Below are 72089 nucleotides of genomic sequence, written 5' to 3'. Positions count from 1 at the left end.
CCAAAGTCAGGGTCACGTCTTTGTCTGGCTTTGATGACTGCTTTACTTCTTCAGAATGTGTTTTCCTTGACTTGAGGCACGCTTTATAATTTTTTTGTTGTTGCTGTTGAATGCCAACAATGTTGGCTAATAGGAGCTAAAGAAAATAGATCCTTAGTGTGAGATTCTATGTTAATCTGACTAGGAATCAGGCTCTACTTAAAGTTTGCTGTAGCTATAGGTGCCAGAGGCTTAGAATTCTCTGGTGTCTTTGTTTTTTGTCACACCTTGAATTTGGGCTTTTCTAAGTACCCATCCTTAGAGAGTCTATGTGTCACAGCTCCTTCAGCTGTAATCCTTGATATTATACTAGAGCCATGTGGGCATGGTGGGAGAAAGGAATCTCTCTAAAATCTGATTAAATTTCATTGTTTTAGTGAGCCTCAAGTCACACAGGATTGTGACTTTCACAAGTTTTTCTCAAATGTTATTGCTTTTTTCTCTCTTGTCCCTGCTTCTTTCTTTGACATCATCATTCTCAATCTTTTTCTTTGATGCCCTTATCCCTGTTGACTATTTCCCCCCTTAGGTGACACAAAAAGCCTGCAGAGGGTTGCAGTGGGAGAAATGCCCTTTCCCCAACTGAAATTATGCCCTGGCAAACTCTTTCCTTGGAGAATATGCCTTTATAATGGAGAAGGCTATGGGCATTATTTACATTGATTATTCTTCCCTTCCCCTGACACAGTTAGAGAGTAATTTTCTCACATCTTTATTGTGAGAACTTGGTGGGATTCCTGGAGGTTAAACCTACAAAAGTTTAACTTTGACTTTCACCCAGGAGTTTCTCATTCTCCTGCTGTAATCTAGGCCTAGCCTAGGGCATTTGTCAGAATTGCCATTTAATTTTTTACACCAGTTTATTGTTCCAACAGCTTCTGCTCCAGATAAGCAAATCTTGGCTATGTCTGTTTGGATGAGCACATCTCTACAGCTTTTGGTGTGGTGGTTTGTCCTCTGATTGGTTCTAGCAGAGCCATTGATTTTAAGTTTGTTTATCCATCATTTTCTTGTTGTAAGGAAGGATAGGAGTGACAATTGCCAAGTTTCTTTGTATGTCTTTATCTGATACTAGAAGTCCCCTTTATAGAGTTTTAAATTTTCTCATTTATAGGATTAGAATGTGGTTGTAGATCATAGCAAAAAAAAATACTCATTTAGTGGTCTCCAATTACATTTCATTGATAATATTTTGATGTACAAAGATTTAAAAATCTTTTTGGAAATAGATTTTGTAAAATTAATTATTTTCCTAATTTAACAGTTGTCAATTGATCAAAGAATCCTGATTCTCTAATGGTTGTAGTAAGTGAAAGGGTCGTATGTTTCATATCATCAACTGAGTAATTCCAGTTGTTGGAAAACAAAACGACTCATGCAGGTTATTTTTTTTCCCAGATCCGCCACCCCATCCCTGGCCACAGAAGAATGACACAGCTGAGTGTTTTAGGACTTTATCCAGATCCATAAAAATGCTATAGACACTCAGGTATTCTCCTCAGAAAGAGAAATGTCCATTTCTGCTTCATAAAAATCTTAGAAAATCTTAGACTAACATAATTCTACTTAGGGGCTAGAGAAAAGAAGACAAATTTTACTATACAAAATTTTTTTTTTCAAATGCTAATGATGATGTTTGCTTCTCTCTTACAGACATATTTAGTGACAAATATGAACATTTTTGTAAAGCACTTTGAGTTCCTTGGGGAAAAAAGTCCATAATGTTATCCATTTTATTTTGTTTAGTTGTGAAGCAGGATTCAATCTAGCTTAGATTCAAGAAATTTTCCTGGAGGTCACTAGCTGAGCAAAGTTGAGAATTAGCTAAGTAAGAAAGAATAACAGCCTTCTATGTGGAAAGAATGGTTTAACTACCAGAGAAGGAAATAATGAATATATTAAGGAAGCAAGAAACAGCATGATGTTTCCTAAGAACAACAAGAGGTCTCTTCTTACCAGAGCCTGAAAGGGACAGGCGTGAGAGGAGTGCTGTCAAGGATCTTTCATGATAGCCTTGGGGGCAATGTTAAAGAATTTGGATTCAGTTCTGTAGGCAATGCAGAGCTTTTGCCACGGAAACGTAACAGATAATGAGGGTTTAAATGATGATAGTTTAAAGGATGACAGGAAGAGAGAGAGAAGGAGAGTCAAGAAAATGTTGAGGCTATATTGGCATGATCTTATTTTCAGATATGGAAATTGAGGGAAAAGTAGGAATCAAAATTGCTGTTCAGATTTCTAGGTTTGGTGATGGTGCTGATATTTCCTGAAAGAGAAAACCAATGAGGAGAGGGACACATTTGAGACAGAGTGAAAGCAGGAAAGAAGGCACAGGCCCAGTTTGCTATTCCATGAATGGCGAATTGTTACCTTAGCTTATTTATAGTCAATAGCATAGTGCTTATAGTAAAAACTATGAGAGTGATTGTGGAGAGGAAAGAGCTAAGGTAAGGACTCCAAGAAATATCAGAATTTAATTAATAGAAAAAGAGGGATCAAGGAAAAATGAGAGAACAGTAATGTCTAAATGAAAGAGGAAGCAAGATCAGTGGTGTCACATAATACAGTGGGCAAATTATTTTAAGGAGAAAGATATCGTCAACAATATTGCATGCAGGGAATCAGGGACAAAGTACAAAATATCTATTGTTCTTAGAAATGCAGAATTTACCAGGGAATTGCTTTTCCAGATCAATTTTAGGAGAGTCAGGGGAAATATATAGATGATAGTGGGTTAAGAAACAAATGGAAAATGATGAAGAAGGCACTGTTCCAATAGTCTCTGAAGAAATTTAGTTGCAAAACTGAGAGAGAGAGAGAGAGGAGAGAACTGTAACTGGAGAGGAAAATCTAAGTGAGGCTGTGTGTACACTGTCACAAGAAAGACTTGAGTATATTTGTATTCTAGGGGAAAAGACCAAGTATCATGTGTAAGGATGGAGATGCAGAAGAGATGTAAGAGCCCTGGGTAGAAGGGAGGGGCTAGAGGGACACTTCCCATCCTGAGACTTTGGATAATTGGTCAGCTCTGTGTGCAGGTAAGTGTGTAGGTTGGGGATGATATGGAGGGCTGACAGAGAATTGCAGAAACTGTGCTTCATAATTTCATCATCCTTCTTGTTCTAAATCTGAGGTGACATCAAATTAGACATTTAGTTCTGCCAGTCTCTAAAAGTGCTTGCATTGAAGTAAATGTTTACCTACAATCTTTACAAAGCCTCATGGTTTGTCGGTGGTCTGTCATTCTGAAAACAAATTTAAAACAATTACCAAAAAAAACACCAAACATGTGTCCCTTTGTGTAATATACTGAAAATAAATCCTGTATTGCTTGGAACTTTACGAACCATTTGGGAGTTACATTACCTTAGGTAAAACTACAGCCACATGCGACCACATCTTCTAATAATTTAATTGATGAGAAAACATAGTAAATTCGTAGTGTGAAAAGATAGAAAATAAAATAGTCTCACACATTTGCCTCCCTGTTTCTTACCGGGTCCACTCTCCTCTCTGCATCTTTACTAGACTCGGGTAAATGGCAGCAGCTGCTCTGGAAGCGCCACACCAGCTTGTGCACAGGCACCTCTTACCCATTGTGAGTGAAATTGACCAGAATCACACAATCTTCATCAATTTCCCACTCGGTGGAAATCAGTTCTTGTAGGCAAGGGGGTTGCACTGCGTTCGCTCCGCAGCTGGCAGTCCCATGGAGCTAACTCTGGGGGTAGAAAGGAGATAACCTGCTGCTAGCAAATGAATGCTCTCTGGTGGGTGTGCTCACCTGACTCTGCAATTGGAATCAGCCTCTTATATAAGAAGAGCAGGGGAGCCTCTGGCTGAACGGAAGGAAATGAAGAGTTTCTTGTTTTAATCCTCAAGTTCCATTCTAACTCATACCTAATGAACTAGCATACTGCACAGCGGTACCATCTTCCACAGGCAGCAATTATATAAGAATAGCATTCCAAATTTGGTAGTTCTGTGACTGGTTGGCATACAGGCTGCTAGTGTGGGAAGAAGCTTTTCACACAGATGTTAGCTAGAAAATAGACGGATGCAAGTGACTGTAGCTTACCGGGATCACAATAAAAGAAGACAAAGATTTAAATTTAAAATCTTTAAACTAATGCACAAGATGATTCATGCTGAAGTTGTTTTTTCCTGTGTGACTTATGAGACTTCTAAATGAGTAGATTTCAATTAAAGGCACAAAATGAGGGGATCTTAGTAACTAGCCTGCTGTGCTCTCCCAATAATCTGAATTGGAATTTCCTATGGAACTTATTACAAAGAAGATTCCTAATCAGCAATTATGATTCTAATCAGTAATTATGGGTGAGACAGAATTAGTCATATGTCACAACTCCTCAGGAGATTCTTGCGCACAACAAAGTTTAAGAGCTCCCAGTGTATGCCGACCCTGGTAGACAACAAAGAGGCAACATAATCAGGAAGAAAGAATTCACAGGCACTTGCAGTTTAAATTTTATCATATTTTTAAACTAGTGACAGTTAAATAAACCCTAAGGTGAGAAAAAAGTAGGAATTAAAAATTACATGGATAAAGAACAATATGGATAAAGAATACTCATCAGAGTAATTTTAGTTATAGTTTGAATAGCAGAAATTGATGTTTCTTTCTGTACAGACAGAACGATTGAGCCAAGCATTTGAAGACATTTAGTAATTGCTCTAGTACGTGTTTCTAAACTAAAAAGAAATTCTCTTCCACGAGATAATTTATCTATTTAGTTGTGGTTACCTGTAATTCAGAGATTAGGAAAATGGAAAGCCTTGTGGACGTGGATTCTGAAGCACAGTCAGAACTTTGGGAGTGGGGGCAGGGGCGGGATCGCTGTATTTAAAGAGCAATGCCATTGATTCAGGAAAGGGAAGAGGCACTCATCGTGCCATATAGTTTTGCATCTGTGCTGAAGCGGTGTAACAGCTTGAGTTCCACAATGGGTAGCGTTGTCTCATGGTTTCAGCAAGACACTTGAGCTTTCTTTTCCAGTATGCCTGTTTGCTATTCTAGCTCTTAGATGCTACCATGAGACAACGCTACCCGTCATAGAACTCAAGTTGTAATATCACTTCAGCACAGATGCAAATATGTGGCACGATGAGTGCCTCTTCCCTTTCCTGAATCAATGGCATTGCTCTTTAATTACAGCGATCCCGCCCCTGCCCCCACTCCCAACCCAAGTTCTGACTGTGCTTCAGAATCCACGTCCACAAGGCTTTCCATTTTCCTAATCTCTGAATTACACATAACCACAACTGAATAAATAAATTATCTCGTGGAAAACAATTTCCTTTTAGTTTAGGAACATATATTAGGTAGAAGGCAATAGTTAATCTTCAAAAGGAGAATTTTACACAGTGTGTGGAGATAAATTAATTAATAAGGCTTTATGGTCTTAGTTTGAAAAAGTCATATATAGACTAATATCTTACTTTACCTAACAGTGAAAATTACAAAATTACGTTGGTTTTTATTATGGTCTTGGAAATAGAAATTCCAGGTACTCATAAGCAACTTAATTATATTAAAATACATGTAATCAAGGAAGTAAAGATGTTATCCAAACTATCTCCATTGCTTCAATTAGTTCCTAGACAATTAATTCACTGAAAAAAATATTATTCAGCAAAACTGAGCATAAAATTTATAATCTAATCAGTTTAAGAAACACTTTCAAATTTAATTAACCTAGCTGGAATAAGGAATGGTTTGCATGATTAGAATCTACCTTTAAACAGTCAGATATCCGTTGCCTTATTAATCAAACTCACTATTAATATTAGTGAGTGCACCCCCACCTCTACTACACACACCACCTAAATAAGAGTTTACACACTGAAATAAACACATTTCATAATGTTTATTTTGAACTTTCTATATCAATGAAGAGGAAAACAAAGTGTAGCCGATCAGTTAGTAATCAACCTTTCTCGTCTTTTAAGGGACGTTTTACTGATATCTGGCTTTCCAAATAGTAGCATGTCACATACTGAGTAGTTTCACTGTGGAAAATAAAGGATATGCGCTGTTTTTGTGTCTTGTGTCACTACTAGCATAATTATGTATCCCTAAAGGCATTAGGAACAGAACACATGAAATCAAACAAAAAGGAGTGACAAAGAAATTATCTTAAGATTTTTTTAGCATTAAAATATGTAAACTCACCAAACCCAAAAGGCTATGCTTCATGAGAATATGCTATATCCGTCTCTGTGATGACCCCTTGTGACATCTTCTTTCCTTCAACCCCCACTATACCCAGGTCAGCTTGATCACTTTTCTGCCCCTCCCCCATTGTGCATTCATAATCTTTCAGCATTTACCAAATTACACTATGATTACTCGTTCTCTATTAGTAGTCCCTTAGTTTCTTGAGAAAATGGATCAAATTTTGTTGGCATCCTTAGAATCTAGAGTGTATTTTGTATATATCAGGAAGTTAATAAAATTTTGTTGAAGGAATAATAAAAATCATCTGAAAAAATTCCTGAATATTAACATAACACATGATATCTTTTGAAAAATACAGATTATCTCCCCACAAATCTTCCTTTCTTCTCTGGCTTTACAAACCAGAACAATGTGCAGGGATGAGGACCGCTTATGTTTCAATCATGAGATGAGTAACCTTTGTTCACACTATACTCTGTGTGGATTGTGCTGAATTTATTTAAAACTGGATCAGCTACACTTAACATCAGACTTTCAATAGCTTGCCATTCACTGTTGAACTGGAAGGAATTAAAAGATGAATCTTTTAAATTAAAAACAAATACTACCTAAGTAATTGTAGCTTATGTACTTCACAGGCATATTTTGAGGATTAGTATTTGTTTGTCCAGTACAAAGAATAGGAGGCAAGAATTACACTAAAATAAAATCACAAATTTAGAAAAAAATTCTTGGATATGTAATATATTTTAGTTTATGTTAATGCAGTTTACTGGAGTTAGCTACACCTCACAACAGAATACTTGCTATGAGTTCCAAAGGTAATCTTGAGTTCTTTGAATTGATCATACAGAAAATAGAAATGATAAGAATACATTTAAATTGACAGTAATTGACTTGAACTTTGCAGTCTATTCCATGTTAGTTTGCAAAATGCAATTGGTTTTCCATTCTAGCATGATATACCTTCTATTAACACTTAAAGCCAGCAATTACTACACCTAAAAATAAATGTTATATCAAATTTCCTAATCTGTATTTTTTTCACTCCAACTCATCTTTGTATCATTTAAAAATTTTATAATGCTTTTGTCTTTTTGAGATGTCTAGCCATTCTTCAGGCTGGTATTTTCCATCTCTCCAATCTCACCTGTCACATTAAAATTACAGAAAAGAACGGAAACTGTAGTGATAAAAGAAATCAGCCATGTATTTCCCAAGATAACCTAGAGCAGAAAAAGAGGAATGCGGTGTGTCTAAAGGGAGACTATTCTATTTTAGAAAATTCTCTTGTAATATAACACCATTTTCAGATACTCTAAGTTCTTCCTCTTTCATAGATTATAATCAAAGACTGAGAAACAGGAATAATTAAGTGTATATACATGTATTCTACTGAAAGAATAATTCATAAAGAAACAGTTTACCTTCAAAGAGAAAAATGCATCAAGGTCTAAGATGACCACTTCATCATGAGAGAGTGAAAATAAATGATATGGCAAATGTCGAGATGAGAGACAAAGTCTCTCATTTCTTATCATTATTTGGGAAATTACATTTATTTTGGCGGGACTTTTTAATACAGAAACTCACACAGACCTCTGCTGTATCTCTGTAATAGTATAAAGTGTCAAGTGAAGGGCTAGGTGGTGGTGGATTGAGACTGGAAAAAGATCCTATTAAAAAAAAATGGAGAAAATGTTTCTTAATTGTACCATATTTTGAAGCAATGACTGTCACATAAAAAATAAATTATAACTGAGTATATCCCTTTATATATGTAGAAATAGAGTCACAGGACGACTTAAATAAGAGTTATTATCTATTGTTAAATGATATAAACTATTTAAAAACCCTACGCAAAAGTTGGTAACAGTTAATACAATGTACAATATCTTAACTAACATTGCCTTAGGGATCCCTGGAGCTTGCAAAACACCAAAACTGTATTCCCTCTTTTTTGTTTTGATTTTCTCTTCAATTTTTAGAGAAATTTATATTCCATGAAGAATTCTAAAATTTGAAGCTACCAAAGACAAAGGAGAATCAAAGTTATGAGGTAATTGAGATTTTTATGGATGCGTGAGATTTGTACATTGTGATACGACTAACATGATTAACAGATTAAATAGAGTATTGTTAGATCAAAACATGAGAGTTGTATTTTATGATATTCGTTAGAATTGCATAAAACTTTAATTAGAAGTATATGTACATATATATGTAGATGTATTGGAAGTATATATATGCATAAAAATACATAATAAAGTATACACAATGAGAACAAAGTGTGTATACATTGTATGTATATCCCAAATCGGTATATTCAGATAATAGTTATATTTTCTATATATTAAAGGATCAAAACTGTTACATCATTAATTCCTTTGATCAACTGTATGTATTTGAAATTTTTCTTTAAGACTGTCATATAAACCATTTCAAGCCTGTTTAGATATATATCCAATAAAAAATTAACTAATCTGTGATGTTATTCTGAGACACATCTGTTAAAAGATAATGTTTTTTAGCAAAATAAATTTATATAGGAAATAATAATAGAAGGTAAGAGCTACATGTAGTTTTTGACTTCTTCCATCGCACCTAACAATGTCCACTATGTATCTGGAGAATAAATGAAAGAATACACATAATAGTTCTACTAGGTTTCTAAAAGTAAACACATAGGTATTCCAGGTTGTCTGGCATGTAAGGAGTTTGGAAGTCCTCACTCCATACTAACAACAAGTAAAAAACTGAAAAATCAACAACTCTTCTTAGATCTGAGAGAGAAATGAATTCACTGGGCAAAGCAATGTCCCCCAAATTGGAGAGACAGGCAAATACAGGAAATCAAAATTGCTGGAGCACAAACCCATGAGCATCACCCTCTGCAGGAACCAGTGCTGGTGCAGGGAAATCCAAACTCTGACTGACAGAAAGCTGGAGGCTCAGTGTGGATGAGTCTGAGAGCTAAAAATTCCAGGGGAAAGGAGTCATAGAATGGCCCCCACACTTTTGTGTTTTGCCTCCAAGAGCTCGACCAGGTTCTCGCAGTGAGTATCAGACAAAAATCCCATCATGACTCCAGCAGGGGGAGGAGAAAGTAACTATTTGAAATACACCAGAGCATTCTGTTCTTCTTAACAAGGCCCACCCTCAAGAGAAACTCTTTTACCAAAGACTAACCCAGTGTTTTGTTTTGTTTTTTTAAAGAGTCTAACTGACCTGGGGGAAGGAAAATATCCAATTCCAGCGACCTCAAGCATTTCATGCAGGAGAAGGCAAATACCCAATTCCAGTGATCTCCAGCTTTCCACTTGGGGGAAGAGAAATCTCCAACTCCAGCCCTCTCTAGCCATCCTGTCCCATCCAAATGGGGTGTGGAGGTAGGACTGAGAAGTGTTTGTGAAGTTCACGGTCCACCAGCACAGGCTCACTACAAGACTGAGAACAAACCATAGGACTATAGAACAACTCCTTCCCCCACCTCTTACCACCACATTACTAAAGCCCTCCTCACTACAGTTCCTTTTACCCAGTACATTGTGTCCAGCTATCAAGAGAAAAATTAAAAGACATATCAAAAGGCAAAAACACAGTCTGAAGGGATACAGCAAGCAACAGAACCAAGGATGGCAAGGATGCTAGAATTATCAGACCAGAAATTTAAAACAACTATGATTAATGTACTAAAGGCTCTAATGGATAAAGTAGACACCATGCAAGAACAGATGGGCAGTGTAAGCAGAGAGATGGAGATTCTAAGAAAACAATTAAAAAGAAATTTAAAAAAAAACTGTAACGGAAATGAAAAATGACTTTGATGGGCTCATTAGTAGACTGGACTCAGCTGAGGAAAAAGAATCTCTAAGCTTGAAAATATGTCAATACAAATAACTCAAAATACAATAATTAAAATAATTCAAAATGGAAAAGCAAAGAGAAGAAATATTGAAAACAATGGGACAGAATATCCAAGAACTCTGGGACAATGACAAAAGGGGTGACATATGGTGTACTGGCAATATCAGAAGGTGAAGAAAGAAAGAAAGGAACAGAAGAAATATTTGAAGCAACAGTGACCGAATATTTCTGCAAACTAACGTCAGAAACCAAACCACAGTTCCAGAAAGCTCAGAAAACACCAACCAGGATAAATGCCAAAAAAACAGGCATTTTATATGAAAACTAGGCATATTATATTTAAAATGCAGAAAATCAAAGATAAAAAAATCTTGAAGGAAGCCAGAGAGAGAGAGAGGGGAAAAATAAAACCCTACCTATAGAAGAGCAAAGTTAAGAATTACATCCGACCTTCCTCAGATCATGCAAGCATGAAGAGAGTGGAGTAAAATATTTAAGGTGTTGAGAGAAAAAGACCACCAACCTAGAATTCTGTACCCTGCCAAATTATTCATCAAAAGTGAAAGAGAAATTAAGACTTTCTCATACAAACAAAAATTGAGGGAATTTATTGCCAGTAGGCCTGCCTTGCAAGAAGTGCTGAAAATTCTTCAGAGAGAAGGAAAAGGATATAGGTCACAAACACAAATCTTTAGACAATTAAAAAATCTATATTTCAAAATACTTTAAAATTTTCTAAATATTATGTAGGTTAATAAAGAAACTATTATGGTAATTAGGAGCCATTGAGAACCCAAGTAACAATTAAAACATTTGTAAAAATGGTACCTTAAAAGTAATTAATATTTATTTTTATTTAAGAAAAGCAAAAAAGATCAACAAAGTTTGAAAATAATTGAGCTAAGTGATCAACTCTAGAATCTCAAAAAAGAAAAAGCAGAATAATTCATTTGAGTTGAAATAGAAGAAACAAAAGATGGAAAACAGGGAAAAGACCTCAATGGGAGCTTCATATGAGATGAAACCTAAAGGCCAAAAACAAATGAAAAGATGCTTCTTCTCACTGACTTCAGGTAAATGAAAAGGAAAATCTCAAGGAGACATCCTGACACACCAAAGAGATTGGCAAAAATTTTTAAAAAGCTTAACAATCCAATCATGATTTGGATGTGGGTGTGGATTAATTCCATTTTATCCGTGCTGAAGTGGAGGCATTAAGACCTTAACTCACAGTGGCAAGTGTCTGGGCATGGATGAAAGTAGGCTGGTTCCCGAACTCACGCTCTTAACCTGTATATTGACTGCCTCCCAAGAACAGCCAAGAAAATCCTGAAAAAGAAAACTGTGGAATTTCCTGGAGCTCCTGGATCTTTCATACCACATAAGTTGTCTTTAAATTAATATTAAACTGCAAAAACAAAGGATTTTGCTCTTCAACTTACCTATGATGAAGCTTCAAGGTCACATAATTCCTGATATTTGCCTGAATTACCCTGAATTAAAGGATTCTACTTACCAAGCAGCCAGCCCTGGTGGTCTAGTGGTCAGGATCTGGTGGGTGCTCTCACCACTGTGGCCTGGGCTCCTGTCCTGGTCGGGGAACCACACCACCCATCTGCCAGTTGTCATACTGTGGCAGCTGCATTTTGTTGTGGTGCTGAAAGCTATTCCACCAGTGTTTCAAATACCACCAGTGTCACTTATAGTGGACAGGTTTCAGTGGAGCTTCCAGACTAAGACAGATGAGGGAGAAGGATCTGGCCACCCACTTCCAAAAAAATTCGCCATGAAAGCCCTATGAATAGCAGCAGAGCATTGTCTGATACAGAGCCACAAAAAGACAGGGCAGGGTTCCACAAGGCTCTGCTGTACACAGGGTCGCGCTTGTCGACACTAACAACAACTTACCAAGTATTCCTAGGAATATTTATGCCATTCCATCCAAAATACTACCACAAACACGTGATTTAGTTTACCTGTCCTCAGAAGACCTACGCTCCCACTCAACCAACTTCCTTTCCTCTCTCCCTCCCTTCCTTCTTTCTTTCCTTCTTTTATTTTCTTCACAAGGTATACTGTGCTAAATGATGGAAGTACAAAAGTAAATAAAAAAATGGCCTTTTTGGGTGATGTTCACAGTCCAGAATAGAGATATCTTGAGGGAAATATTATAGCTACATTCATTTGGATTCATGTACCCCTTCGTGGTAGACTATCGGTGACTACCCGCAAATGCAGCCCAGCTTTCTTCAGAGAGGGGACTCTTGAGATCTGCTCTGCAAGATTTCCATGCCTTCAATTGATATTCATAAATTGAGAAAAATGTCGATAGTTAACAGACTAATCATATTCCTTCAATTAATTGTGTTCTCCTCCTTTGAGATCATGATAAAGACAATCAATCTGTAGTTAGAATCAAATACAGATTGTGGGAGGTTATCAGATTTGATAAAGATTTTTGAAAATTTGAAGTGATAATTGCAATGTTGTTTGTAGGCTCATAGGATTCCCAGCAATACATGTATTATGCCAATTATCTCTAATAGGGATGGAAAAGGAAGAAGCATGGAGTGGCTCGGAAATAATTTATATTGCATGAATAAACTGTTCCTTTGGCTCACGTTCAACAGATTTTATGATTATATAACCAGTTACAAAATGAGTTGAAAATAGGAATTGTCACTTACAGGAACTTTCTCTTATGCAAAACTTTTTAAATTTTCACAAGTTTAAATCTTATTTTTGCCTGAAAAACACTTTTATTACTTGGATTTTAACCATATATAAAAATAAGGAGTTATCTAAAATAAATGTAGTAATATTATTTATATTTTACTTGTAAGTTAAACATTTACTCCGCATTATGTGCTTATGGAATAGGTAAATTAATCTCTTATTCCTTGGTGAATATAAACATATTAACACTTTTGCTCAAGTGTGAAGGTTCGTCCTTTAATAGCACCTGCTGTTATGCTGAGTGACCTAGTAGTGGGAGAAACTTCCAACTTCTTTACTAACACTTCACATTTTTCTCCTCTTTTCCCTCCTTTTTGTCAGAACAGAATTATCTGAATTTTAAATGAAGCATCACTTCTCATTTTGCTCCTACGATAGTCTGGGATATAACTTCAAGACTGTTGGTGGCAAGAAAAAGATAGGTCCGGGTCAAGGAAACCCCAGAAGTAAACCTCTTTTCCACCTTGCCATAATTCTAGCCCAGGTGCCTCTCACCCTGCGCTATTATTTGACTTACATTTTCATATTCATTACTTCAGGGAAATCTGAAAACATTAGATCTCTACATTCCTTTTTGCCTAATCCTATAGGGTTATGAGTTGGAAAGATGGTTTTATTTGGAGGTAACTCTTTCTATGGGTTTAGTTTTAAACTCCTTGATATAATTTTAAGCTTTGAAAAGGTACAAAACTAATACAGGGAACTCCCATATATTCTTTGCCCAGACTCTCCAATTGTTTATATTTTTCCCCATTTGTTTAATGGTAGATAAAATATTCTGTGTTGGTGTTTGTTTTTCTTTCAACATTTTACATATTTCACTCCACTGTCTTGCCTGTCTGGTTTCTGACGTCTGCCCTCATTTTGATCTGTCTTTTTTTATATTTATAGTCCCTCCTATCTCTGGTTTCATTTAAGATTTTCTGTCTTTGGTTCTCTTCCATTTGAATAAGATAAGCCAAGATTTTTTTCAGCAGAGGTCGGGGGAAACGCTAGTATTCATCTTGCTGGGCATTCTCTGAGCCTCCTGGATTTGTGGTTTGGTGTCTGTGATTAGTTTTGGGAAGTTCTTGGCCATGATTACTCAAAACATTTTTTCCTAGTGTTTTTTTCTCTTTCTTTCCTTCCTGGTAATTCAATTACATATATATGTTATGCAATTTGAAACTGTCCCACAGTTTTCTTGGATGTGCTGGTTTGTGTTTTTTCCATAATGCTTTCTCTTTGCATTTCAGTTTGGGGAGTTTCCATTGACCTTTTCTCTGCCACATCGAGTTTATTGAAGCACATCATAACATCATAGGCATTTTTTATTTTGTTATTTGTTTATTTTGTTTTGTTATTTGTTATGGTTTTTGACTTCTAGTGTTTTGTTTTGATCCTTCTTAAATTGTTCTCGTCTCTGCTTATTTTACCCAACTGTTCTTACATATTTACTTTTCCATTAGAACTCTTAACAAATTAATCACCATTATTTTAAATTGTCTACCTAATAATTCCAAAGTCTGTGTCATATCTGATTCTGCTTCTGAGAGTTGCTTTGTCTCTTCAGACTGGGCTTTTTTTCCTTGTGTTTTGGTATATCTTGCAATTTTCTCTTGAAAGGCAAACATGTTTCTGTTGACAAGAACTGAGGTAAACAGGCCTGTGATGTGAAGGTTTACATCACTCATTAGGAGTGGGATCCATTAATATTTGCTGTGCCTATAGGTGCCAGAGGCTTCAGATTACTTTGTTGTCCGTGCTTATGTCTCTTCTCTTGATTTCAGACTTCCTTAAGGTCTCTTCATCAGAAAGAGATAATGTCTTGCTGATTTTGTACCTGTGATCCACTGTTATTCTACTAGAACCCTGCTGTGGTGGTGGAAAGGAGGGGAAAGAGGGCATGCTATAGTCTGATTAGATCTCCACTTCTAGACAGTAGGCCTTGTTGTGGAGAAGACTCTGGGCTTATTTCAGGATTTACTCTCCCCCTCCCCTTGCCACAGTTGGGAGGGGACTTTTTTTGGATGCTCTTTGTGAAATTCTAGTGAAGTTCCCGTAAGTAAATCAAATGAATGTGATGGGTCCCCTTAAGATCTAGCCTCCGGGAATTTCTCACTCTCATGTTCATACACAATGAGCCTCCAGCAATTTACCAAAAATACCATTTCTACCAGTTTATGGCTTCTGAGTGTCCTCCAGTTTATGGTTTCTGCTGCATTTAAGCAGATATTGGCTATATCGCTTTGGATTTGACTGTCTCTCCAGATTATGTGGTAATAGTACACCCAGCCATATCAGTTTTCTGATGGGTCCAAGAAATAAGCTTTTTCTTATTTTAAAGATGAAAATGACAACTTTCAAACTCTCTACATGTCAGAGATGAAGCTGGAAGTATCCTCAGCAAAATTTATCTATTATTTTTAGTACCTACAGATGATTTTCTAACTCCTTTGTTCCTTCCATATAAATTTTGTCATTGTTTTGGGAGAAAATGCTTCCCCTTCTCTGCATTTATTCATTAATTATTCATTTATTTATTTTTATGTCATTGTGGTCTAACTGAATTTTCTTTCACTTAAGAAGATCTAATTCAGTAAATGTTTATTTTGATGCTCGAGAGTTTCCAGATCTGGCCATTGTGGACCCTGTCACACTGATTCCTTAGACTTTCTGACAAGTCTCCATGATTCTTGTTACTTCATTTGTTTCCAACACAACACGATGCCCCTGGCTCAACTTTTATTCCCTTGACCTAGTGTAGGAATCAGCCATTCCTCCAAGGAATGGTTTTTAGTGGAGACTGGTATTTAGAAACTGAAATCTGGACTCATCTTGCTCAATTCTGGTCTTGTCCTTTTCCATATTTATAACAGATGTTGCCTTTTGGTATTAAAAGTGTAGGATCTTAGGGAACATTCTGGGGTGATGGAAATGCTCCTTATTTTGATAGGTATATAGGTTACACGAGAGTATGAATTTATAAAAATTCACAGCACAGTATCTTTAAGTTAGGTATGTTTTACCATATGTAAATTGTACCTAAAAAAATAAGACCTGTAAACAAATATTGAACTCTAATTAGTAGATTATTTTTTTGCAGGGATATGGGTTAAGAAATCTGAAAATTCTTTCTGTATAGTCTATTATTGAACAAATTGAATATATTGAGGATAAGTAGAGCCAGGTTTTTCATCATTGAGGAAGGGCATTATAATCGTGCTGGGGCCCCTGAGTAGCCATATGCAAAAGAATGAAGTTGGGCCTCTACCTCCTACCATATAAAAAATTAACTCAAAATCTATTATAGACCTAAATGTAACAGCAAAAACTATAAACTGTTAGAAGAAAACATAGGCATAAATCTTCATGACCTTAAATTAGGCAATGGGTTCCTGGCTGTGACAACAAAAAGTACAAATGACAATGACAGAAAGATAGAGCAGACTCATCGAAATGAAAACATTTCTGCTTCCAAAGACACCGTCAAGAAAATAAAAAGACAATTCACAGAACTGGAGAAAATATTAACAAACTGATCAGGCACTTGTTTCTGAAATATATCAAAACCTTTATAATTCAACAATAAAAAGATAAATAAATCAATTTTAAAAATTGACAAAGAATTTTAACAGACCTTTCTCTAAAGAGGATATATATATGGCAAATAAATACATGAAAAGACACTAAGCATCATAAGTCATTAGGGAAATGCAAATTTTAACCACAAAAGAGATACTATTTCATTTGCATTAGGTTGCTAAAATAAAAAGAACAGATAAAAATAAGTGTTTATGAGGAGATGGAAATATTTGAAACTTTATTCCCTGCTGATGGTAATGTTAAATGGTGCGGCCATGTTGAAAAACAGTCTGACATTTCCTCAATATGTTAAACATAGTGTTTTCTTATGTCCCAGCAGTTCCAAACTCTAGATATATTTTGAAGAGAAATAAAAACATAGATTTCAGGTCCAGTCCCATGCTTAGCGGTTAAGTGCGCGCTCTCTGCTACTGGTGGCCCAGGTTCGGATCCCAGGCCCACACCGACACACCACTTGTTGGGCCATGCTGAGACAGCATCCCACATACAGCACTAGCAGGATGTGCAACTATGACATACAACTATCTACTGGGGCTTTGGGGAGAAAAAGGGGAAAAAAAGGAGGAGGATTGGCAATAGATGTTAGCTCAGAGCTGGTCTTCCTCAGCAAAAAGAGGAGGTTTGGCATGGATGTTAGCTCAGGGCTGATCTTCCTCACAAAAAAAAAGAAAAGTAAAAATCATATATTTCCCCAAAAACTGGTACATGAATGTTCATAGGAGCATTATTCATTATAGCTAAAAAGTGGAAACACCCACATATCCATCACCTGATGAAGGAAAAACAAAATGTGGTATACCCATACCATTGTATATTATTTAGCAATGAAAAAGAATGAAGCACTTATACATACTACAACGTGTATGTACTTTGAAATATTTTGCAAAGTGAAAGTAGACATGTACAAAGGACCACATATTGTATTACTGCACTTACATGAAATGTCCAGAATAGGCAAACCTATTCTGAGACAGAAAGTAGATTATGAGTTGCCAGAGGCATGTGGGTGGGAGGATATGGCTGCTATTGTGTATGTTTTCCTTTTGGGGTGAAAAAAATGCTTTAAAATTACATCATGTGGATGGCTGACAGCTCTGTGAATATAGTAAGAAGCGCAGATTTTTACACTTTAAAGGATGGATTTTATTGTATGTGAATTATATCTCAATAAAACCATGGAAAAAGATTGCACTGAGTTTATAAATCGATTTGTAGAGAATTGACATCTTCACAATATCAAATCTTCCCATCCCTGAGCATTTATAGCCCTTTATTTATTTAGTCTTCATTAATTTCTCTCAACAAGTTTGTTGTTTCTCATGTTGAGGATGTGCAATCTGTTGTTGTTTCTCCCTAAATATTATCTTATTTTAAATGCTTTTGAAGTTGCCTTTTGTTACTGCTAATTTTCTCATTGTCTGAAGCTAGCATATAGTTTACAATGGATTGTTGTTTAATCACCTTCTATCATTCAACCATGCTAATTTGCACATAAGTTTTAGTAGTGGTTTTACAGATGTTGTAGAACTTTCCAAAAAAACAATTATGTCTGAAATTATGGACGATTTTGCTGCTTTTTTCCAGGCTTTAAGCCTTTTTCTTTCTTCTTGCCTCAATGCATAGTCAAAGACATCCGTTACCGTGTTGGCTAGAGACGGTGAGATAGACGTCCCTGCCTTGTTCCCAAGTTTAGGAGAGAAACATTTGATATTTCTCTAGCAAGTATGATATTAGTTGTAGGTATTTATCAGACAAAGAACATTTATTTCTTTTCTTTGTTGACAATTTGTGTTATGAAATAGTGTTGAATTTTGTCAAATGCTTGTCTATATCTCTTGATATCATCTTTTTTTCCCTCCTTTATTTTGGTGAATTACATTGCTTAATTTTTCAATATTGAACCACCTTGCATTCCTGGGGGAAAACTCCATTTTGTCATGATGTATAATTTATTTTATATGTTGCTGGATTTGACATGCTAATATTCTCTTAAGGATTTTTGTATTCATATTTTTGAGGCATATGGTTTGTAATTTTACTTCTTTTATTATCTTGGTCAGTTTTAACACTCAGTGTTATACTGGCCTCATAAAAGGAGTTGGAAAGTGTTCCCTCCTCTATTTTCTGAAGGAATTTTTATAAGATTTTATTTCTTCCATAAATGTTTCAAAATGTTTAGAGTTAGTTAATCCACCTGGGCTGGAGTTATCTCGGTAGGAAAACTTTTAACTAAAAATTCAATTTCCTTAGTAAATATAGGACATTTTAGATGTTTATTTTACTTTTAACTGATTTTATTTTTAATTATTAATATGGTTCAATTTACTCCTATTATTTTTTAAAGTTTTTTTTCTATTTTTTTCTTCATCTTCTCCCTCTTTCCTGCTTTCTCTTGGATTTTTTTTTTAGTGGTTTATCTAGGGATTATAACATGCATTTTAAACTTACCATTGACCAGTGTTTATGTTTTATCACTTCACATAAAATGAAAAAGACTGCAAATGGACCAAATACTTTCATTTACCTCCATTCCATTGTGTCATTTTTGTTATATATAGCCTCTATATACATTGCTACATTGCCAGCCCTGGTGATTTAGTGGTTAAGATTCAGCTCTCTCTCCACTGTGGCCTGGGCTCGTTTCCTGGTCAGGAAATCACACCACTCATCTGTCGGTTGTCATATTGTGGTAGCTGCATGTTGCTGTGATGCTAAAAGCTATGCCACTGGGATTTCAAATATCAGCAGGGTCACCCATGGTGGACAGGTTTCATCCGAGCTTCCAGATTAAGACAGACAAGGAAGAATGACCTGGCACCCACTTCCAAAAAACATGGCCATGAAAACCCTGTGAACAGCAGTGGAGCACTGTCTGATACAGTGCTGAAGGTGAGAGCATGGCACAGAAAGACCAGGCAGGCTTCTGCTCTGCTGTACTCAGGGTCGCTAGGAGTCAGAATCTACTTGACAGCACTAACAACAATATACATTGTGAAGACCACAATACATTGTTGTAATTATTGTTTGAAAGAGTAAATTGAGAAGAAAAATATAAAGTATTTTATATTTACTGACATATTTGCCATTTCCAATGTTTTGATTCCTTCCTGCAATTCAATCTCTTCAACCTAAACGTCTTTCTTTAATATTCATATAGTGTATATTTGTTTATGATGCTGTCACGACATTTTTACAACACTCAAAGAAAAAAAAACCTGTCAAACCAGAATTGTATATTCAGTGAAAATATTCTTCAAATATGAACCCAATATGAAGACACTTTCAGATAAATAAAAATTATGTGTTAACTTGAGATGATTACTTGAGTATTACTTACACCATCATAGCCAAAAGCAGGAAAATGACGCAGTAGCTATATTTGCTTTTCCCTTCATTTATAGCAATAAAAATTCCTGGCTCCAAAGAGCTTCCTCCAAGTAAGAGGAAAATCTATTAAGATAGTAGATGAAAATTGTAATGTGAATGCAAATATATATATATATGTCCATAAATGAATTGTTATTCCTTTATCACGTTTTTCTTTAATTTTAACAATTCAGTGTTTTAAAAAAATGCTTATTTCATTTAAAAATCCAGACTTCTTCCTTCTGTTGAGGAATCTGCAGGTCTTACAGCATTAGACCCTCATGTATAGTGGTAATACTTACTTGGATCTGGAAATCCCCAGTTCTCCACAGTTGTCTCGCTCTTTATCTCAACTATTAATGAAATTTAGTCTTATATTAACAAGTCTCTGAAACCATTTGAGTCTGACTCACCCAAAATGGAAAATGCTGAACACAAAATAATCCTGGTCTATATGGAAGAATAGAAAGAGAGTAACTAAAAGAATGGAGAATTGTTTAGAGAACTATATGTATTTCCACTAAGAGGCCCAGCTTCCAACTGATCCTCAATCTATCACCTACTTGAATCAACACAATGCTTCTTACCAACCTGCACCCACTCCACATTCTTGCTCTCCTGAAATTTAAGCCCTTTTTCAGGGACAATCAATTCAATGATACAAGAGAGGCAATATATACATGATAAACAATTATAATTCTGGACATATTCTTTTTTTTTTCCAAAGCTACTCCTGATCAGGAGTTCTCAACCTTATTTAATTATTTATTTATTTTGCTGGGAAAGATTCACCCTGAGCTAACATCTGTTGCCAATCTTCCTCTTTTTCTTTTCTCCTCAAAGCCCCAGTACATAGTTATATATTCTAGTTGTAAGTCCTTCTAGTTCTTCTATGTGAGCTGCTGCCAGAGCACGGCTACTGACAGACAAGTGGTTGTTCCGTGCCCAGGAACCGAACCACGGCCGCCAAAGTGGAGCGTGCCAAACTTTAACTGCTAGACCCTCAGGGCTAGCTCTGGACATATTCTTACGTTAGTCATGTTATATAGGGGCTGAGATTTTAGAGAATAATTAAAACAATATTTCACCTGGCATGTTATAGGCCAAGATAGCTTTGAGGCTGGTGATTTCATAATAAAATAATCTCACTCTTATAGATAAAATAATTTCAAATTAAAGAGAAAAAACAAATTGCATACAGGCTTTTATAGAACCTTATAAAGTGTTTGGACACATATATTAGTTACATAATTAGGTAGATACAGACAGAGTTTAGATAGATGATAGATAGATAGACAGATACATAGATAGATGGATGATATACAGAATTGATTTATCCAATTTATGTTATTTTCTCTGCAAGGAAGTTAATAATTAACATTCCTCACATTTCTTGTTATTAGACAAAATACTAACTCTTGTCTTTCTATCTTGGTTTATGATAGCTTGATTAAGTTATCATCTACTAATAACAATAAAGTTGAACCAGCGATATCTGAAATTAAGAGATTAAATATGATCAGTTCCATAAAATGTACAATTAATTTCCTCTTCCTTATTTCCCAATTAAGTATGATAAATTATCATTTACAAATAATTCTGCCCAAATTTCAATAATTGAAGTCCTGTTTCACCTTGACTTTGGAGGGGGAGATTTTAGAGTCTACATAGTGGGCTGCATAAGTCTGAAAGTTTATGGACTACTTCCTTTAGAATGAGACTTTGCAATCTATTTTTTGGTCAAATCCTTAAGTAATATGATTCACTTTCTTTAAAAAATAGAAATATTCCAACTGGTGATGATAGTGTCATAACCAAAACTCAGTTGCTCATAGATTCAGAAAATAGGCTGCCATATAATATGACTGTCTGAATATTTCAAATAATCAAAAAATTTGAGCATGGAACCTTCCCAGCACAATATGTTCAAATACTGCAATGTTTGACATGTGCAGAAAAAGGTAAAATTTTATACGCTAGTATAAACTTAGGTATTTTTGCTCATTAGCAATCCACCTAAGAATAAGAGAAAACATTAAAATTCAAGTATAATTATTTAAAATAAGCATACAACATTGCTGCTCTCATACTGAATTTATCAATTTGTTTTGACACTGGGCTGACACAGCCTTAGGCTGTTTTCTTACCTTTTCTTATAAAATAGACAATGCTGCAATAGAGGAGTCTAGCTGGTATTGCAGTTCTACATACAGAGATAAAGTACTTTACATACTAGGATGCATTTCCCTCCTCCCCAACATACACACTCCTCCAATCCACCCCAGGATAAATTTATTGTAAACTGAGAGGTTAAAATGTAATTGAGAGCTGGGAGTTCAGATGATATGCTCACAGCAGCCTTGATGAAAATTTCATTTGTTAAGAATGAATGACTTAGTAATCTGAGACAAAGATATTTTGAATCTGTATCCTCTATCACCTTTTTTTAGCAAATCCTTACTGCTAGAAAAACAATGCAACTTGCTGTAAAATATAGGAAGTTACTCAGTCTTAGAAATCTGCTCTATTTTCTTCCTTTAGTTTTTCAGAATCCTTATCTAATTTTACATTATCATCATTTATTTCTCTCAAAATAACCACACATTTATATCTATAGTCCTGATCACTAACTTGTTACTTGTTATATATGCAAAAAACACATATCTTTATATATTATATATGCAAAAAGCTTTGTTGATTGTCACATCAAACTCACTCTATGCAAAATTTGACTCCTCCATATCATCCTCCAACATACATTTGCTTTCCAGTTAACCTAGTTCTGTCAATGAGGTTTTCCCAGATGACTTTCTAGGTTCCCTGTCTAGAAAACTTGGTCATATTTAATATATCCTTCTTTTTATGTTTTTTATGTCACTGAATTCCGCAAGTTTTTTCTTTAAAATAACCTCAGGTTTGAGCCTTCTCCAGGTCTGCCACAGTTCCCAGGAACATAGCGCCCGTAGCCTTCTACCCAGATAATTGCAGCAGCCTAACATTCACCTCGTTTCTTCTATTTTAACCATATGATAAATTATTTAATCTACAACTGTACCAGGCTCTTAGAACAATGATTTTAAAAAACCCTTTGCAAAACTTTAAATAATTATTGAATAAATATCTACTCTCTTGCACAATTTAGGAAGACATCTAATAATTTTATTAAAACTTTAAATAGTTGTGAATGATCTATTTACTTCACTGTAATAGCCCTGCCTTAAAGCACTATTTAAATGTATCCAAGAAATCCAAATACCATAACAATTTCATAAAACTGTTATCTACCAAAATATAAGAATAACTTCTTCATTAATTGCAGGAAATTTTGCATTTACTATGTCCCTAAAAGAGAACTCATGGAGCACATTGTCCTGAGTTTTTGTACAGTTCTAATAGTTCTCTCTGGCAGTTTAAGTGAATATAAGATACTGGCTTAATTTTCCTTGCTTGAATATCTTAAATATGTTATCCCATTGTCTAAGGGTTTGTTTTTGGTTTTTTTTTGTGTGAGGAAGATCGGCCATGAGCTAACATCTGCCAATCCTCCTCTTTTTGGTGAGGGAGACTGGCCCTGGGCTAACATCCATGCCCATCTTCCTCCACTTTATACGGGACGCCGCTACAGCATGGCTTGACAAGCGGTGCCCACCGGGATCCAAACCTGTGAACCCCAGGCCACCGCAGCTGCGCGTGCGCACTTAACTGCTTGCTCCACTGGGCCAGCCCTTGTCTTATGGTTTTAGTATTGTCAAAAAGTCTGATGACGAACTGATTTTCTTTCCCTTATACATTATGTAACTTGTCTGTCTAAATGTCCAAAATACCTTTTTTTCTTTTTCTTTCCACTCAAAGCCAATACTTTTGTTAGTATATGTTGATCTGTGGATCATTTGGTACTGATTTTCTCAGATATCAACTGTAACATTGCGATACTATGTTTCCAGTTTTTTTCACTTATTTTTAAAATTATATTTCTGTTGAATTGCTTGATTTTCTTTTTGGGGATTTTTATTTTAGTGATGTTGGATTGTCTTGCCTTATCTTTTAAATCTAATGCTTTTGTTCAAATCCATTTGATTTATTTCTTCATTTATCAAAAAATTTTTAAATGTCACTTTTTCCATATTTCATATTTCTTATGGTATTATTCGTGATTGTTTCTGTTCCTTCCAATTCAGTCTTTAATTCTGAGAGGACTTTTTTAAAAATTTCTAATTAATTCCTCTCATATATCTTTCATATATTTTCTCAACTTTATTTCTTATTTTTTTATATTTCTGATTTAAGCTGCTCTTTCAGAGCTTCTATTTTTTTAATTAATTTTAACTCAATTTGAAATATTAGGCTATATTTTTAAATTTGTTTTGTCAGCAGTTCTTTCTTGTTATGCCTTCACTTTTTTAGAGATGTTATTCTGCTCTCTATTCTTTTATCTATCTATACTAATTTCTATGGAATTCAACCACAGTTCTTTATTGGTTGCTCGTTTATAAGTGAGATTACTGTTTTTGTATTTTTTTAGCAGGAGGTAATTGTGGGCTTTCATATTGTTGCTAATTCCACCACTCTAGAGCTTTTTTCTTCTGTCTTCATAAAATGACCAAGCATATGTTCACATGCATTCTGAGATATCTCTCCCCTTTTTTTCTTCCCCTTTTGTCTCTGTCCTGCTCATTTCGATCATATTTCCAACACTTTCTCCTTAGTGTAGGGTCTTATGCCAGATATAAGCTTTGGTTTCTTAGATTTCATAGGGCCCAGACTGCTTCAGCCCTTTCTTGTAATGTCTCCTTCAATCTCACGCAAACTTAGGCCTGAAAACTCCCTCCAGCTTTGGGTTCTTTCTCGGGTTGAGCTGGGACACCCGGCAGCGAGCACCTTTGCTGACTTGGGATTCCTCGGGCCCAGGGCTGACAGAGCCCAGCTGCTTTCCCTCTACTTTCCCTCCTGCAGTTTCTGATTCCATGTGGGTCTTGTAGGTCTAATTCCACACAATTACATTTTAGAGTTCATGAAACCATTTTCACTTCATTTTATGTAGATATTTTCCATGAAACTTTTGGTTTTGCTATCTCAATTTATCTGTTTTTGTTGTTGTTGTCGTCGTTTTGCTGAGGAAGATTTGCCCTGAACTAAGATCTGTGCCAATCTTCCTCTATTTTGTATGTGGGTCGCTGTCACAGCATGTCCACTGATAAGTGGCATAGGTCTGTGCCCAAGAGCCGAACCTGGGCCACCGAAGCAGAGCATGCTGAACTTAACCACTAGGCCACGGTGCTGGCCCCTTGTTGTTGTTTTTTAATTAGGAGATTGGCAGAGATTCACAAACTATTCAACCATTGTATCAATCTGTCCAGAATCCCAACCTGGCTGATTTTTTATAGTAAATTCTCACAGATGGTTGACTATTTGTATAAAGCCATATTTTTACTGCTTTTGAAAGCAATAAACTTTTCAAATTTTCTTTACAATATAGGTTATAGTAACTAACTCTGGTTATTTTTTATCACTTTAAAATAATACAGATAAAATTTCAATATTCCATGCATATAAATTTGCCAAAAAATGTGTAAAGGAGAAATTCTTTATGTTTTTGATATTTTAATGTTTGACTTTCTGTAAATCTAACTTAGTTTCTAAGGCCCAGACTGTATGCATATACACAAAACTGCTCAGTTTAACTCTGAAACTAGCATAATCAAATTATTATTATAAATGCATCATTCGAGATGCATGAAGTAGGGGCTAAGAGAAGTATTACTGTTTAGAAATACCTTTATGAGTCAAACACACACCTTCCTTCAAATGATGTAATCTTCAGAAATCTTTTCGTACTTTCTCATGTTAGGCTTTCAATGACAACCCATATGCTCTCATTTATTAGATGTTTTCAAATGTATACTCAGATTACTGACACGACTAAAATCTAATAATATGAGATTTTCATATCTGGCAGTTTGCACTGAATATAATGCCATTCCTCCTGGCATATGACCCTGTTCTGTAACTAACTTCATTTTTATCTCTTACTATCAATTTACATAAAGCTGAATAGTCCTCTTTTAATTTGAACTGGTCGCCTTAATATACATTCACACCACTACATATACTTTCATACTTACACATACAAGTTAGAGCTATTAAATTCATTGCAAAGAAACATCTGATTTCTTAAAGTAGTATCATTCATTCCAAACAAATATTAGTTGTTCATGTATCTTTTCCCTGCCTCTACCCTTGCCAATCTACATTCTACTCTCAAAACAGTAGCAGAAGAGGTCTTTTAAAACTGTCCGTCAAAGGGGCCCTCCCAGTGGCATAGTGATTAAGTTCACACGCTCCACTTCGGCGGCCTGGGGTTCACAGGTTCAGATCCTGGGTGCGGACATATTCCCTGAGGCAGCGTCCCATACAGAAGAGCTACAACTCCCCAACTATGGTACACAACTATGTACTGCGGCTTTGGAGAGAAAAAAGAAAAAAAAAAAGAGGAAGATTGGCAACAGAAGGTTGGAGCAGGGCCAATCTTCCTCAAAAAAAAAAAAAAACCTCTGTCAGTGAAAACATGTCATTCTTTTACTCAAAGCCTTTCAGTAGCTCCCTATTCCGCTCAAAGTAAAAGCAAAAGCTGTCTCTGTGGCCCAAATTGTACTACATCTGGCCTCTCCATCTTTCTCATCTCATCTCCTACTCACTCACTCTGTCACCAGGGCCACTTCACGGATGTGCACCCTCTGCCATCGCACAGGGCCCTTTGCTCAAATGGATCCCATACTTTGTTTAATTCTCCCTGTTGCCATCTTTAAATTCTTATAATATTTTTAACATTTTTATTTTATGTAAATTACATAACTGGTCCTGCTGGCCCGGCAATACTTCTTGAATATGCCAGTCATCCCCACCTTAAAGCCTTTGTGTTCGTTGTTCCCATTTCCTCGAGTATTGTTCTCCAGAAAATCACATGACTACATTTATCACCTCTACAATCTTGGCTCAAATGTCAGACCTAATCTGAATACTGTTAAAAACTACAGCCAGTACCACCCTCAGCCACACTGAATTTTAGATTCTTTGTTGCCATGCTTTATATTTTCTTTTTTCTATAATTCCTACCTCCTTACAATTTCCTTATTTACTCTGGTTTTGTTTTCTTTGTCTTTTGTATACCTCCATTGTATCCCTCCATTGGCTTGTCTGCAGACTACACAACGGCAGAGTCTTTCCTTCACTGATGTAGCCCATCCACCTAGAAGAATGGTATGAGTAGGAGCTCAGCACGTCTTTGCTACATAAATAAATCAAGTTCTCTTAACCAGGATTTAGCCTTTGTAGTTTTACTCACACATATCATGTATCCATAAATGCAAATTCTACCAGAGCAAAAATTTGCTAATGTTTGGCTCCCAATTTCCTGAATAGTATTTCCTTGATCAAAAGAATGATACCCATCTAGAAATTAAAGCATGTCTTTGGATTTGAGAAAAACATTGATCTGATTTCTATTAAGAACTTTGCAGTATTGCTCATTAAGCTTTGCAATCTCTCATAAATTAGAATCAGAAGACAAGAGCTCAAGACCAGACTCCTTATATTAATGCTTACGTAACAATGTGAAAAAAAGCACCCTTTCACGAGACCTTAATTTCCTTACTTGTGATGTGAGTGTCAGGACAACGTGAAGGGTACAGTGGACGTCTATGGAGCCAGTTTTCCTAGGTTGTATTCTGGTTCTTCCTTCCAGCTATGGAATGTGGAGAAGCTACTTACTTTCTACACCTTGATTTCCTCATTAAATGTAAAGGGGGATAATAACAGAACTTCCTCACAGAGTTGAAGTTGTGAAGACTGAAAGAATTAATCAACAAAGCATACTTTTCAATGGGCACATACTAAACACAGGAACATACTAGACCCCATATAAATTTGCTAATATTACATGCAAAAATGGAAATATCATTGTTTGTGTGCTGTGTACTTCTTTGGTCCTTGTGAAACTAAAAAATGGTACAGTGAAAAATGTCAGGTTGAAATTTAAAAAGAACTATCTGAAAATTGTATTGATTCAGCTTACTGACAATCATGCAATTAAATTTTTCTTAAGAAATAAATAATTTGGGGATAAAAAAGGAAGTCTTTACCATATTTTCTCTCCTTTCACTATGCCCATCATGTTTATCTCTAAGATGGCAGGTGCATCTTGTGGATTGTCATCTGGAGGTTAGAAGGTTATGAAATTATCAAGCTTTTGTGGTTCATGTGAAGTATATGGTAATGGAGACGATCTCTCTGAGAAACACAGATGAGAGAAAGGAGACTACTATTTGAGGATTGAGATTTGTAAATAAACGCAAACTTTACAGATAACCATTGGCTCCACGTTCATTGAAGAATGACATTTCCTTGAGTACACAGGGCTAGAAGGGGCAGAGGAGTATATATCAAAATTGTTAATGAAAAGAATAATTTTAGTTATTGTTATACAATGATGTTTATTAATAGATGATAATTTAATTTCAAGAAATACTGCACTTTGATCTCCCAGTTCTTTCTGTGTATTTCTAGTGTGCATCATCAATTATTTAATTGAAATTCAGTCACATGCTTTCCTTGGATTTAGAAACTAACAATTTTTTTCACTAGATCGGAGTCTTCTGTGAACATTGACTGATAATTGAGAACAGAATGAAGAGAAAACCACCTCATTTACTCTGTCCAACAAAGACCTCTTCTGTAACTCTGGAAGTCTGTGCTAACTAATATGCTAAGTAATAAAGCAAAGAGTCAAAATGAAATTTTACAAGAGCTCACATTTCCAAAAATCAGTTTGATAACAGTTAGAAACATTCTTCCTTTTCCTAGGGACCAAGAAATATCCCAGTTTGCTAAATAATCATCTGGCAAGCATGCGAGTAGGGGGGAAATCTGATTCCAACCCCAAGGCCAGCTTAACACACAGCTGCTGAATAGCTGATATCTGATTGGTCCTGAGTAGATAGCTACTTGGAAACTACGCTGTGAAAATATTCATGTGCTCTTGAATAGACCCAGATTCTACAACTAAAGAGCAAATCAAGCAGAAACTCAAATTGTAAATAAAACCAGAGCAAATTATACAGTTCTTTGGTGGTGTCAGGACTTGGCACCCCCTAGAGACCAAGGAACCATGAAATATGTCACCATTCAACATTATGGCTAACATACAGCCTAGTTTTAACATTATTTTGTCTTTGCCATTAACTAGGTAAATATCATTGGAAAACTTATTTCATTTTTCCAGATTTCAGTTACTTAATCTGTAAAGTAATGGTGATTTTTCTAAATCACCATTGTAAAAGTCTCATTCTAAATCTATCATAGGAATTTTTATTTTTGAAAAATTAATCATTCATTGAGAAAGAAAGAACAAAAAATATTGAAGTGATTTTGCAGAAAAGTTATTAAGACATACAATTGGATTTTTAAAAAACGTAACATATTTTGACAAGAAGAAAATTTTACAATTGTGTGTAACAATCATTAATAAATCAATCAGATGAGCTTTCCCCCTCCATAAAAAAAAAAAAATCAAATAAAGTAAAAAAAACACAAAAACCCAAAACCAATATGCTAAAGGTTTTCGGAGAAGCAGGAAGAAACTGTTAAAAGCTACATATAGAGATAGTCATAAATAAAGAGAGCAAGAAGTGATTTTCTTTATTGTTGTAGTCAAGGCTTTGGGCCACAAGCACCAAAGGAATAATTCTGACTCAAAAATCATCCTGTCCAAGTCACCAGGACTGTATGTTCTACATGGGAGTTTGAGGCCAAAGCCTTGCCCTGACTGTCTGCTCTCTACCCTCTGTATGTCCACCCTGCTAGAGCAGAAAACCTATTAAGGACTCAGGATCCTAGTAGGTCTCAGAAGATATCTATAAAATGTGGCATAGTATGATTTAATCAATTTACAATCATGGAAGTTTAGAGAGGAAAAGGTCATTGTAGGATGCTGTGCTTTAGTTTAAATGATTGACCTACTTATGGGAAGTTGTTTCATACCGGAACAATCTCATCTATTATAAATACTGAATCTTGGAAATGCCACTTACTAATTCTGTGATATAAATGAATCATATGGAAAATCAGGCTGAATATTTAAACACATCATTTCAGGATGATTATCTGTTACAACTTACTGGTGAACTTTATTATTACAAAGAGAAGCTAGCTGAAGAAATAATCATTGAATTATTAATCCAACATAGTAATTACTCAATATGTGGGATGGAAAGATATTAATGAGAGAGAATTCATTTACTGTTAAATAGTGAAGTTTCATGGTACTTTTGACCTCTTTTGTGATTTTTCTGAAAGATTTTATATTTTACTTAAACTCAAGTACTTAGATGCTAGTATGTGGATTATGACAGTTTAGAGGCTTATGAAATCCCTGAATAGTTTATATGGCTACCCAAAAGGGATTTGGGGCCAAGATGTACTTTACGTTGACATTCTGTGTAGTCATTTATATTATGATGAAATCGATCTACAAAGAATGTAGCAGACCAGAAGAAAAAAACTGATTTTTTTTTTTTTAGAATAACATCCTTTTATCTCTTCTTATGCCCTTCCCCTCTCAGGTTACCCAGCTTGTCATGGCAATAAATAGCTTCTACCTCCTGCTATGCCGTGCTCAGTGGGTGCTTAGTAAGGTCAGAAAACTAAACAAATGGAAAAAAAAGAATGAGAAGGGAATATTTTTATAAAAAGGCAGAAATGTTAGGAAGAAATGAAGAGATAGATATGGTTAGTTTAAGTAGTATTTTGCAAGGCATGCTTCAGATAACATTAATTCTATAAAATACTTTTATCTTGAGACAATCTATGAAAAAATAGTGCCATGTTCAAATATGTGTGGAAAATCTGCATATGCTGACAGATTCTAAGGCATATTTGCATATCTAATGCTCAGCTCATGAAGAGAAGAAACTTATTTAACTTTGCTTAGCTATGTGATTCCCAAATGTGTTTGATCGTAGAAGTCTTTCTATCATTTAATTCCCGTTAAGCAACTTGTCAAATCAGGGTTCTGCAAATTATACTTTGGGAAAACAGGGCTTAGGCTTAGGTTAGATAGTCAAACGTTGATTGTTCCCTTCCAAAATGAAGATTAAAAGGGTTAAATATATTCAAAAGATAAACATTTTATATTTTTTTTCTCATGCATATATTCTTTATTTGGAAAATTAAAAATACAACAGTTATTTATGAATTCACTTCAGTCAAACGGGGGGTTCTGCCACTCTACAGGCTAGATGGTACTTTTGTCCTTTGGATCGAAATTAAAAAATACTTACAAGACACCAAAAGACACTATTTCTTTTTTCTCTACCAAATATACAGCCAAGTAGAGTAGAGCTATTACCCCATAATAATATGTGACCAAGAGAAGGACACATTGCTCATTTAAAGAAGAAGGCTGACAGGATGTTCCACTGCTAAAGCCACGTGTGTAACTGGTCCACCGTACCAACAGCCGGGGAAGTGTTTTCACACCCTTATTGACATTTCAGAGAAGAAATTGTGGACAAGCGTGACCTCAAGTCAAAATATTGGATCTCATTTGGAATAAGAAGAGAAGGGTTTCTCTCAATTCTTTATATAGAAATAAGAAAACCAGCCTAGTATGATTTCTAAACAAAGCAAGTCTCAAGTTTTGTAGATGTTATGTGTTCTCTCTTAATTCAGATATGCCATCTGTTTTCAGAAAGGAGTGCATTGATCTTTTTTTTGTTTTTTTGTGAGGAAGACCAGCCCTGAGCTAACATCCGATGCCAATCCTCCTCTTTTTTACTGAGGAAGACTGGCCCTGAGGAAGACTGGGCTAACATCCATGCCCATCTTCCTCTACTTTGTATGGGACGCCACCACAGCACGTCTGAACACGCGGTGCGTCAGTGCGCGCCCGGATCCAAACCAGCGAACCCCCAGCCACCACAGCAGAGCACGCACACTTAACCGCTTGCACCACCAGGCCAGCCCAAGGTGCGTTGATCTTGATGCACAGTGCATAGTACTAACGGGCTGTTCATACCATCTTCACACGAGAAGGCACCATGTGTGGGATAGTCTTGATGGCAAGAGGCTAGATGTATAGGCCTTGAGGCAGTTACAGTCTAATAGAAGAGACTGGCAAATTAAATACATAATTATAATATAATTACTTAAATACAAATAGATATATACACAAAGTGCAAGAAAGGATATGAGGATTAGAGTCATTTGAGCTGTTAAAAAATAGGAATAATCAAAAAGATTAGAAACCACAACATGTTGTGTGTAGAGCAACTATTAAGCTTATAATCAAAGATGTAAAGTGACTGAAAGTGGGCAATTATAACATCGAGAGGTCAAGCATGACACAACGTTCTTAGCTGGGTGAGTGGGTTGACTGTGGTACTGCAATATAATGCTGAGAATACATGAATAAGGTTAAAGGAGAGGATGATGAGGTTATTGTAGAATATTTTGTTCTAGAAGCATCCATTAAATGTCCAAATAGTAAAGGGAGAGCAGAGGAGAAATCTGGCTTAATATTGGTAATTTGCAGTATATAGCAGATAACTAGAAATGTGAGAGAAGATTAGATAGCCCATATGAGCAATGGGCTGGGAAAGACTTAGTGAGAACCACCTTAATTTGAAGGATCCCTAGGAAATATTACATCTAATTACATATTATTTTAATGTCTTCTTACCCTATATATGATAGTTACCTTTTTAAGTATGTTTAGACTCAAAAATTACAGTCTTTTGGTATTACTTGAATATTTAAGTATTTGTAGGAAAAAAACTCCTATTTTTTGAATAGTTTATCAGTATTACTATTGAGCCCACAAACTATGAGGATAACAAAAGTCCCATTTCTTTACTTTCTTTTTAATATGAACAGGTAAATTCCAATTTTTGAATCATAAATGGCCCACCATTTGAGGTGATACTTTATGTAGACTGTTTGGTGACTTATATTGAATTGTTACCCCTATCTTAATATAATTTCTTCAGTGTTCTTAGTATAAATTCTCTTCCGCTTTTCAGGGCTATTGAGCTGTAGAATTAGATCCAGATGGTACTATTTACCTTAGGAGGACAATATGACATAATGGAGATTACATGGACTCTGAAATTTGAAAAACCTAAGCTCAAATAATAAGTGACTTTCAGGGTTAGAAAACATTCTTAAGCCAGTTATACTCAACTCCACCTGTGCACCAAACATAACTGTAGAGCTCAAAGACTTTTTACATATGTAACACTCAATATAAAATATAGAATATTTTTCAAGATTCTAGAAGTTTCTCTCATTCCCCTTTCAGATTAACATTCACCCTCAGAATTTCTTAATTATTCTGACCTTTATAACCATTGATAAGTACGAATGGTTCTTGAAATTTATATGGTATATTCTCATTTATGTCTCAGTTTTTTTGCTTAACATAGTTTCTATGATATAAATATATATTATTTTGTATATCAGAATTTCATTCTTTTTTATAGGTGTATAGTATTTTATCATTTGAATATCCTACCATTCATCCATTTTTCTTTAGATAGATTTTTGTGTTGTTTCTAGTTTGGAAATATGAATTAAACTATTGCAAACATTATTTTTCATATAATTTTGAGGCCCTATACATTCATGTGTTTGGGGAACATAGTAGCAGTGGATTTGCTGAGTCATGATGTAGGCATATGTATAGCTTTAGTAGACACAGACAAACAGTTTTCCAAAGTCTTTTAACCAATTAAAACCAAAACAATCACCAACAGTGAATGAGAGTTCCAGATCCTCCATATCCTTGTCTATAATTAATATTGTAAATCTATCTGATTTTAGCTATCCTGGTAGGTGAAAAGTGGTATATCATGGAGGAATTAATGTACATTACCTTCTGATAGATGATGTTTAACATGGTCCATATGCTTTTTAGAGGAGTTGGATATTCTTTTTTAGCAATTCCTGTTCACATTAGTTGCCTTCTTCTGAGATGTCTTATTTCCTCCTCACTCCTGAAGGATATTTTCACTGAATAGAAGATTCTGGCAGTTCTTTTCTCTCTGGCCTTCAAGGTTTCTGATGGGAAATTTAGTGTCTTGAGAAGTATTCTTGCCTTCTAGTTAAACTGTTGTTTCTCATTCAGAACTCTCAAATCCTTGTTTTCAGAAGTCTGACTATGAGTCTCTCAGTGTTGATACCTTTGGGTTTATCTTTTTTGAGATTTGCTCAGCTTCTTAAAATTGTGGCTGTCTGTCTTTAGCCAAATTGGAGAAGATTTCAGCCATTATTTCTTCAAGTACTCTTTCAGCTGCATCCTCCTTTTTATTTCCTTCCTGAACTCGAATGAAACAAATGTTTGATTTTATTTTTTACGACCCTACTGGTTCCTGTGGTTCTATTCTTTTGTTCCCCAGTCTATTTTATCTCTGTTGTTCTCACTGAATAATTTTTATGGCTACATCTCCAAGTTCCCTGTTTCCACTGTTCCATCCATTCTGCAGTTGAATCTATCCAATGAGTTACTTATTTCAGTTATTGTATTTTTCAGTTCTATAATTTCTATTTGGTCCTTCTTATATCTTCAATTTCTTTGCTGAAACGTTCTATTTCTTTTGCCACAACTTTCTATTTTTTCATTTGTTTCAAGTGTGTTAATAATCACCTATTTAAATATTGCTTTGGCTTTGCTTTAAAATCTTTATCAGATAATTCTAAAATCTCTGTTATCGTAGTGTTGGCATCTATTGATTATCTTTTTTATTCAGTTTGAGATCTTTCTGGATCTTGGTATGATGAGTAATTTGATATCGAAACCTAGACATTTTGAGTATTATGAAGCTCTGGATCTTATTTAAACCTGTTTTAGCTGGCTTTCTCTGACACTCTCCTGGCAAAGGAAGGACAAAAGCCGCCTTGTTACTGCCGGAAGAGAGTAGAAGTCCAAGTTCCCCACCTAGCCTCTGTTGACACCCAAGGTCAGGGGGTATGCGTTATTTTGTGAGATGGTGGGACTTCTGGCTCCCTGCTGGGCCTCTACCAATATCTCCCTGTCTGAGAGGGTGGGCTTGCCTTGTTTCTGCATCTTCCATGGCTTTCACTCACAGGAGGTTGAGGGTGGGATGGCCTTGTTGCTGTTGGCAGGAATGAAAGTCTTGACTCTCCCAGAAGCTTCTTCTAGGGCTTTCCCAGGGGAGAAGGAGGAGCCACCTCATTACTGCCAGGTGGTCTCCATTAATACCATGCGGGGCCTTACCACCACCTGGAGGGGATGAATGCCTTGGCTCCCAGCTTAACCGTCTTGGACACCACTCGTATGCAGTAGGTGAGGGAGGCTGGTGCACCTTGCTACAACCTGGAGACAGTGGAAATCTAGGCTCCCCACTCTGCCTTGGCTGACTGGGTGGAGGTGGTACCATTGGCTTTTCTCTTTTTTTTTTGTTTTGTTTTGTTTCACAAAGTAAAGTGTATTTGCAGCAAATAAGAAAGTGTATTTGCAGCAAATAGGAGGCCATGAGGAATCATTTCCAAAGTCGCGGCGTCCACCATTGTCTTTTCTATGGTGTTTTTCTGCAATAGAGTGTTTATTGTGTAAAAGTTTCTCTCTTGCTAGACGGCCCCTTTCCTGGTTGTTTGGTTACAAAGAGCAGGCATTTATTCAACTTTTGTTTTTGTATGCACTTGGGGTGTTTTCATTGCCATCTTCTCCAGATCCAAGTTTGCGATATATGAGACAAAAAGAAAACCCAAGAAACTCATCATTGTGTCATTCCTCAGGTCTCTAGCCTATCCGCCTTTCTCTCTTGACCTTTCAGAATGTTTGTTTTATAGCTGCTATATAATGTCTAGGGGTTTAATTATACTTAAGCAGAGAAATAAGGAAAAATGTGTAAACATGTCTACCTTGTCTTCCCAGAAGCAGTATATATATGTATATATGCAACTGTCAATAAAATGTTTATTTTCTTAGAACATGGAGTAAATACTAACTACATTTTACTGGGTTATTTACCCTACGTTATGCAATTAGTGCAACAGTTCACCTAGATGGAACTATTTATTTATTTGTCAGTCACTGATAAATTTCTTAATTCTCCTCTAAAAGAGATGGTACCATTTACCCTTCAGTGATGGTAAATTAGTTCTAGCATATTAAGAGTTTTATATTTTTAAAAATAAATTTATGCTTAAATTTAATTTGATTTAATTCATCCACAAATTTTTGACAACTATTGGAATGATTATTGATAATATAAATCTGATAATGTTAAATATGCATTGCCTTCTCAGGATGAAATGTTACTTTGTCATGATATATTTTTCTTTCAATACACTGGTGAATTACGTTTGTGAATACTTTATTTAGGATTTTATTGCACTGGGATTTTTGAATTTGGTTGTGTTACATGGCTATATAATTGATGATTGTCTTATAATGAGTTGAGAAGTTTCGCAGCTTTTCTTATGCTCTCAAATAATTCAAATAACATGGAAATTAAGATTTCTTATTGTTTGTTGTGTGCATACCCATACTGCTCACACATATACAGAACTGCATTTCTCTTCTAAGTGCAATATAAAAGTATACCCATTTTGCTGTTTCCCTTTGTCAGCAAGTATTCAGTTATAACGAAGGAAGTGGCCCTGGTTCCTAGCCTTGAAAAAGAATGGTTATATTTGATGAGAAGACAATTATTTCATTTCTCACTTGATCTTGTTTACTGAGACATATAAAATCAACTCCTCAGTCCCTCCCAGGCACGTTCCTCTCTCTAATTGAGGCAACGTCCGTGATTCTAGACATCAATCCCTGATTCTCCTTCTTTCTTGATTTGTTCAATTTTATGGTCACCTCCACCCTGACTTCTAACTTTTTGAGGTACATTTGTATCATGTGTAAGATCAACCAAGGACTGCATGGCCAGAGGGCGTTTTGAACAGCAGTATTCTATTTTTGAAAAATCTATAACACAGAGACTCAGAATAAAACTGATGAAACCTCCAGGTAAGAAAAAGCTCTATGCCAGTTTACTCCGTCAGTCTCTGATGTCCTTTCTTGGTGGCACTCCAGAAGATCAAAGTCAGACCTGGGATTGTAATTCAGAGGTCAGAGGTGACAGAAACAGGGGTGGAGTGGGAGATCAGCAGAGAGAGACTAGCCTGACATATACAAAACAAAACAAGAACAAAACACTTCTCTACAAAGTATATTTTTGGTGACCCATCATGAATATTCTTTTAGGAAAAAAGACAGCTGATTTGGATTGCTTATTTTTGTTGTTGTCGTTGTTTTGAAAACTCCAGCCTCTAGGTCTCATTAAAAGACCTCTCAAATTGACTCAGGCCAAGACCATTAACTCAATGATGTTTTGGCCTTCAATGTGAGCTGAAATTTTCCTAATTCTTGTTTAGTAACTCAGCTTCCAGTGACAGACTTTTCTGGGCTAGTCAGAAGGTTCCGGCACACTCTGAGGAAGAAGGCCACACTACTTTGCTTCCAAGGAACTTGGATGCTGCCTTTGAAATCTCATATCAGAGGATGATCCATGACTGGCAAGAATCCATTCTAAAGGTTAATGTTGATACCTGCTACCACACCATTTTGTTTAATGAGTGGTGAAGGGTCTTCTGTCTCTGATGAGTCTTTTAGAGTCTAGTTCCCATCCATTGTTCTGCTTTCCACTGCAGCATGAACATAATTCCATGACTCCCAGAGTTTAACTGATGGAGAAGCTGCTTCTAACCAAGTTGCCTCACCTGTTCCTGATGTCGTGTTTGCCTGGTCAAGTCAGGTTGATCATTCTCTCCAGTGAGTGCTATAAATGTAGTTCAAGGACATAGTTAATTTGACCCAATGTCATGTAAACTAAGTATACTGTTAATCCCTTATCTCTGTTACCGAAATTATTTTTAGCAGAAAACTCAACCTGTTCACTTCACTGATAGAATTAACTGCCTATATTTAAATATCACGATTGTTTGTTTCAAACAAATTAACCAGAACAAAGCAGTAGTTCTTAGACAAAGAGTGACGGTGATGTTTCTCTGTAGAATATTAAGCCTTTCTTAGTATGCACCAATAATCAAGCACCACTCTGTAGTTGCTCTGATTGCAAAATGGTAACCAGACTCTGGAACATCCTGCCAAGCTGTGACAGTTATGCGTCCCACCTGTCCCTCCTTTCAGAAATGTGTTATGGAGGGACAGGACAATCTTTGCAGTTTGGTCACTGGCTATCTGAATATGCACACAACGGAGGATAGTTTTCAACTGAGCTTTTCTTTTTTTCAGTTCTCGCCTGAGAATTGTGTCTTGAAGTTGTTGAGTGCAAGCTTCAATGGTAAGGGGCTGGAAATAGTACTTAGGATTCTGTAAGGGAGTAAGGAATTGAGGGCGCAGCCCTGAGAACAGTCTGTGGTGACATATGAACACAATTATGGTCTCAAACTGACCGCTGAGGATCCATGAACCAAGGAGCAGGCTGTAAAAAGAGCCGGCGCCCTTTTGCTGAGACCCTTGGTTCCCCTGCTGCATTTCAGACAGCTCAAATAGAACGAAGAAACACAAACACGCGCACCGAATGTGTAACCAGTCCAGAGGAAGAGGGTTAATTAATAGCAGAGATGGGAAGGTTACACTGAAATCCAAGAAAAGATCTTCTTAAGGACACCACTGGAAAGCAGAGCATAAAAGGCTCATAAAGGGCAACGGGCACACATAGGGAGAAGAACTTCAATTTTGTTATGTCGTAGAGTCTCCATTTTTACAGAGCTACTAAGATGTGACCACAAAAATGCACACAGACATCCTGAACCCCAGAGTTCATATCTTCCCTATAGGATTGTATTAGTGAATTAGAAATAAAAAATTTTTGTTAAAATTTTAATTTTATCCACAGCTTCATGTTCAGATGGGTTGTAGAATATGACTAATAGTATCATAATTGTTCTTTTATGAATTTTCAATTCACTTTGTGCTCCTTTATCTATTTTCACATTAGTATTTCATTATCTACTATTTGTCTTATGCATTTATATTTTAACGATATAAACACAGTTTAATTTATTTTAATATTTTGATTCATAGCTATTTGTCTTTTAATTGTGGTTTTCTTACATTTAGAAGTTGTGGTATATTATGCTAGAAATCTATTGACATTCCTCTTTAAGACTTCTTCCATTATTTTTAAATTCAGAAAATTCCCCTGCCCTAAATATTTTATTTACAGTATCTTTATAATATATAACAGTTAATATTATTTAGAGCCTTATTATTATATCAGTAGGACATCATCTTAAATATGTTTTTTTGTGTTTGTTTCTGTCTTAATTTGAAAATAGATTGTATTTATAAAACAGTTGATTTACTCCTTCATATTTTCTTATCAAACAAATGCAAAGGGGTAGAGGAAAAGGATAGAGGAAATAGTATTGCCTATTTTAGCAAGAATATGTGAAAAGTACATGTTGAGCAACATATTAATAACGTGGTAGAATTCTTGAGGGCAGTAATTTATGTGAAACCGTTACAAGCACTGTATTTTTTAAAATTAGGCGTGTGACAAAAAGAACAGAAGAAATGGCAGTATCTGCATTGCTAAGCCACAAGCTGAAGACAATAGGAAATTGCCAAAAATGATATCATTTTTCTTTTCCACATAACATGCATAGTAAAACATTACAGGAACATAGAATGCCAAAGGAAATCAATAAGTTTATTTAGCATTATTATATAGCTATTTATTAATTATGTAATTGAAAACTACATCTTGTGTGTATATGAAATGTGTACAGCTAAATCGTCTGAAATATCTGTAATTTATAATATTATCTGTGGAAACAATTTTAGAATTATAATGCACTTTATTCCAATTTCCTCACAAAAGGAAAGTAGTAACAGGGAAGTTGAGATAAATCATAAATTACTGAAATTTTAAAAAGTCACGAAAGGGTCAGCACAAGCACGTTTCAGTTTGTAGAGACGCTGGAGCAGGACGTGCAATGTTGGGACAGGAATAGAGTCTGTGACACAACTGTTCGTGGCATTCTGTTTATTTTCACTATCTACAGGAGCATGCGGCTATTGACTACAAAAATTGATATAGAATTATGTGCTTCATAACTCTTCTTAATAATCATTAAGAAACACTTTATTAAAAGTATAACGTGTATAATAGCATGGAACTTAAGAAAAGAAACTCTCACTGAATTGGAGTTGGGACGGTCTATGGGGGAGCTCTTACCCCATCGTACGTCGTCAATTACACCAAACAGGAAGAGACCAACATTTTGCATCTTGGATAGAAAGCACACTACTTTACTACTAAAGGAAGATTTCTCTCCCTACCCAGCAACAGTCCAGCCGATGAGAAGCCATTGCCGCTCTGAACTGTTTTTTTCCCCCAATAGACTTTTGTTTAGAACACCCCATCCCTACTCCCCCTTTTTCTCTATAACGGCAGCTCCCCTCCTTTGTTTTCTGGATTTGCCTATGGTTCCCCATAGGATGCACATCCCAAAGTGCAATTCTTTTGGCTAGTCCCGAATAAACTCATTATGAGATAAAATAACAGATGAATTTGCTTTTTAAGTTGACAACAGCAAAAATATTATTATTTGAGAACTAAGTCAAGGCTTTGAGTTGAACCATGTTCACTGAATAAACAGTTATTAAATCATGAAGAATTACACATATATAGCAACATAAAATACTGATAATAATAAGTGATTTCAAACATCCAGTATGCACCAAGCATTTCATTGAGTGTTTTAGATACATTGTCTCATTTAATCTTCATGAAAACTCTATAAAGAAGGTACTAACAATACCCCATATACATTTTTATTTAGACTAAAAGCGTCAAAGATACAGAGATAATATATCACATATTTAATATAAATGCACAACATTAGAGGATAATTTCTAGAAGAGGAAAAAAGTCCTTAGATTTCACTATTAGCTAAATTCATGTCAGATATTTATGTCTATAATTCTAAACATAAAACACACTGATTTTTTAAGAAAGCTTAAAACAAACTCATTGGTAATTACTTAAATGTGAAATGAAGAAAAAATAAATTATAAATATAACTTTTTATTAAAGAATTTTAAATTCCCTACTAGATAGATAAGAACTTTACAAGTTGTTTTCTATGCACATTTTAGCATAATTAAGAAATGTTACATCTATTAATATCAACTTAATTTTTCAGGAAGTCCTCAAGAAAACAGAATAATTTAACAGCTATATCATGATTTTATTTTTATTATAATAAATCTTTTGCTAAATTTGTGATATTGAAGGAAACAAAACTGTAATATCAATAAAAATATTGAATTCTGAATATTAGCCTCAGATTTATGTGCTAATTGAAAAACAGTATTCCCCTTTCCATGACTTGCACTTTCTACCCGGCTGGTATAACAAGCAGGGGTTTCACAGGCAACTCAAGGAGAGAACATACTGTCTTGCATTTTGTAAGTAACTCAAAATTTCACATTTCATGTACTTGTATCTTGTGAATTTTCATCATGTTTTATAACATCTCTAAAAAATACTGATGTTGTAGAATCATTAGTCATCTGCATGTTATAAAATATATTACCTTCTTTTATCCTTTTTGATCAGGAAATTTTGTGGCCTACTGTTTCTAATTTTCTAAGTAACTAATATATGTTTTTAGCTTTGACCATTGCCATCTTCCCATTTTTAATTTGTTCTTATGAACTTATAAAGCAAAGCAAAGGTTTCCACATCTCTCTAACTGCCTTAAAAACGTATATACTTTTTCTCTAAGACATTTCTTCACATTAACACTTCATAAAATAAAACTGACTTGTCCTGTAGAACTCTGTTGTCCAATATGGTATCCACAAGCTACATTAACTATGCAAATTTAATTTTAAGTTAATTAAATCAAATGAAAATTAAAATTTAGTTCCTCAGTGCACTAGGCATATTTTCAAGTGTTCAATAGTCACATGTGGCTTGTGGCTACCATATTGGACAGTATGGAAGCATTTTCATAATTACATTAAAACAACAACAAAAAAGAAAGATAGTAAGCAATAAGTGTATGTATATAAATTTCTTCTGGTTTCTTCTAAGGGAATTAGTATTCCGTGTATCTCCTGATATTCTGAGACTGTGCCAGCAAAAGTGAAGTGATGTGAACATCTAGAAAGTTGGAATTGCCATAATCAACAGAAACCATCCAGAGGGAGATTAGAGAATCGAAAGAGTAGTTCAAGAACCACAGACCTTGAGTGCCAGAGCACAAAGATGCTTCCATCTCTGTTACCCAAGTGAGTTAAGTATATTCAAAAGATTGGAATGAGGGGAGGGAAACATAGGGGATTTTAATTTTTAATACATACTATCTTTATATTCTGCCCGACAACTTCACCTCCATTGCCCACAAACACCCAAAAAACTCCTCTGCTCCCTTCCCCAGGAAATAAAAAACACTCAGAATTCAAGGACACAGAAGCAGAGCTTCCTGCTGCAAACGGAGGGTGAAACAGAATAACATTTTATCCACTTTGCTGTGCTATGGCAGAAGAAAAACTAGACAGTTAATTTCTCAATAGGTTATTCCGCCACATTAAATTCTTAACAAATCACTCTGCCACATTATGTAATAACTTTTGTTGTAACCCTCCATTGAATGCATACCAGGTATGTGCCTGGTGGATGGCAGGGAAAATGGAAGGCAAACTGTGTCTTGTTCAGTGAAATATGTATTAATAGACATTCCCATGTGTGCCATAGAATAAGTGAAGTGAGGTATTCATAAAAGGCTATGAGCAGTGAGTTTTTGTTCAGAGCTTATATAATGACCATCAAAGCCTCATGTTTATCCACACAGTCACACAAAATTGACCCCAATTTTATATTGACAGTAGCACACCACTGTGTGGCTGTATGTTCATAGAAGAGAATCGTTTATACATATTAGAGGAATGGTTTCTTTTGTAATTTTTGTAGTATTTGTTCTCCACAACTCCCATCCTCTTCCACTCATGTATTACAGGCAAGTTCTAGTTAAATGAGTGGATTAGCTGAGATATATTTCAGTATGTAAAATGAGTCTTTTTTTTTTTTTTTTTTTTTTAATTTGAAGGCAATAGACAACAAGTCTATCCACATTTATGGATAGACAATTATGAAGCTGCCAGAATTCTCCCCTGACCCTCCCCTGGACTCTACCTACTTGTGAAGAGGGAAGGGCAGCCAAACTAGTGTTTCAACAGTTAGTCCCACCATCCAGCCATACAGGCAGAACTTGGAGAGCTTTGGAGGGAGAAAATGAGTCTGTTAGTGCTGGGGTGTGGCCCACCAGGATAACTGAGGGGAGCTAATCTCAGAGATGGGGATATCTACCAAAGTAAGAGTTGACATTGAATCATTTCAGGCTGGTTGTTTCAAAAGCTGCAAAACTCTTAGGGCTATCCCAGAACTGCCAGTGGAGAGGAATACTCTTGAGAAATGGTCATTTGTCCTCAGTAGTTCAGGAATATTTATACACTCAGAGCTTGGTACCTGTTTCCTTTCTGAGGAATTTTGGGCTGGTGGTTTACCGGATGAACCATGGCCAGCGTGGCAAGGAGAGAGGAAAGCAGAGAAGTAGGCCCACAAGTGTGCACCAGGTTAAGCAGACGCCACAGAAGGCGGTGCTGTCAAGTCAGGATACGGACTGAGCAGCATGCATATCTTGAGAGGGTAACGTCAAAAGAGGCCACCAATACACCCTGTGACAAAGACAACATTCTGATGTCAGTCGAAATAGACGGAATGCTGATGGGCAAGTATTAGCATTCTACCTTTACCTACACCAAGATCTCATCACAGCGGCCATGCCTCCCATGAAATTGTTTTACAATACAGTGTAAATTCTAATACACAATAAAATAGCAAGAATCTACAACATTCCAAACACTTTTGGAAATCTAACTAAAGAAATGTTTTTCTAGATGTATTTGGTATAGAAGAGCTTAAACAATTTTTTTAAATAAAAATTAGTTTTGGGGCCAGCCTCGTGGTGTAGTGGTTAAGTTCGGCGCACTCTGCTTTGGCAACTTGGGTTCATGGGTTCGGATAGAGTGTGCACCTACACCACTCGTCAGCCATGCTGTGGTGGCAACCCACATACAAAATAGAGGAAGACTGGCAATAGATGTTAGCTCAGGGTGAATCTTCCTCAGCAGAAAAAAAATTAGTTTTATGTTAAAATAATAGGGACATCATTTTTGTAAACACAAGTAATCATTAAGTCAGTGATGTTAAAGACTATTATTTTATGAATATGCAACAAGGTTTTTTTCCATTTTCTTATTGATTTTAAGGCAGTGCCTACACATACTGAGTGGAGAATTTATGCAACTTTCCCAATAATGAGGCAAAATGTTCATCATTCAAAATGCTTAAAAATTTGGTAATAGGCATAGAGGTCTTTGGTTTCATTTCATTTATCTAGTTTGTTGCCTATATTTTCCAATTCACACTTTAATATTTAAAGAATAGGGCTAGTTTTCTTTTTAATTAGGTTGAATTTTATATTTTTTCCTGATTAGCAACTCTGATAAATGTGTAAATTTAAAGTTTCTTAACATTTATAATGATATTCCTGTAGTTTTGCATTTTAGTGAATTTTTAATTATCATCAAATTAAACACCTATTTTATGAAATAAATTATTTATTTTTGTTTTAGTTAGTGCTTAAGATCTGTGCATGTTTTAAACATCTTGAAAAACGTGGAGTTTTTTTTTCTAAGTTTTTCAATACCTACATAGTTTAGTGTCCTGTTTTTATATGTACTACATAAACTCCTTGAGTTAAACTCAATTTACAATGGCTATTTAAGAGTATTACCAAGATATTCACATAACACAGGAAGAAGCAAACCATAGACCCAGAGAATGTTAGCTTCTTGAAAGCTAAAGGTTTTCAGGAAGCAGAAATGTCAATCCAATTTAAAATGTGTTTACAGATCTCTGTAGATTCTATAAGGCCATGGAGATCTGGTCTGTGACATTTCAGAGTATGTCCGGTCAGCAGTCATGCACTTTGACAAGGCTTCCTAGTGTAACTAATAATACAATGACTGTGGTGGGTTTCTGGCATCTGTAGAGAATCAGTCTTGCGTTCAGATTTACTATAAGGCCTGTTGAGTTCTGAAGTGTTATTTAGGAGTGACTCAATGTATTGAAATTTTATTTTTAGAGTTTATTGAGATAAACTACAGGAGGGAAATGGGATGAGATTTCCTAGCAGAAAAGCTTATATTTGTCGCTACTCTTGAATAAGTTGTTTAAATTAAATGTTATTCTTAAAGAGCAGTAATATATAGACCAAAGTTATTTGTCAAGCCAAAAGAGTTTGAAAATGGTTTTCCTAGACAGGGCTTTTTGCTGTAAGTATTTAAGAAAAACATATAAATATGGTAATTAAATGTGTGTACCTCGGGGGGGGAAACTCTCTTTCTGATACATGACATGAGAAAATATTTGCTGGCAAAATTAAAATAAATTAGATGTATGCAGGATTTTTATCAAAGGAACTTAAAAATCTTACTTGTTGGCATGTCTCCCAAAAAAGATGGGTGTTATCCAATTTGTTTTGGTGGTATTGTTTTAAGAATGCTCTAACTTAGAATAAAGGTGGAAATCTACAGCTTTGGGTTATTTTCTATAGAAACTAAATCAAATTACTTTTCAATTTTTTTTGCCTAAGTTTTTATTCTGTTATACTTCCATAGCATTATGTCTTTCATTCTTTTGGCTAATTATACCCTTTATGCCCTTCCTTCCTGTCTTATTCCACTTTGTTGAGTGGGAAATACTATGTTTATAAGCCAGTCTTTCTAAGTGTGTACTTGGTACATGTTAGAATATAATCCTGATTTTATAAGTGAGGATACTTAATCCTAGGGCTGAGTTAGCCCCCAAATCTACTGTAACACTATGCATTGCCTGGAATCCTTTGAAACATTTTTATGTAATTAATTAACTAATACACATTTAAGAAAGGAAAAGAAGAAAGAATGGAAGAGTACTTTTAGATTAATGAATAGCTCATGACCATCTGCTAGAAATTTATCGGGTGTTTCTGAGGACATTGTCGAGATTGAAGACAGATTCTTCTTAAGTTAAACATTTTGTTTAAGAACAGTTGTATGTGGATTATAAGTGTTATACTTAAACAAACCACAGTGTATTTAGGAAGACTACCCCAGTGGGAGTTTTTATAACATAAATAAAAACAAACGGGAGAAAAAAAGATTAAAATATTTTTTATTTCATTAAGATAATTCTCTATTTTAAATAAAAGGGAAAAGCAGTATTGTAAAAGCAAGGGGACTTAAATTGTAGGAATACTTTGGTCATTATCAAAACATACCTCTTATTATTATTATTGGAATTAATGTGTAGAATCCCAGTCATAGCAAAAATATAAATTCAGGCTTTCAGCTTATAAATTTTCTAAATATTTCCAAAAGAACCATATAATATTAAAAAAGAATGATGGTCATGTAGTTTCTAAAGAAACGTGACTGACTAATTTAAAATTTCTCTGTATGTTTATGATAAAATAGTAAATGCCCTATAGATGTTTAGGTGGACTTTTAAAATCTGATAAAGCACAACAGCTAATCTTTAGGTAAACTAGCAGACATTTTGGATGCTACATGCAGAAACCTGGACAACAGTGAGTCCACATCTGAGAGTTCGCAGCCTAGAGTGGAAGGTTGATGTCTGTTATGCATATTTGAACCGGAATGTTTGTGCCCCTCCAAAATTCATGTTGACTCTCTGCCCCCTGTAGGGCTATATTTGGAGATGGACTCTAAGGAAATAAAGGTTAAACGAGGTCTTAAGGGTGGATTAGTGTCCTGTCAGAAGAGACAGCAGAGAACTTGTCTCTCTCTTCACGTGCACGCACTGAGCAAGGGCCAGGTGAGGACACTGCGAGAAGGTGGCTGTCAAGAAGCCAGGAAGAGAGTCGTCACCAGAACCAGACCAGCCAGAAACCTGCTCTTGGACTTCTAGCCTCCAGAACTGTCAGAAAATAAATTCATGTTGTTTAAGCCAACCTGTCTGTGGTAACTTTTTTACGGCAGCCCAAGCAGACTAGCACAATATCCAAAGAAGGAATTCAGTTCAACTAACCAAGTCTTTATTGTGGGCCTACTGTACGCCGGTTACTCTTCTAGCTTATCAGGATAGTTCAGGGCGCGGTAAGGGACCCACATAAATCACTGCTCCCACAGGGATTACATCCTAATGAGATAAGACAAAATAAAGGTAAAATCAGTTATGTAATCTATGGGGAAAACTAAAGCAAGGAGGGAAGATATAAGGAGTGCTGCAAGTTAAAATGTAGTAGCCATAAGGGGACTCTTTATTCAGAAAGTTGTGTTTGAGCGAAGGGTTAAAGTGGATAGGGAGCTGGCCTGTGGGTATGTGGAAGAGGAACATCACAGGCAGACAGGAGAGCAAGTGCAAAGGCCCTGGGGTAGGAGCCTAATTGGTAAGCTCAAAATTCAGCAAGAAAGCCATTGTGGCTAAAATTATATGTAGGATAAAAAATTAGTAGGGGTGGATACTAAAAAAGTAAGAAAGAGATATGTGGGAATTTTCAGGGCATTATAAATAAATTGGTTTTTGTGCTAAATGATATGAGGAGGCATTGTAAATTTTTTGAGAAAAGAAGAAACATAATCTAAGTATATTTTACAAAGGATTTTTCTGGCTTCTGTATTAAGAACATACCCTAGAGGAAAAGATATGGAATCAGATATGGAACCCTTTTAAAAGGCTTTTGCTATAATCCAGACTTGGACCAGAGCAGGAGTAATGGAGGAGTGAGAAAATGTCTAATTCTATATATCTTCTACAGTTTAGCCAATGAATGGATGTGATGTGATATCTGAGAGAAAGACAGAAAGCAAAGAAGACACCTGGGTTCGGGCCTGTGCAATAGAAGGATAGAGTTGCCATCAGCTGAGGCATGTGGAAGGCTGAGACAAGGGCAAGTCGGGATGGGGGGCTGGTGTGGAGGAGTTCAGGCTTGAGATGTCTCTTAGATATCCAAATGGAGATGTTAAGGAAGCCACTGGGTAGACAAATACTACATTCACAGTAGATGCAAATATGGGAGCCCTCAGCATACGGGCTACATGAGATTATCACGGGAGTTAGTATAGATGGAGCAGAAGGGCCCATGGGCCTTGGGTCTCTCCATCTTTAAGAGACTAAGGATATGAGGAGGGATCACCAAGTGGGACCGAGCAGGAGTCGCCAGTGACTGAGGAGGAAGAGCAGCAGTGGGGCAGTGGCCCTGGAAGCCAGGCCTTACAATGTTCTCCTGGGGAGGATGTGATGGATTGACTGTGTCCCACAGCGCTGCCTCTGATGAGAACTGAGACACAGCATAGGACTGAGTACCATAGTGGTCGCCGGTGGCCTTGACAGGGAGATTTTCAGGGTTTTGGATGGGAAATAATCTCACTGGAGCACGTTCAAGGAAAAATCAGAGGATAAGGATTGGGAGCAGAAGCATTTATAGTACAACACAGGAATATCATAGTAGAACATGTAATAATCCTAACTCTTTATGTGCACAAGCTCATTAAATCACAGAAATTCCTGAGACAGGACCACTTACCCCTCTCTACTCAGGATAGAAGAGAGACTTTAAATTTGCAGAGTAAGGAGTGCAAAGATTAGACTCAAACGAGGCTCATCTGATGTCAGGTTTCCAGTGTCTGACCTCTCACTCTGGGAGAGCAGGAAGGAGAGAGATGATTGAGAAAAAGCCAGCTGAGTTCAGTCATAAGAAGGAAAAGTGGGAGAGGAATGTGCTGAGTACAGATAGTGACGAGATGGGAAAGAGTAATGAAAACGGTTCCTTATAAGCATCATTTTTGCTGCAATCTTGACTTTCTTCTTTGCCTGATTTTCTTTAGCTCTGTTTAAATTTCCTGTAGATTTCTGGCTATGTGCTTACAATAACTGACACAGTCTGTGCTACCATTCTAAGACACACAAGAAAAGGGGAAAAAAGTCACAGGGGAAGTATTTAAAAAATAGAAGACTCATGAAAAATAAGCTAAAAATAAGGCTACTTAAAAAATGATGATGAATTAAAAACAGATAATTTTAACTCTCCTATATCGAGTATTGATTGAATTATTTTATTTGTTTTGTGTTTAGGAATTTAATTTTAACATTGGTGCGAGCATGAACCTGCAGTGAGTAAATATGTAGAACAACTTTGCGTGTAGTAATTACTAACCCAACTTTATTTTGAAGAATAACACTTTTTAAAGCTAATCTATTTGTTAAAATTACATTCTGTTGACCAAACTGAATCTCCTTTGATAAATTTTCCTTTCTTCAGAGTATATGAGCATTTTAAGAATTCTCATTAATTAAATACAATTCCTTTACAGTTAATTGGCATTGACTCACAATCTATGCCTTATAATCATATTTTTAAGTGATCCTTCTCTTTATATGGAGAAAATTAAATTTAAAGATTTTCAGTTTCCTTCTTGGTTTGCTAGTTTCCCCATTTGCCTGTATCTTTTCTTAAAGGATATTGCATCATCATCAATCTTGTGCTTAAGGAATCCTACTTTAAAATGAACAATTTAATAACAACAACAAACAAACACACAGAGACAGACAGAGATTGGATTGGTGGTTACCAGAGGGGAAGGGGGAGGGAGGAGGGTGAAAGGGATAATTCGGCACATGTGTGTGGTGATGGGTTGTAATTAGTATTTGGGTGGTGAACATGATGTAATCTATGCAGAAATAGAAGTATAATGATGTACACCTGAAATTTATACAATGCTATAACCCAATGTTACTGCAATAAACAAAAAATTTAAAAAAAAAATAAAATAAAATGAACAATTTATTTTAAATATGAGACATTTACAACTGAATTCTTCAAGATAACTTTTAAAGCAAGCTTTCGTTTATTTCTATTAGGATGCTTTAAAATATTGAGTTGGACCTGTAAAGAACGATTGTCCGTTTGAGTGAGGACAGTGAGGTGATGGATAAACTCCGAGGCTCCCCCAGCTTGGTCCAGTCTAGCTTTGCTGCGGAGTCGCCCGGCGCTGCCCTGGCTACAGCCGCTCCTCTCACAGGGAGCTGCGCAGCGTGCAGACGCCCCGCCTTGTCCAGCCTACCTACCTGCCCTTGCAGGTCTTTTTGAACCACCTACTCATTTTTCTCCCATGCCTCCTTGTTCAAATCCTAATTACCTGATAAGGCCCAATTCTATCGTCACCTCCTTCCTTAAATATCCCTGATCTTTTGCTATGAAAAGAATTTCCAATTCCCTATACCAAATTGAACTTTATTTGTACATCATCTCTCAGGGAACATTTACTACTTTCTACTTTTTATTTTAGTTATTTATGTGCATGCCTTACTGCTCTTAACTTCATGTTTTACTGGTTTCATTTTTCACTGTCAATTCTATTACACCATGGCTTCCAAATCTGGATTTATTGCAGCCCATCTCCTGGTCACTTAAATTGTACCTTGATTAAATTTTCAGGGAGGGGTCATGGGTGTGATTTTTTTCAAAGCCCTTGAATATCTGAAAATATCTTCTTTGTTGGCATCACATATGACAGGAGGAGCATAGAAAAGCTAATGTTATCTAGTCCTTACCACATTTTTTAGTGAAAAATTCATAACTAATTAATCATTGTATCCTAAATAGCAACCAATATAATGACAATATCTTTTACTTTGTAGGCTGTCAGCTTTTAAGAATGATCATTTTATGAAGTGAATGGCATAATTTATATTTCTCATTCGAGGATATATTTGAAGCTCCTGACTTGTACATCCAAATGCCCATTTAACGGCTTCCCATGTAATACCTGTCACAAAACACTCTCCATCAATACTGCTATTTCATGCTCTTACCACCTTGGGTCACAGCACCAATGCCATACAGTCTCTCTAGATATAAACCTGGGAGTCATTTTTGACACTCCCCTACTCCATCATATGTGAAAAACATATTTTAAATATAACCATACTGTCATTACCATGGTCAAAGATTACATTTATCTTTTGATGTTTTTACTCTAATAGTCTTTTAACCAGCCTCCTTAATTACTGCTTCTAATTCTTTTTCTATGAGAATTTAAAATATTCTTAAATAATCTTTTAAAAACAGCATCGAACTATGTAACTCACCTGCAGAAAATTCTTAAAAGCTTTTCATTGCATTTTAAATTCATATCTTAACAGTTACCTTAATGTATGAATATTACTATACTACCTTAGTGTTTAAGAAATGTCCTATTAGGGCCAGCCTCGTGGCATAGTGGTTAAGTTTGTGGACTCTGCTTTGTTGGCCCAGGGTTTATGGGTTTGGATCCTGGATGCGGACCTACACACCATTCATTGGGCCATGCTGTGGTAGCATCCCACATGCAAAGGGCCAATCTTCCTCACCAAAAAAAAAAAAAAAAGAAAGAAAGAAATGTCCTATTATTTACAAAAATACAATAGAAATCAATCAGATCACTCACACCACCACTAAAAGCACTCTTTTTCCTCTTCTCTTAGTTTGTTCAGGCCATTGTAAAGCAAATGCTAGGAGGAGAGGTGTTGTTTAAGTAAAGTTTCCTTTAGGTCCTAAAATTTAAACATTATCTGCAACAAAGGAGACCACAGGCCTAACCATCTTTTTGGAAATTGCAGAAGTGGAGAAATGCAAATATAAAAAGTAACTCATCCTTTCTGATTATATTACAGCAATTAAAGCTTATACATGCATGCAAAATTTAACATATCAAGTAAATATGTGCACAAACACTATATAAGACTCTTCGTGGACTACCAACATTTCTTTGTTACCCATTATTCTCCTCTTACTTTATATGCTTCGAGCACACTGACCTTCTTATATTTCTTAGAGCACACCAAGATTGTTAATACAGATGGGACTTAGGCTCTTCTATCTGTCATGATGAATGAAAGTGTTCTCAGCAAAAGTCAGTGGTTTCAAACTTATATTTGAAAATGTGTGTCTAAATGATAAATATCCTTATTAAAGTAAATAATTAGGTTCATTCTGCTAATTTAAGTAAAAACTTGTCTACAATTATCTTCATCAAACATATGAAACACATCAAATACAAAGAAATCTTTTCCTACATTTGTACTTTATTCTTTGAAAAAAGCTGAATAAGTTAACATTTTAGTTCAAAAATAATAGAAAATTTTGTAAAAGGGGGATTTTCAAATGTTAACAAAATATGTTAATCTATAGATGAGTGCATGCTTACATAAAAGAAAACAGAACATTTTGAAAGTAATACAGTTTGTTATAAAATGAGGTCCTAATCTAAAATCATTTTTAAGATGCCTAGTCCTTAAAAAAATTAGATTTAGTAATTAGGTATTTAGTCTTTACCTTTTTTGACACAAAGTTGTCAAAGCCTCTACAGAGTACTAAAGAATGAGTTTACTCTACTATGGCAGCGTTGATAGACTGACCACATCTTTAACATATACTCATTATCATCTTTGAACAAAGAACTGCAAGGAGAAAGAAGTGAGTCACGAAAAGCTGTGGGAGGGATGTTGAGTAGAGAAAAAAGTGCTCTGTTTTGGACATGTGAAATTTGTGATGCTTTTTATGTTCAAATTTTTTATGACTACAGTCATGTGTTTCTTCACTATGGGAATACATTCTGAGAAATGCATCGTTAGGCAACTTTGTCATTGTGCAAACAACATAGAGTGGACTTACACAAACCCAGACGGTCTAGCCTACCTCACACCTAGGCTACATGGTACTAATCTTATGGGACCACTGTCGTATATGCGGTCCGTCGTTGACGGAAACGTCACTATGTGGCGCATGACTGTTGGTTTGTGTTTATTATATCATCTAATTTTCATAACAATCCCATAAATTTCAGATTATTATTATTATTCTCAGTTTTTAGAGGAGGAAGTTGAGGCACATATAGGATAAGTAATTCTTCAAGGTCGTGCACCCTGAAGCAGGTGCAAAAGCAAGATGAGGACTTAGGTCTTAGGCCTCAAAGCCCCTGTGTGCTCCCGGGCAGGACATTATCGTAACTACATCATGTTCAAATAATCAAATCCAATAGACAATGATGCATTTTTAGGGACGTATAAAAACTGAGGAAACTCTTAGTTATTCTAATCAGGATTTCCTAGAAAACTTATCAAATCCAAACAGAAACAATTTTATACTCTACTCCTGAAATTTTTTAAATTGCTTGACACTTGAAACTTTAGAGGATAGAGAGTAGAATACTTTTTTTTCCACTATTTTACAAATGAGCTAACTCCTCCTAGGATATTTGCTTCAGCTAGTTGTTGTCATAAAATTGTAGCTCATACAAAGTTATATATGGTTTTGTCTTCTATGCAACAGCCCAGTGCTAAATAAATGTAAACATACAGTCTAATATCATGTGATTTTATAAGAATTGGAATAAATTTGTGCATAGTGCACCACATGTTTATATCCCCAAAAGCAAAGCTCCCATAGAAGCCGTGAAGCCGAAGGAGGTGGATGGCAGGGATGATTGCAGACTGATCTCTCAGCAAACATTTAGTAATTTTAAAAAATAATTGATACAACACTGCATTAAACAAAAAGGATTTGACTATTCCAACTAATTTTGTTGCTAAAGAGAAATCACAGGCTTTGGCTTTTCAAATAAAGTTAAACAGACCAATACTGAATAACTGTCAGTCTCGTTTATTGCAGTTTGTCTACAGTGCAGATTTTCATGGGAAGAGCCAGAAGACTCTTGCCTGTGTTAACACGATTTCTGGTGCACTACATTTGGCCCTGGTTTACGCTTTTACTTTAATTTAACTGGATGTCATAGGTGTTGCCAAAATTTGTTCTGTTTTATACACAAAATGCAGTTATAGGACTTCTACTATCTTGAAACAGGAACATGGGAAGAAGACGGAAGTTATTTTTATTTAAGGACACTTTTCGTCCATCATGAAAAATTGGTTTCAAAATAAGAACAAGGGATTATGGGGAAAATGATGACAGTAGCATAATATTTAACTTTCTTAAATACCCTTATAAAAGCAGACAGAGCAAATAAATAGTAAACCAAAATCGACGGACCACATTTACAACAAAATTAGGTTACAAGTATCTTCACAAACCCAAAATACAGTGGGTGGACGGAAAGACGATAGCTACCAGCCCTGCGTTGTCTTGGCCTTTGTCCTGGTGGAAGCATGGGGAAACAACCAGGCGTCTTAAGAGCTGAGGACAGGATATTCACCAGGCGTCCGTCTGAAAACAGCCCAGAAAACTAGGAAGAGTTTTCCTAATCCATAGCTGGTGAGGGCAACGGTCTGTAGGAAGGTCTGAGGGGCTAGAGCAGTCTAGTCCCTCTGAATTCCTGAAGCTCACTCAGCATGGCTCCCTTCCAGAACAGAGTTCCACATCAAGAGAAAAATATATATATATCTACTGGAAACTGAATTAAAACTTATCAGGACAAGGGCTATAGAAATGAAGAAAAGAAAATTCCAGATAAAAGTGGGGGAGGGGAACCAAGCCAGAAGAAGCTCATATTTTTAAATACTAACTGAAAAAAATAGATGAGAGACCTCTGTCAAGTTAGAAAAGCTATTCTGAAACAAACCTCCTTTCAAAAGTTCAGAAAATTTATAAAAAATCAAATTTTCATGTGAAAATAAGCCTTGGATATATAGCTAACTCTATAGAACTAAGATTAAATGAAGAGAGAATATAGAATATAATTGCTATATGCTAGAACAAAGTAGATATAGTAAAATTAAAAATAACTGAGGACAAAAACAACACGTTTACAAATCTTTTAAGTGTGTACTACAGTAATCATTTTAGTTTTGAAAGTATTTGCATTGTTATGTGGAAACTAACATGGGTGTGATGTGGGATAAGGCAAATGAGCAATTACTGAATACTGTAATTTTATCACTCCCCCTGTGTTTGAAAACAGAGTTCTGCAGGTGAAAGGAGAGAGGGATAGATGTGAACTGGAAGAGGCTGAGGAGTCCTGTGTCCTGAAGTTGAATCAGAAATCACAATGAACTCATTAGGCATTTTATCCATCTGTTGATTAATTGTTCTGTCAATGTCTATTTTCTTCTAAGTTCCAGCCACAAAATTATATAGAAAAAATCAGGGAAAAAAAAATGAGGTAAAAATAAACATTTCTAGCATCAAGATTGTAAACTTAAAATACCTTTTCCCTTCTAAAGATGAAGAGGGCTTCTTGGACAAATGGCTGATTCCAGGTGTGAGGCTGGAAATACACAAAATGAACTGGGAATATCTTGTTATTACAAAGACTGTTAGGATCACATCACAGAGACGGGATTCAGCGAGAAGAAGTTCTGTAACAAACGTTGGGAGCATTTAGCTTCAGGATGGATTGAATTCATAGTAAAAGATTGAAACCCATCCAATATGTTTAAATGCACAAGTTCCTAATGATACTTGAACAACAGTCTAATTACTTACTTTCAGGGGATGAGAAGAAACAAATTAATTATATGAAACTCTATAAAATAAAGGGGAAAACTGAGCATTTATCTTGCTTTTTTCCATATAAAGTGTTAATTTTATTAATATTTTATCAATTATTGTCATAAGTAAAATAATTGTATTAATTAATATTTTACTAATATAACAAGTAGCAAACACTATTAATAATCAAATAAGTAAAATAATTGTATTAATTAATATTTTACTAATATAACAAGTAGCAAACACTATTAATACTCAATTAATAGATGAGGGAAGGTGAAACTTTATAGAAGTACTCCTGGTAATGACTAAAAAGGAAATAACAGGATTCAGTGTTCAATGATGGATGTAGACATCAAGCATAAAAAGACAGACAAGCTAGAAGCCCCAAATGATGTGTGATCCTGCAAAAAAAATTTAATGTAAGTCTACTTTCTTCCAAGTTGCAGAAAATAGAGAGGGCAGTGGAACATATGAATTGCAAAATGAGCATATGATCAGCAAAACCCAGACAGAGGGAAATTTGCAATTTAAATGGCTTGTGTTTTTTAACTTGAAATGTTGTAAGAAAAAGAAAAAGATAGAGTTTGCACCTGTAAATTAAGAGGCTTAAGAGACATAACAAATTTTAAGAAATTGGGAAATACTAAATTATATGTCTAGGGATGCACATTTAGATGAGAAAAATAAAAATATACAAGGAAATGATTGCATAAAAGACAGGATTTTGTTTATTTTTTGAGGGTTGTGATTGAGATCTGGCAAATGGAAGGGCTTCTGAGCTTTCAATCTATACAATATCTGTAATTCTATCCATATCCTATTATCTAATTAAGATAATTACATATCTTATATCTAATTATTATAGATAAATGCATATCTATAATTTTGTAAAATAAAATGGCCTTTTACATTTAGTGTGTAGATGTTTTTTATTTAAACATTATATCAAATGATTTTTACATCAATAAATATGTATCTAACAGATATTTAAAATAGATGAAATAATTTATTAAATGGATACAACACGATTATTTTATTGTAATTAAATTTATCCATTATTTTTTAGACATTATTCATTTTTTTTAAACATTATAAACTGTGCTATAATGACTATAGCTAAACTTTGCAAAACATTTCCATATATGTATGATTGTTGGGCTAAAAGATGTGGAAAAAAATAAGGACTTGGTATGTATTACTAAATTGCTCCTCTAGAGATTTTGTGCCAATTTATACCTTATATTCTTTCCTATTTTCTGCAATTTGTCAACTGCTTATCATCTTTAAATTTTTCATAATTATTTTTTATTTACATATTTAATGTAGTCTCATTGCTAAAAAATCGAAAACAAAGAAAAACTTAAAATTACATTATAAAAACTAATATTTGAGATAGGTTACTGAGACACTTCCTTGAACTCTGCTCACCACAGAACATTATGACTCATGTCAATCTGGTCATCTGATGTCCCAAATGATATTTTCCTTCATTTGATTATTACAGTAAAGCTTGATTTTTAAAAAATGTTATTATGGAAAGAACTCTTAATATCAGATCTACCCTCCGAACAAATTTTTAAGTGTACCGTATATCATTGCTGCCTATAGGCATGATGTTGTACAGCAGATCTCTAGAGCTTATTCATCCTGCTTGACTGAAACATTGTGTTCCTTGATCAGTAACTCCCCATTTCCCCTCACCCCAGCCCCTGGCAACCACCAGTCCACTTTTTGATTCTATGAATTTGACTATTTTAGATATCTCATACAAGTGTAATCATACAGTGTTTGTCTTTCTGTGACGGGCTTACTTCACTAAGCATAATGTCTTCAAGTTTCATCCATGTTGTCACATGTTGCAGAATGTCCTTCCTTTTAAAGGCTCAGTAGAATTCCATTGTATGTAAACACTACATTTTCTTTATCTGTTCATCTGTTGATGGACATTTAGGTTGTTTCCACACTAAAGCTTGAATTTTATAGATATATACTATCTGGTTAAATTTGTTTTCGTATTTTGCCTATTTTTCTGTTAAGCATTTCATCTTTTATCTTATTTATTTCAAGAATTCCTTGTACATTTAGTGTTTAAATCCCTTGCTTTGCAGAGCTTTCAAATGGTTGGCCTTTAACTTTCAAAAAAGATTTTCCCCATGTAGTCAGTGTCCATGTTAGTCAGGGTTGTTTCTCAACATAGTCTCATGTTGCTTTTGTTAGGTATTCTGCTTTTCTCTTATATTTGCTACTGGGAATTTTATTGGTTTTTTATTTTTATATTCAAATATGAAAGCCCTTGGGAGTTTGTTTTTATGCATGATGTGAGATAGGAAAAATCATACAAGCAAAACTAAAATTCTTCCAAATTTCAAGTCATTTACAAAATAAAGTTTGAATAGATTTAGGAATATTTAGATATTAACAGTGAAATATAAAGCACTTGGTAGATAGAAGGATTTACCTGTAGGATGAGTCAAGATTTCAGTGAGGAATTTTTTCAAAACATAAAGTGTTTTTACACTATGACATTGATAACTTGGACTTGCATCAATTAACTGATGGCATGGTAGTTTGAATAACTTTTTTGTATTAATTGATAGAATAGTTTGTCATTTTGCAGGTATATCCTTAATATGTGTGTAAGCCACTTGACCATATTACTTCTGTCTATCAGTTCTCCCAATAACCTGGCTAATATATTTTCCATTGATTAATCTGTTATTTGACTAGCTGATTAAACTGACATAACTTTTTTTTTCGTACAGACACAATCTATGCATATGCTGATAACAACCACTTGAGATTTGTTTATTATGGAAAGCATAATGTTTAAATTAATCAACAAATTCTATGGAATGTGACATAGCATTTGAATTAGACGTCTTTACAGGTAATTCCCTCTTTCATATATTAAGTGTTCATGAAAATAAGAAAGGTAAATTTTATATTTTAAAGTTGAACAATAGATTGTCATTGCATCAGTGGTGCTCTGTTATAGAGCCCTTAAAGTACGACAGTATATTCTAGCATCCCACACCTGTTCTTTTCCCTTTCACAGTTCACACGGAGACAATCAAATTAAGTCTAATGATCAGAGGACTGAAACCAGAGTTGCTTCATTCAGCGTTCTTAATGAATTCCATCTTGGTCACAACTGCATTATGTTTATGAGATGTCCTCTTATGACTAGTATCAGCACTTTCATTTTTCCATTTTCCAGTAATTTATATAAAATAAGTGAAATTCAATAAAATATCTAATTAATTTCACAAATCACAAACACTGTTACATAGAGAAAGATGATAACACTGCAACAACCAAAATTTTGGCTCTCTGACAGCATGACCAAAGTATAAACATCCACATTTGCAAACAAAACTTGGTTTAGGAGGGGCAATACATAATGTATAAATACATGGAAGGAAAATATCAGATATATCAAAGGCAAGATTATAAATACAAATTCTATTCCAAGTGTGATGGCATATTAATTTTAAGTCTATAGTAGACATTAAAATATTTCTTTGAATACTATATAATTATCTGTGAATTAGTAAACTGTAATTGAAGAGAAAAATAAAATCCATTCATCCTTTCTGTCTTAATTTACATCTCCTAATCTTCTCAATTTCAATAAATTATACCATCATTCGTTCAGTTCTCAGGCCAAAAGCTTTGAAGTAATTCTTATCTCCTCACTTTTTCTCATACCCCACATCCAATATAACAGTAAACCTTATTATTTTTACATTGAAAATATACCCAGAATCTGGCCACGTTTCACTATTTCCTCTGTTACCCTCCTTGTCCCAGTAACTGTTTTCTTTTGCATCCATTGCATCTGCTGACCACCCAAATGGTTCCCTGCCTTTGTTCTTGCTTCCATAACACAAAGGTCCAATGTTAACATAGCAGCTAGATTGATCCTTCTAAAATGTACATCATATCTTGTCACGTCTCTGCCTAAAATTCCCAGTGGATTTCTACTTCATCCAGATTAAAATCCAGATTATTTACAGTGGCCCACAACGCTGTATACAGCCCTCCTTCCAACACATCTCTAACCTAATCTCTCACTCGCTCCCTTGCTGCCTATGCTCTAGGAGCACTGGCCTCCCTGCCTGTCCTTGCACATGCCAGCTCTGCTCCCACCTCTGCACTTACTGTTCACTCAGCCTGGAGCTGTCTTTCCTCAGACATGCGAATGGCTTGCTTTCTCCATATCTTCAGGTTTTTATCAAAATATCTACTTTTTAGATGTCGCCTTTAGTTATGCCAGCCTATTTGAAATGGCAACTACCTCTCTTGATCCTGCTTCTCACATAGCATACCACCATCTGATACACTTATTTTACTTATTTATATGCATTTGGCTTGTTTTCATCCCAGAACCTAAGCCCTGTAGAGAGTAACTGTTTTCCTATTTTCTTCACTGTTGGAGCAGCCCGCCACCTAGATTAGTGGCTGTGACGTGCTGTATTCTCCATAAACCTTTACGGAAGGAGTTGAAGACCGACCGTACCTTTGTTATTACAATTTATTCATTTAGTGAATAATGACTGTCAGGCCCTCCCCACACTGACATCACGTGATCCAGACCTCCCACCCAGATGTCTCCTTTTCTCTGCACACCCACACTCTTGCAGCTGCCTGCGCCCCAGAGAGTTCCCTCCTGCTTACCTGGTGACAGCCAACCCCCTGCGGTTCAGGAAAACCAGCAAACTTCTCTCTCATCCACTGGGCTGCAAGGACGCCTCATCCTTGGATGTGGTGAAATAAATTTCTAGGCCCAAGAGGAAGTCATTCCTGCCCAGGGTGCCATGTCAGCAAACTGAAACTTATAAATGCTCTACTTGACCCCAAATGCAGAATATCCAGTCAGCCAATCCCCAGGTGCCAAGCCCTCTCTAAGCCTTCTCACCTCAGACAAGGTTGACTATGTGGCCCCAGACAATCCGGTATTTTCTATTTTTCTCTTCCTTGTTCTTTATTCTTTACCCTACAAAAGCTTCCTGCCTTCCACCCCATGTTGTAGTTCTTCAAAAGGAGAACTGAAGTGTTAACTACGGTTTATTTGCATAACCTAAATTGTCTTTTTAAATTATTTTTTAACAGTTTTTGGCGACAAGGAATGGGATCTGAAGCTGAAGAGCCAATGGCTTACGGGACAATGAGACACAGGTGAGGCACCGGCTGGACACTTCGAGTTCACTGTTCCACTGGGCCAGAGGAGGGCCTTGAGTAAGTCATCCGGGATCTGAGCTCCACTCCTTTTCACACAGCTCTCCAATCCAAACAAACTTTATTTAAAAAAAAAAAAAAAAATATATATATATATATATATATATATATGTATATCTTGATCACAGAACGGTTCTGCAGCCCCCAAAATGTTTCGGGGTTTGTTGAAATTCCCAGAAAGGTTCTGGGTCCCAGAAAATTTCCTGGGCTTATTAAAGCATCAAAAATATGAAATGATATGGATGATTAAATACATATATATACAAAATATCCATACATTGAAAATACAAAATATTGATGAGAAAAAACAAGAATAAATGCTCTTATCAGGTTGAGGAAGTATTCTTCTATTCCTAGTTTGAGAAGTTTTATCAGGATTGTATCTTGGATATTGTCAAAAGATTTTCTGTTTATTAGGATGATCATAATTTTTTTCATTTTTAGTTTGTTAATATAGTGAATTACATCAATTGACTTTTGAATGTTAAATCAACCCTGTATTCCTGGGGTAAAACCTACTTGATGTTAAATTTATTATCTCTCTTTAGTGTTGGAATCCACTTGCTAAGTGTTCATGGGGGATATTGGTCTGTAGTTTAATTGTGATATATTTGACTGGTTTTGGTGTTAGGATAATTCTTGCCTCAAGTTTTGCTAAATTGGGAAGTATTCCTTCCTTATAAATTATCTATAAGAGTTTGTGTAGAATTGCTATTAATTCTTCCGTAAATATTTGATAGAATTTAATAGTTAAGCAAACTAGACTGGGGACCTTTCTTTGAGGGGTAATATTTTCATTACAAATTCAATTTCCTTAATAGATATAGAGCTATTCAGATCTTCCATAACTTTTATAGTGAGCTGTGGTAGTCATGTATTTAAAGAAATTTGTTCATCTAAGTTATTAAATTTATTGGCCAAAATCATTCATAATATCCCCTTAACATCCTTCTCATGCCTATAGACTTTACAGAGACGTAACCCTTCTCATTCTAGATGTTGTTAATTTGTCTTTTTTTTCCCTCATCATCCTGGCTAGACTTTTATCAATTTTATTGACCTTGAAGAGCCACCTTTTGATTTCATTGATCCGCTCTATTGTTTTTATTTCATATCTCATTGATTTTCAACCTGGTCTTTATTGTTTAATTTATTCTAATCACTATGACTTTAATTTGATCTTTTCCTTGTTTCTTAAGGTGAAAGTTGAAGTCAATTGTTTTGAGATTTTTTTTCTTATATAGGCATTTAGTGCGTAAAATACCAAGTATTGCTTTGGCTGTGTTAAAAGATAAATTGAGGCACATTAGAATTTTCAAGAGTTTATTTGAGCAAACACGATTCCAATCAGACAGCACCAAACAAAGCAGTTAGGAGCGCTCCTCTGACAGGAGCTGGGGAAATGCTTTTATTGACAGATGCAGAAGCAAAGCAAGAAAATCATTTGATTGGCTGCCGCTTGAGTGGTTGCCTCATTTGGGAAAGCTTAGTTGGCTGATTGTGATCCTTGTTCTAAATCTTGTGTTTTGGGATAAGGAGTGTGTTGACGGGACTTGACTCTGGCTCAGGTTTCAGTTTGCTTACTAGGCTACAGAGGCAGTGCAGCCCCTCAGTCTAAGGGCCTCTGTGGTTAATTACTTCACAGCTACATCCAGTGTTTAATATGTGTTTCCATTTTCCTTCGGCTCAAAATATTCTCTAGGGTCACTTTTGATTTCTTCCTTTGACCTGTGGGTTATTTAGAATTGTCTTATTTAGGCTCTAAACGTTTGAGGAATTTCCAGACGTCTATAGGTTTGGATATGTTTTTATTTTCATGAAGTTAGAAATATCTTCTATTTTCCCTAGGGGATTTTTTTCACTTATGTACTATTTAGAAGTTATTTCAATCCTTTGAAATGTGTTGTGACTCATTTTATAGGTTGGCCCATGGTCTCTCTTGGTTAATGCACTATGTGGATTTGGAAATTTTTATGCCACAGCTGTAGTACCCAGCGTTCTATAAATATCAGTTTGGTCAGTGTGTTGATACTGTTTTTCACATAATTTATGTTGCTACCAATTTTTAAAATACAATTGTTCTATTAAATCCTGAAAGATGGGTTTAAATGCCTATAACTATAATTGTTGAATTGTTTCCTTTAATTCTCTCAAATTCTGCTTCATGCACATATCTACACACACATTTACAATTGTTCTGTCTTCCTGATGAATTGACCCTTTAATCATTACCATTTTTGATGTTTTTTCCTTTCCTGGTGATCCAGGTTACTTCGGTTATCATCCCCCTTCAGCCTTGAGACTCTCCTTTAGTAGCTCTTGCAGTGCAGGTTTGCTGGCAACCACTTCTGTTATCTTTATTTTGTCTGAATATGTCTTTATTTTCCCTTTATTCTTAAAGAATGTTTTCACAAGACATAGAAGAATTTGTTGATTATTTTTTCCCCAGTTTTAGAGTGTTCTGGATTCCATATTTTCCAATGAGAAGTCAACAGTTATTCCAGTGATTATTCCCCTGTATGTAATCTGTCATTTTTGTCTGGCTGCTTTTTTTTTAGGAAGATTGGCCCTGTGCTAACATCTGTTGCCAATCTTCCTCTTTATTTTTTTTCTCCCCAAATCCCCGGTACATAGTTGTATATTATAGTTGTAGAGTTGTAGGTCTTCTATGTGGGACGCTGCCTCAGCATGGGTTGATGAGCAGTTAGTAGGTCTGGGCTCAGGATCCAAACTGATAAGCCCTGGGCCGCCAAAGCAGAGCACAGGAACTTAACCACTGCACCTCGGGGCTGCCCCTGTCTGGCTGCTTTTAAGATGTTTCCCTTTGTATTTAGTTATCACTTTGATTGTTTTGTGCACACCATGGTTTTCTTCACATGCATCCTGTTCAGGGTTCTCTGAGCTTCTTGAACCAGCACATTTATAGTTTTATCTTTGGAAAAGTGTTGGCTCTTGTATTTTTATCTATTGAAATGTGTTTTCTACCCATTTTCTCTCTCTCCGCCTTCCACTACTCTTAAATGTGTATTACACTTAGGATTATATTCCCTCAAGTTCCTTAGGTTTGGATAATTTCTTTCCAATTTTTCTCCTTGTTCTTCATGTTAGTTTATCCGTACAGGCACACCTCAGAGATATTGCAGGCTGAATTCCAGGCCACCACAATAAAGTGAATGTCGCAGTAAAGAGAGTCACGTGACTTTTTTGGTTTCCTAGTGCATAGAAAAGTTATGTTTACACTATGCTGTAGACAATTAAGTGTGCAATAGCTTATATCTAAAAATAAAAGTACATACCTTAATTTAAAAATACTTTATTGCTAACAAATGCTAACCATCATCGGAGGCTTCAGTGCGTTGTAATCTTTTTGCTGGTGGAGGGTCTTGTAAAAAATGCAATATCTGTGAGGTGCAATAAAATGAGGTATGCCTGTATTGATTTATCTTCAAGTTCACTACTTTTTCTGTCTTAATTCCATCATGCTGTTAAGAACATCTAGCATTTTTTTCTTAATTTTAGATGTTGTAATTTTTTGGTTCCAGAATTTCTATTTTGTATTTTATCTTTGTTAATATTTCAAATATTTTCATCGTTGTGAATGCACTTTTCTTTACTTCACTGAGCATACCTATAATAACTGTATTAAAATCCTTATCTGCTAATTCCTTATCTGCTAACTTTGGGTGATCTCAGAGTTGGTCTCAATTGATGGCCCTTTCTATTAACAATGGGGTACATTTTCTTGGTTCCTAGTATGTTAAATAATTTTTTATTTTACTTTGGACATTGTTCACATTTTCTTGTGGAGACTCTGGGAGTCCTCCAAAGAGTATTTAAGTGGTGGTTGGTTGTTAATTTGATTGGACTAAAATTGTAAACTCTGCTTTTTGGTAGTAACTCATATCTTTAGATTTACTTTATTTTACTTTTTTATTTCAGCTGGAATATGTCATATCCATACATAATTCGGGGATCAACCAAATGCTTCTTCAGAGTTTATATACAGAACATGGGCTTCTGCTTTCAGGATCTCCCATTTTGCCTTCACTTTCTAATGGCTGTATTTGACCCAAAGTCTTTCTCTCTTTTTTTTTTTTAATGTGAGATAGACTTCAGGTTTTTATCAAGGTTTCAACCACCCTACATGGAAGTGAGTTCAATCTATCCTTCTGTTAAAAGCGGTTAAATAGGAAATTTACCCTACACCTTCCATGTTTTGACTCTCCTTTCAGAATCTTCCTATTTTGATTCACTCACCAGTGCGTACAGGTCATATTATTTTCTCCAAAGATTATAGTTGTTATCTGTGGGAAAGAGAGAAATGGTGGGAGCTCACTCAGTTTTACTGAAAATAGAAACCTTGTCAATTAGTTTTTGAAATTTGTGCTAGTGTAATTCACATGGCGAAATTATAATCTTTTACTGGAACCACTAGAAATCCACATGTAATAAATGAAACCTCAACCCTTATATCACACCATACAAAAAAACTTAGCTTGAAATGGTAATTATCCTGAACAGAAATGCTAAAAAGTTAAAATTTAAGTAAGGAAACAAAAGAGAAAATCCTTATGATGTTAGGGTAGATAAAGTTCACATAGGTAGGATACAGAAGCAATATGATAAAAGAAAATATTGATAAATATGTATAGTAGCTAGTCTCCAGGATGGTCCTGGCCGTTGCCTAGTGCTTCCTGTATTCCCACCCTTGCGTAATCCCTTGCATTGTACTTGGGTTGGTATGTGTGACCAATAGACTATGGCAGAAGTGATCATACGTCATTTTCTGAGATGAAGTTATATCACATACCATGGTTTCCATCTTGGTCCCTTGGTCTCTTGCTCTCCCTCTCTGTATCTCTATCTCTATCTCCCTCCCTCCTTTGGATAACACCCTTTCAGGAAATTGAGCTGCCTTGCCATAAACAGCTCTGAGGAGAAACCTACGCAGGAGGAACTGGAGACTGGACAGCAACCATGTGAGTGAGGTTGGAAGCAGATTCTCCAGCTCCAGTCAAACCAACAGCTTTCCTGCAACCTCGTGAGAGATCCTGAGCCAGAAATGTCTATCTGGCTGCTCCTAGATTACTGACCCTCATGACTATGTAAGATAATAAGTGTTGTTGATTCAAGCTGCTAAATTTGGGAGAAATCTGTTACAGAGCAATAGATAACTACCAAATGGGGTTTCATAAACAATAAAAAAATCATATTCTTTTAAAGACACTGCTAAGAAAATGAAAAGGCAAGCTACATAATGTGAAAAAGGATTCATAATAAATGTATGTGATGAAAGTCTTATAACTAGAGTATAAAAGGGTCTCTTATGACAAAAACTCAATTTTAAAAATTAGACAAGAAATTGTACACTTCAACAAAAAGATATTCACATGGTCAATAAGGACATGAAGATATGCTCACCATCACTAATCTTCAGGGAAAGGAAAATGAAATCACGATGAGATCCCTCCCGCTACACATCCACTGGAATGGCTAAGTTTAAAAGGTTGGCAATACCATATGTTGGATAGGACATGGAACAACTAGAGTGATTGAAAACACATGTCACAAAAAGATCTATACGTGAATGTGTTTAGTAACTTTCTTCATAAATTAGAATACTACACGTTAATATGAGGAACACATAATATGATGAATCTCAAAAACATTATGTTGAACAAAAGAAATCAGGTGCAAAAGACTAAATACTGTATGATGTCATTTACATGAAATTCTAGAATACAAAAAACAATTAACAGTGACAGAAAGCAGATCAGTGGTTGCCTGAAGGTGGGGGCAAGTGTGGGGATTGACTGCAAAGGAATATGATGGACTATTTGGGGATAATAGGATGATTGAGGTGCTAGTTCCATGAGTATGTATATTTGTGAAAATTTATCAAACTGTGCATTTTATATCTGTGTATTTTTTTGTATATGAATTATACCTTAATCAAGTTGATTTAAAAAGACAAAAAAACTTTTTTGTAGAGCACATGAAGCTATGCATCATTATTTCTATTTTTAAAGTAGAGCTTAAATACCTGAGATAAACACCAAATACATACCTAGCTAAACCCTTGTTCTGAGGCTATATTCTGACTATTAAGTACAGGTCTAGGAACTTTTCACAGGTTTTAAATTTGATATCTACAAATATTTTCCCACATTTAAATAAACCATAAAGATAAATAAACCATGCTTTTTTTGTAAACTACTTGTGTGTGTGTATGTGTGAGTATGTGTTAGATGTGCTTGTGTGTATGTATACGGGAGTGAAGAGGTGACAAAAGGAGACTAATAACATAAGAAGGAAAAGAGAAACAAAACAGGCAGATCAGTCTACACTAAATTAGAACTAAAGTTTATCCAACTTTATTTCAATACAAAAATATTCATAACTCGAATTATTGAACATTTAAAGAAATACATAAGCAATTTCCACATAATGGTATGAACCCAAACTGCGAAAATATCACAATAATGCTGCTAACTTAACTATTTATGTACTTTACATTTTATTATTTTCTTGTCAACATTCTTTGACATCTGCCTCTAAAGTTATTTATTTCGTGTTTGGAGAAAGACCTCTAAGCTTGGATACTGGAGAACAAGATCTCTGCCACTTACTAGTTATAAAATGACTTTGGGCAAATAACTTAGAGTCTGTGAATCCAAGTTTAATCATCTGTGATAAGGGAGCAACAAAGAGCGTGTGTTTTGAGCCTCAATTAGGAGGGCGATTAAATGATCTCAAACATTACTCTAGTTCTGAAGTTTTAGATTTTGTGGTTAAAGTTCAAGTTAGACATATTTTATACACACACGCACATGTGCGTATATATAATACAGAGATATCATTTATATTAAATTTTATTTTGATTTGCATTTTATATAAACATATGGAAGAATTGTTCTTGATTGACCATTTAACATAATTAATTCAATCACGTGTTCATCCCACTAAACTCTAAGTTGCACTGTAAGTTTTCTGGTGATAAATTTTCTCCTTCCATGAATCTTCGGGTGTAGGTTATAAAATATGAAGGGAAAAAACGATCTTCTAATAACTCCTCAACAATTGTACAAACAGGTTCTTAAGAAGATAATTTATTGAATCTTTGTTATTAGTATCATCATTATTGTTACGGATATACCTACTGCATAAATTCCCTCATGTTCTATAAAAATGGCATTAAATAGAGGTTTGAACAACAGGTCTCTGGTTAATTATTTGATTTCAAGCATAACAGATGTATTCCATATACAGGTTTGATGACGTGTTCTTTAGCTTCCTATCCTCAAGTCACTGGCAAATAAAGGTGGCAATTGGCAAAGGCAGCTGTCAAAACAAACTGCTGTTTTGGTTTTTTTTTTTCCTTTTTCTTTATTTTAGTTTTAGGTGGGATTTTGTGAACTCATCACATTTTTGTGGATTATTTTTCTAATCTAAGAGCAAGAGAGCAAAAAACAGAATTGAAGCCTACAAAAGTCTCCAAAATCACTGTTGCCATTCAAGAAAATTACATGAAGCTAAGCTATTTGGTTTTTATAAAAGCATCAGTTAGCAGATCTTGAAAATCAATATTTCAAAATTTCCATTCAAAGTCAAAGCGATTAAGTAGTAGATAATAACAACGATAAACAAACACATAGATACAGAGATTGGATTGGTGGTTACCAGAGGGGAAGGGGGGAGGGAGGAGGGTGAAAGGGATAATTCGGTACATGTGTGTGGTGATGGGTTGTAATTAGTATTTTGGTGGTGAACATGATGTAATCTATGCAGAAATAGAAGTACAATGATGTACACCTGAAATTTTTACAATGTTATAAACCAATGTTACTGCAATAAACAAAAAATTTAAAAAAAAAATAAAAAATAAAAATAAATAAATAAAACTGAGGGAAACCCCTCCATCTCAGGCAAAAAAAAAAAAGTCAAAGCGAATGATTTTATGTCATATTAGTCAGCATTGTTGTAAGTCCTTTAAAATGTATAGGGTCATAAAGGATGTCGAATGAGATACAGGGGAAAAACATATAGTCTGAAAAAGAAAAAGATTCTTTAAAGATACAGACCCTACACACAGCATCACATTAGTGTATACCCTACTCTTCCTTTATTTCTAGAGTTTTATTCCCTTTCTTTTCGGCCATTATCTAGTGGTAGTTCATGTAGCCGCTGTTGTAAATTAACACTCCCATCTTTCAGCGTTGAAATGAAAGATGAGAATGACTCATAATAAACAGCCATTAATATGCCATGTTTCCCACACGATTGACTAATGCAATTCCTGCAAACTGCTGATAGGAATAGTCGTGCATTTTAGATGTAGATCTTCCTTTGAAATTTTCATGTTACCCGAATGTCATCTAGGAGAGGTTTGAGGAATTTCAAAAAACAAAAGAAAGTTCACAATAATATTGGTAAGTACTTTCATGTAGATTGTTGCTTTGTATGTAACAACTTTTAGTCTTAATAGTTATGGATTGTACCTTAGCATCAGACCTCCTGAGTTAAATTTCAGCTTCAACACCTTGACCTTGGGCAAGACACACAACCACTGTACACCTCAGCTTCCCTGTCTGTAGAATAACAAATATTAGGACATATCTCATATATTTGCTAGGAGATAGGAAGTAAATAATACCTACAGTGCCAGGTATAATACCTAGAATATATTAAGGATTAAAAATCTTCACTTGTCTTAGTCCACTCAGGCTGCTATAACAAAGTACCACAGACTAGGTGGCTTATAAACGACAAACATTTCTCACAGTTCTGGAGGCTGGAATCGGGGTGCCAGCATGGTCAGATACGGGCCCTCTTCCCTGTGTCCACACATGCTGGAAGGGGCTAGGGAGCTCTGTGGAATTTCTTTTATAAGGGCACCAATCCCATTGATGAAGGCCCCACCCTCATGAACCAATTGCCTACCAAATTCCCCACCTCCTAAAATGATCACATCAGGTGTTAGGATTCCAACACATGAATTGAGGGGGAGACACAAACACTCAGACCACAGCGCTTATATTACTGTTTTTATTCTTACTTTGTTATGTTTTTATAATGTGCAATATATTATTCAACAATTACATCACAAATTACAGAGATCAGTTTGTCACCTTTATTAAGTAAACAATTGTTGTAGTGTTTAATGGACATTGTATTTCCAAAATGTTTAAGATTAATTTAATTAGCACAATTTCCACATAAGTTTGATGTAATGCTCAATAAAACATTCTTAAATCAATATATTTATAAAATGTGAATAATATTATAAATTCCCCAAAGGCATATTTTAAAGGTGATAAACTACTTTTACTAAGTTAAATGAAAATTTCTGAGTTATCCAATTAAATCTCAAATATCTTTACTAATGGATACAGTAACTTTCAGGAATGGGAGAATTATGATTCTAATCTTAACAGAGGAAAAAAGACGAAAGTTAATTGAAGACACACTAGGATGATGTCATGGAAGCAAGCCAGAAAAAGGGATACTGAAGGGCAGTTTAGTCACAATGTAGTCAGGCTCCTGATGGTGAGGGAAGCAGAGCTCAGGAAAGACTTTTGGAATCAGTCAGGATAAAAATCAGGACAAGGTCATTCTGTGTTCGGTTCCTTAAATGTAACTATAAGTAAAAAACAAAACAAATTGTTCTTGCCAATTGTGTGTGAATATTTCAATGTAGGTAGCACAGAACCCAAAGAGTAACCTGTACACATAAGTAGCAAATTTACCAGGCATTTCATTACCCTGTGTCTATGGATTTATTGGTGCAGTCTTATGTGTTCACTCTAAGTATAGCAGTTTGCTCTAAAATGAGTAACACCTTCCTTTCAAAGACTCTCAAGATGTTCTCTCCAGTTAAACTGAAAATCATTTAAAACTAGAAGATGCATTAGAGAGGAGATGCCGTGATGAATTATAAAATATGAACTTCAAAGGCAGGTAGAAGAGTGAACCTAACGTCTGACTATTTTCATCTACTGAGATCACAAAGGAAACCTACAGGGAAAAATCAGCTCTGTAATATCTCAAGGCAGGGCTTTTGTGTCCCACGGGTCCCACTCCCTTGAAGAAACAAGTTATTTCATAAATGTCCCTGTGCTTGGATATCTCAGAGTGAGAGCTACAGGGATACTGGACACTGAGTGCCATGGATGCTAGATTGGATCTATCAGAGGATAGGTGGCTATTTTAGAGTCTCTGATTAAATTATCCTGAATTGTCTTCTAGTTTTGGCATTGCAATGGAAAATCTGAGACAAATGTAATTTTTCTTCCTTTAGAGATATAATTTTTTTCAGTCAAAATATTTTTGAACTTTTTCTTCTCCTTCATAGATTTTTTAAAAATTTGTTTCTCTTTTTTGATTCTCTTTACATTGGATTTCCCTGGAATGCAATAAACCTTTTCAATCTACTTAAGTAGGTAATGTTTTAGTCTGGGAAGTATTTCTGATTTTTGCTTTTTTTCTAGTCACTAGTTTCTTTCTCGGGAGTACCACATGAACAGAGAGTGGCTATTGTTTTCTGTCTCCCACATCCACTAAAATGTTTGTAACTCATTTTTGTGTGTGTTGTTTTCCCATTAAAATAGCATGGCAGAGTGATGTGTACAACCACTTTTATCTTTTTCACTATGCATCAATCTCTCTCACATCTTCCCTTCACACTTTATGCATTACATTATTAGATCCAATTAGATTATTAGAGCCAAAGTCTATAGTTAATAAATAAATATACTATTTCTTTTGCACACTCTCTCAACTCCCCTCCCTTCTCTGCTTCAATTTTACTTTCCAAATCCTCACCTCCTCCAGAAGTGCACTCGGCTATTCTGACACTTCTCACTGTGAATTCATAACTGTTAACCTTAAGTGAGCTCTCGGGGCTTCCTGACAGTGTTGTCTTTCAATCACATGTCACTCCCCAAAAGGACTATTTTGCACTTTTACAATGTTTCTCAATATATCAACATTTTGTCTCCTCCCCTTACTCTCTATTTATGACTTTATTATCTACTCATTTCACTTGAAAATAGAAGAAATTGGAAGAGATTTTCCATATTGGTCCACCATGACTTCAGCAATCATCCTGCATTGGTAACCACATACAGTATCTTGTCTCCTGCTGTTACGGATGAATTATCAGTGTACCTCTTAATGGCCAACTCTTCTGCCTCTACACTGGTCTTAATTACTCTGGACTATTAACATTTTGCTTTTTTAATGGTCTTCTCTCTTCTGAATTACAATTATCCCCTCTGTACTGTACTGTTGTAAACATTTCCCACCTTAAAGAAAAATAACACACACACAATAGACAAAACTCCCTAGACTCTACAGATGCTTTCAAAACAACTTTAAGGAAATGTATCAGCCCACCATCTGCTTCCTTTCCTCATTCTGTCTTAAACTCATTCCAGTTGTGATTCAGCCCTTCCACTCC

The sequence above is a fragment of the Diceros bicornis genome, chromosome 25 (assembly GCF_020826845.1).
Source record: "Diceros bicornis minor isolate mBicDic1 chromosome 25, mDicBic1.mat.cur, whole genome shotgun sequence".
Classification (NCBI taxonomy): domain Eukaryota; kingdom Metazoa; phylum Chordata; class Mammalia; order Perissodactyla; family Rhinocerotidae; genus Diceros; species Diceros bicornis.
The sequence above is the reverse complement of the archived record's forward strand: the minus strand, read 5'-3'. Positions refer to the sequence as shown.